Source organism: Humulus lupulus, chromosome 3 (genome assembly GCF_963169125.1).
Source record: "Humulus lupulus chromosome 3, drHumLupu1.1, whole genome shotgun sequence".
NCBI classification, from domain to species: Eukaryota; Viridiplantae; Streptophyta; class Magnoliopsida; order Rosales; family Cannabaceae; genus Humulus; species Humulus lupulus.
In genome coordinates, this window is record NC_084795.1 from 70426507 (window position 1) to 70498595 (window position 72089).

The following is a 72089-nucleotide window of genomic DNA, read 5'->3' on the forward strand; positions in this document are numbered from 1 at the left end:
TAGTCACTATAATTGTAACTGTCTATATGTTTGTATAAGGCCTTGTTATAAATGTTTGTATTATTCCAATAATCATATAATAAAACAAGCAAGTAACACGGTTGTCAAAGTAAATGATTTCTACTACTTTTATTGACAATATAAAATTGTGTTACATCTCCGACATGGTTTTATAAGGGCATAAAACCCAACACTTTGGCCGAATCACAAGAGAATAAGTTTAATATAACCTTCACCAACACCATTGAACAAAGCGTGTAAGGCCTTGTTATTGTAACTAGACAATAAATCATCAGCAATTGACCAATTTAACTCAGATTTTACCGTTGTTACACTAGTTTTTGCGTCAACCTCAGTCAAAACCTGTCAAGGCAGATCTCCAGGCATTCTCATCTTGAGATTTGATGAAGGCTTTCATTCTAACCTTCCAGTAAAGATAGTTTGAATCATTAAGCAATGGTGGACGAGTTATAGAACTCTCTTCTGCAAAAAAACAACATGTTGCAAATATCAACACAAACAAACAGAAAGAAAAACACAAGATCTCACTAAGAGTTTAGTGAACCTCTCTAATACCAATTAAATTCTATTTTTTAAGATTACCAACTAAATTTAACAAACAATTTAATTAACGTGGAATAGCTAAACAATTGTTTGATCAGATAGATATTCTGATGTATCAGAACAGATTGTTGATGAATCAGAATATACGAACAACAAGTAAATAAACTAAAAGTAACGTGACGCAAGAAGTTTTTTATGTGGTTCGGAAAACCTAATTTACGGGGCCACGCCCAGAGATAAAATCATTAATAAAGTCTCAATAATACAATAAGCAATTGACTTATACAATTTTAGGTTCCCTCTAAATCCTTGTCGCACCCTTGAAGTACTCAACTTTAATAATCTGATTTTGATAAACACCAAGAATACGAAATCCCTTTTGAACTTGATGAGTGCTCGTTTCCTCCCGAAGTGAAACTTATGGAAATCTTCTCCTGGAGATTGTATATCACGTTCACAAGCTTTATGACTTGTTTAAGAATAAACAACATAACACAAAGCAAAACAAACAGACAAAGAGATAGTTGAACAAAGATTACTATTTACATATAAAAGAACTCTTCAAAATATAAAATGTTAAAGTGGTGAAGATATGAGATTAGTTACTGCTTAGGTCTGGTATATAAAGAGTTTAGGAAACCATAACCCAACCAATCTCTTTCTTGACCTCAATCAGACCAAATTAGGAAGTTTCTAAAAATAAATCTCAATTATCTATACTGCAGAATATTACAGATGTAATAGAGAATCATCTTGCAACATCAGGAAAATTGACGAACATGGACTTAAACCTAAACTAAGTTCATTACAAAATTAACTTGCTTGGGAACAAATAATATTTCAGTTTCTTCTTTTTAAATCTGATAAAATCAAGAAAAATATGTAGTGATCAATTCCACAATAGACATATTTATTATAGATAAAGTTGCCATAAATAAATAAGAAAACTTTGACCGTATAAAATACACTTAATATTGAATTTATTCTTAACAAAAAGCGATAAAATCCACTTACTTAGCTTACTTATGGGCCTGCATAATTAACTCTTTTTAAAGCCTCTTAGATCTTCTTAACGTGAAAATTTGATATGTGTGATTATACCTTTCGGCAGCTTCCATCTGTATCACAACAGCATATACTAATTCTGATTGTCGATATATCAAGTACTTAATTTTGTGTCTTGCTTTTAAGTGTTATAAACATTAGTGTTTTGAAATAGCTTATTAGATTACTTGGTTGTATTTTGAATAGAATAAAAATATGCTTGAATTTTGTAATATTATTAGGATGGTTTTGTAAACATATGAATTAATAAAATTTCGTACAATTTTTCAGATGCTAATCTAATTACAAAATCATTTTCTTAATGCAATTTAAAATATATGAGATGTTCTAGTATAGTACTATGTCAATTTTTCCTCATTAATCTTATAGTTGTCTAAAAAATGTCGACGAATATTAATTAATAACCAGTAATCTAATACTAACTTGATTAAATAGTATATATTTATAATATTTTACTTCCTTAAAAAATATTAATTAAGGTTTATTATATTCTAAACATAAATTTTAGTTATAATATTAGATTGGGTCTTTTTGCAATTAAAGCTATTGATAGTGGAAGCAATAACATCAAACCCATATTATCTTTCAATCAACTTACTCATTATATACTTGAACAAAAAAATACATTATTAATCTACTGCTAGCATTTTACTCTGCCGTGAATTAGAGAGTAAAATCAACAAACTTAGTTGGTAAAATTCAACTATAGTAAACTAAATAGCCAAACAAATATGAGAACTTTTTAAAAATATGACTTTTATACTATCAATGTACAAAAATATGAGTTTTTAATTTGTATGGAAAAATTTATTAAAGAAAAAATTAAAATATGGGAAATACAATTAGCAGATAACTAAAATATGGAAATGCCACATTTTTTATTATAGTTATGTTTTCTTTGATTTTGAAGTTTATTTTTTTTATTTTTTTTCAATTTTTTATTTTTTTCTTCATTTTTAATTATTTTTTCTTTCTTTTTTTTACTTACTTATTTTTTTATTTTTTTTTATCAATTTTTTCCTTCATCTTTTTTTTTCTTTACACTTTTTCATTCTTCTTCCTCTCCTTCTTCTTTTCATTTTTTCTTTCATTTGTATTGTTTTTTTCACATTTTTTCAATTTTCTTTCTTTTTTTTCCCTTTTTTTTCTTCATTTTTTCATTCTATTTTTTCTTCATTTTTGTATTTATAATTGTCTCCTTTTTTTTTCCTTTATGCATATGAACTTTTTCCCCCTTTTTTTCTTTCCCCCCCTCCCCCCCTTTTTTATTTTTTTCTTTCTTTCTTCTATTTTTCATTTTTTTCTACCAATTTTTTTTTTTACACATGAACTTTTTTTTCTTTCTTTCTTCTGTTTTTCATTTTTTTCTACCAATTTTTTCATTCATATTTTTCTTTCTTTCTATTTTTCCATTATTTTTATTCTTCTTCTTTTTATTTTTATTCATTTATCTGTATTTTTTCCTTCATCATTTCTTTTGTTTTGTTTTTTTTCATATTTTTTTAGTTTTTTTTTCCTTATTTTTTCTTCATTTTTTGTACTTATTCTTTTCCCATTCCATTTTCTGTTTTTTTTTCCTTTTTTCATACATATTTTAATGTTACATAATTATTTTACTATTTTTTTTATTTATTATCTTTTATTATTATAGTTTTTTCAACTATATGCAAAAAAAAAAAATCAAATCAATTTTTTCAGCATTTTCTTTTTACCGTAACCCTTGTAGGAACACCAAAATTTAGAAAGAAAACTAATAAAAATATGAAAACGTGAATGAGTAACCAATTACCCTGATGGGAACATTCAAATTTAGAAAAAAAAAATTATATGAAGAAGATGGGAGAGAAGGGAAAGGGGTGGATCTGATTTTTTTTTCTATCTTCAGATCTGTGATAACTTATTACCTTCCCGTTTTTTGTGTGTATATTTCTGAGGATAACTGGTTACCTTCACGTTCTTTGTGTGTATAGTTCTGGATGGATCTGGTTACCTTCACGTTCTGATGTGTGTGTATATTTTTTGATTCTTTATGGTAACTAGTTACCTATGTTACTAAAATCATAGTTACTTTTTCTTCTTTTCTTAATGAAGTGTTCTTCCTCTCTTTCCTTAAAATTTGATCTTTCTTTTCATATTTAATATGAGTAACCCGTCACTCCTCTTATGGTAACTGGTTACCCCCCTTATGGCAAAAAGTTACTCCTCTTAGGATAACTGGTTACCCTCCTAGTACATATTATTTAACCTAACTCTATGATTTTTTTTACATAACTATCAAAGATCAATAAAGCAACTGGTTACCTTACCCAGAATTTAAAAAAAAAATGTACGATCTAAAAAATAGGGAAAAAATGTTTATAATAAATAAAAAAAAAATTAAACACAATTCATATTAAAAAACAAAAAAAAATTTGCAAAACAACCAAAGAAAAATTTAATATAAAAAAACAAATAAGCTAAAAAATAATAATAATCAAATTACAAAAACATACCCTTCCAAATTAATAAAACTTGATTAAGGGTAAAACTATGACATAAATCAACTTTTATACCAAAATATAGAAAAATAAACCCATAAAAATGAAAATTCTTAAAAAAAACAAAGCTATAAATTAACCTTTTTTTTTTTTTTAAAAAAAAAAATCATATTTTTGCACACTATTAAATCAATTCACATATGTAAGTATTTTCACCAGGTTAATTTAGTTTAAAAATGCTTTTGAGACTAGTCATCATAATGTTCCTTGTCAAGATCAGCAAATTTCAAGTCATTATTTAACAATAAAGTGAATCAAATATCAAATATGCATATCTATAAGTACACAATTCACTTATATAAAAAAAAGGATCCTAAGGTTAATTTAACGCATCACTTTCTTATGTGTAAGCAAACACTAATTATTTTGTCAATTCTATAGGAAAAAACAAAAATTGACTGTATTGTCAATTCTACCAATTCATGCTAGAAATGCACAAATCCTCACCAAGAAGGCATTACAGAAAAGCGGTGGCCACTGGCCATATACAACGTGTGACCTTTTTTTTTATTAATTACAAAATAAATAAAAAAGTGTATGCTTTATTATCTTTGCCAGAAATACTTTTGTAGCTCATCAAGTTGAACTAAAACTATTCTAACAACCAAACTATATTTAATTTAGATGTAAACCATTCTTTTTCAACAAGCTCTTTTTATTTTTAATTATAGTAACATAATTTTTTGTAACTTTTCTTTTGAGCTTTAGTCTGTTAATCTTTTTCAATTCTATTATACTTTAATTGTAGGGACACAATAACTCTTTTTTTTTTCTTTCTTTTTTTCTTATGAAAAGGAGCCCACTTTAACTCATTTAGACACTATAAAATGCTAAAAGTATTTATATACGTTTCAGAAATATTATGCACACACATTACACTAAATTTCACACACTCAACGGCAAGGCATGTCACTCAACTTTTTTATTTGCAAAATAACCCCGTAAATTTTATTGTTCCAAATTCTAAGATTAAGATTCACACACACGAGCATAAAAATATTTAGGCAAAACTTTACAAAATTAAGCTCAAAGCAAGCCTACGTCCACGGAAGTACCAACTCAAGATTCACTATCCTAAAATATCAAGGTTGCAAAAGAATTTTCAAACCAGAAAGCGCTCACACAATTAGATCAATCTCTCTTTCTTGAGTTCACTTCTCTTTGTTTTTCTAAATCTCCCTCTTCTTATACAAGGTAGCTATTTATACGGGTGCACAAGGGCTGGGATTTCTTGGTTTTGAGTTGAGAAATGGGGTTAGCCTACCGAAACTCGCTCGGATGCGGTTAGATTTGTATTAGGCTCGGGTTCGGGTTTGGGCTTTCCATTAAGTTCTAATTCAAACTTGTTCTATAAAACATGCATAACTCTTTTATCTAAACTCTATCCATCAAGTGTGAAGATTAAAAATAGTATAGAAAGCTGAGAGATCTAAAACTTTGTTTTTAAGCTTTTTTGCAGCAAAAATTTCAAACTTAACCCAAATTTTTCACATAGGTCCCCGTCCTCAAATTTTTTTACATTTAAATCCCCAACCTCTTAAAAAGTTAGTATTGTTAATCCCTTTTACTTTTCCATCTTTTTTTTTGGTTAAAAAACTAACGTTTTGTGGTAATAATTCCTAAACTATGCATTCTTTTGCATTTAGGTTCCCAACTTTAAATTTTGGTATTGTTTTTCCCTTTTAAAACATATAATTTCAAATTTATTGGAAAAAAATACATTTCAAAAATAATTTGTATTCATAAATATATGATATATATTATAGAATAAATAACATTTTTACCCCCGAACTATGACCATTGTATGATCGTGCTCCCTGAATAATTCACGATATTAAAAATTCTCCCCGAACTATGCACGTTACTAAAATATGAGACTTCTGTTAGATTTCGTCCTATGTGGCTAACAGATTGATGACGTAGCATATTGTCTGTTGATGTGGTAGTACCATGTATAGAATAATTATCAATTTTGCCCCCCGAACTTTGACCATTACCAAATTATACCCTTTTTATAAAAAAATATATATGTTTTTTCTTAAAAATAATAATTAATTCCTTAATAAATAAAATTTTTTAATTATCAACAAATAACTTTTTTTTACTTTTTCTTAAACAATATTAATTAAAACTATTTTAGAATGAACATTTAAAATAAATACTATAACAAAGAAAAAACTTTTAATTAAAGAGGTGGACAAAAGACTTAAATAAATAAATACAAATTTTAATTTAAGAGGGGGACAAGGGAAAAAACTTTGTTTTAGGATTTATTTTTTAATTTTTATATTAACATATATATTGTAAAAGAAAAGAAAAAGTAAAAAAAAATTATTTGCTATTAATTAGATTTTTATTTTTTGAGTATTTGAATTTTATTTAATTAATTTGAAACTTTTAGTATTGATTATTTTCTTTATCTTTTTAAATGATTTTTTTTTAATTTTTAAGGATTTAATTATCAATTTTTAAAAAATAAATAAATTATTCTTAATAAAAAGGGCACAATTTGGTAGTGGTCAAAGTTCGGGGGGCAAAATTTCTAATTATTCTACATATGGCACTACCATATCAAGAGACAAAATGCTACATCATCAATCTGTTAGCCACCTAGGACGAAATCTAACAGAAGTCCCATATTTCAGTAACGTGCATAGTTCAATAGAAATTTTTAACATCACTGTTATACCCAGATTTCGAGCCATAGTAAATATGACCTCGAAAGCTGAGTTCGCATTAAATGGTCTCGTGAGGGTTAGGGTACGTTCTACGATTGTAAGTCGAGCCTGCAAAGTATGATACATGGCCTCGAGTGTAATGACCTCGAAGTGATCTCAATCTCGAAAGACAGCTCTGAGAGCCCCTCATCTTCAGGAACGACTTCGGAGCAGGGATCTCGAGCTCGATATGCTGTCTCGAAAGCAATGTTAGCTTGGGAGATGTCAATGGCTCGCACAATGACGTGAAACCTTAGATGCTGAAGCCTTGGAGATACGCTATGATCTCCTTGAATATCTACAAGTATTGTAGATATGGGATGTAATCCTCATTTATTGATGTAAATCTCCAAGAATCGTGGGATATTATTTAGTCAGTTATGCGTTTCCTGATCTTTGGGGAACGTTTCCTTGTATATCTGATTATTGGCATTTAAGGCCATTTATTTTTATTCACAAAAGAGTAACTACCCAAAATATGTGGGATAGTATTCTGCATCCTTCTCTATAAATAGAGAAGTCATGCACCATTGTAAGGGGGCGAAATTCTGATCTTTGAAAGAAAACTCTGAAGAATTCATGCTTAAAGAATTTTCAGAGATAATCTTGAGTTTAATAACAGAGATTCGTGGACTAGGCAGATTTAACTGCTGAACCACGTAAAAACCGTGTGTCTGATTCGTTTGTTTCTTTTAGCCATTGTCTTTAATTGTTTACGTGCTCTCTTCTTTTATCTGTTGACGAAAAACGGCGTCAACAGTTTGGTGCTTTCATTGAGAGCCTCAAGCATCCATCCCAGAGAGATTCATGGCTGCAAACAATCAGAACACTCCTGAAGAAAATTACCCAAGGCGTCCTGGAAAACAACCAATGGAGAACCCAGACGCTGAAGAAAGGAGTGGGTCCTCTGATTCCCGGGGACCACCTCCACAACCAAGGGATGAGGACATGTATTATAACCCTGAGCGTTATGTCCCTATTGTAGAATTGGAGAATCGGCAGCTGAAACAACTGCTGGCAGATGCCAACAAACGTAACGAGGAGTTGACTAGGATAGCCGCGGAGGCGCAGGTGGCTCAGCCCCCGCTTCCGCGCGAAGACCAAGTCCCTCCTCCAAGGGACGTGCACGTTCCTCCCCGGAGGCCCCGTGGGCGTCCACGAAAAAATGCTACCACAAGGAGGCCAGCACAACCTCCAGCTCCAACAGAGCCATCTGCTCCTTCTAGGCCTCAGAGGAGTACCCGAGCTCGGGTCCCGCCTAATCCACCTGTGGAAGTGCCTGCAGGAACTGAGAACAACCGAGCTCCTGCCGAGGCTCGGACTCAGGTTTCTGGTAGTGCACCGAACGCAACTGGCCCATCTCGGGCAAATTCTGGACCCTCCAGGCCGAGGCAAGGACGGCAACCACCGTCACCTATACGGTTTCCTCCGTCTCCCATAAGATATCCTTCACCTCCTCGCAGGAACGCTCAACCTGGTTGAGATCAGGATCAAGGGCGCACAGGGGAGAGACAAGGAGACGGGGAGATGTTCCAGGGGCGGAAAGGCGCGCCATCCGAGAGAAGTCAGACGTCCCGATCTCGCACTGCAGAGACAAGGCGGCGTAGAAAGGATCCACCACGAAATGACCGATCGATGAGTTTCACCAGTGATGAGTCCGGAGAAACTAGGTCTGTCAGTAAACACGACCGGGGTCGTAAAAATACTGGAAATCACAAGTATTTTTTGAGTATTTGAATTTTATTTAATTAATTTGAAACTTTTAGTATTGATTATTTTCTTTATCTTTTTAAATGATTTTTTTTTAATTTTTAAGGATTTAATTATCAATTTTTAAAAAATAAATAAATTATTCTTAATAAAAAGGGCACAATTTGGTAGTGGTCAAAGTTCGGGGGGCAAAATTTCTAATTATTCTACATATGGCACTACCATATCAAGAGACAAAATGCTACATCATCAATCTGTTAGCCACCTAGGACGAAATCTAACAGAAGTCCCATATTTCAGTAACGTGCATAGTTCAATAGAAATTTTTAACATCACTGTTATACCCAGATTTCGAGCCATAGTAAATATGACCTCGAAAGCTGAGTTCGCATTAAATGGTCTCGTGAGGGTTAGGGTACGTTCTACGATTGTAAGTCGAGCCTGCAAAGTATGATACATGGCCTCGAGTGTAATGACCTCGAAGTGATCTCAATCTCGAAAGACAGCTCTGAGAGCCCCTCATCTTCAGGAACGACTTCGGAGCAGGGATCTCGAGCTCGATATGCTGTCTCGAAAGCAATGTTAGCTTGGGAGATGTCAATGGCTCGCACAATGACGTGAAACCTTAGATGCTGAAGCCTTGGAGATACGCTATGATCTCCTTGAATATCTACAAGTATTGTAGATATGGGATGTAATCCTCATTTATTGATGTAAATCTCCAAGAATCGTGGGATATTATTTAGTCAGTTATGCGTTTCCTGATCTTTGGGGAACGTTTCCTTGTATATCTGATTATTGGCATTTAAGGCCATTTATTTTTATTCACAAAAGAGTAACTACCCAAAATATGTGGGATAGTATTCTGCATCCTTCTCTATAAATAGAGAAGTCATGCACCATTGTAAGGGGGCGAAATTCTGATCTTTGAAAGAAAACTCTGAAGAATTCATGCTTAAAGAATTTTCAGAGATAATCTTGAGTTTAATAACAGAGACTCGTGGACTAGGCAGATTTAACTGCTGAACCACGTAAAAACCGTGTGTCTGATTCGTTTGTTTCTTTTAGCCATTGTCTTTAATTGTTTACGTGCTCTCTTCTTTTATCTGTTGACGAAAAACGGCGTCAACAGTTTGGTGCTTTCATTGAGAGCCTCAAGCATCCATCCCAGAGAGATTCATGGCTGCAAACAATCAGAACACTCCTGAAGAAAATTACCCAAGGCGTCCTGGAAAACAACCAATGGAGAACCCGGACGCTGAAGAAAGGAGTGGGTCCTCTGATTCCCGGGGACCACCTCCACAACCAAGGGATGAGGACATGTATTATAACCCTGAGCGTTATGTCCCTATTGTAGAATTGGAGAATCGGCAGCTGAAACAACTGCTGGCAGATGCCAACAAACGTAACGAGGAGTTGACTAGGATAGCCGCGGAGGCGCAGGTGGCTCAGCCCCCGCTTCCGCGCGAAGACCAAGTCCCTCCTCCAAGGGACGTGCACGTTCCTCCCCGGAGGCCCCGTGGGCGTCCACGAAAAAATGCTACCACAAGGAGGCCAGCACAACCTCCAGCTCCAACAGAGCCATCTGCTCCTTCTAGGCCTCAGAGGAGTACCCGAGCTCGGGTCCCGCCTAATCCACCTGTGGAAGTGCCTGCAGGAACTGAGAACAACCGAGCTCCTGCCGAGGCTCGGACTCAGGTTTCTGGTAGTGCACCGAACGCAACTGGCCCATCTCGGGCAAATTCTGGACCCTCCAGGCCGAGGCAAGGACGGCAACCACCGTCACCTATACGGTTTCCTCCGTCTCCCATAAGATATCCTTCACCTCCTCGCAGGAACGCTCAACCTGGTCGAGATCAGGATCAAGGGCGCACAGGGGAGAGACAAGGAGACGGGGAGATGTTCCAGGGGCGGAAAGGCGCGCCATCCGAGAGAAGTCAGACGTCCCGATCTCGCACTGCAGAGACAAGGCGGCGTAGAAAGGATCCACCACGAAATGACCGATCGATGAGTTTCACCAGTGATGAGTCCGGAGAAACTAGGTCTGTCAGTAAACACGACCGGGGTCGTAAAAATACTGGAAATCACAAGAGCCATCCCGACCTGCGCAATCATCTGAATCAGAGCAGGGGAAAGGGAGATCAGACAAATCCGGATCTTAGGAATCATCTGAATGGGCGTAGAGATCCCTCACGGAGATGCGAGCCTGGGATCGCGATTAATGACTATCAATTCCAAACACCGCCTAAGGACCCAGTGCAAGAAAGGATCGATCAGCTCGAAAAAGCCTTTAGGCTTTTGAAGAATGAACGAGGGAACGGTCGATATGAGGACTCTGATGAGGAGCTCGAGCCGTTTGCTCCCAATATTTCTAACACTCAGTTCCCCCAAGGGTTCCGGATTCCTCACGTCCCAGCGTTTGAAGGAAAAACCGACCCATGCAGCCATCTGAGTACATTCAACACTATCATGAGAGCTAGTAACGTGGGTTACGAGCTCAGATGTATGTTGTTTCCGACATCATTGGCCGGACCTGCCAAGAGTTGGTTCGAGAAGTACAAGAGACATTCTATAACTTCGTGGGATCAATTTTCTAGAGACTTCAAGAAGCAGTTCCGAGCTATGATGGGAGTCAGACCCGAAGCATCCACTTTGACTAACGTCCGACAACAACCGGGCGAAACACTGAAGAGCTACCTGACAAGATTTAATCTAGAGGTCGCCCGAGCTCGAGACGTGGATGACAGTGGGCATTTGATGGCCATCCGAGCTGGTGTTTTACCCGGGAGTGCCCTTTGGGATGACATGCAAGGGAAACCGGTGAGGTCGATAACCGAGTTTAACAGACGGGCGCAGAAATTTGTCAATGTAGAAGAGGCGAGGTCAACACTCAAGGCGACCTCGCAGACCGAAACTACAACGATAAACATTAACTCCGCCTCAACCTCGGTTGACCCAGCAGCTACACAGCCTACCTCGGAGAATCCCTCCAAGAGGAAAAAGAGCGAGGGAAATAATCCCGAGGCTGATGGAGGAAAGAAGAAAAAAGGAGAAAGGTATTTCTCCGTATATAAAGTACACACCGAGCTCAATGAGTCTCGGGAAAACATATACCTGGCTAATGAAAACCAGGTCCCCTTCAAGCGTCCGGACCCTATGAGGAATCAAAAGTCCAAGAGGGATTCCAGCAAATACTGTCGATTTCATAGGGACACCGGCCATACAACTGATGAGTGCCGACAGTTGAAGGACAAGATCGAAGGGTTGATCTCGAGAGGTTATTTCTGGACAGGCTACTGCTAGCCAGAGAGTAGCCGCGCTTCCGGCAGCACAGAATAATAACTCCCGATCTCGGGATGAAGACAGGCCTCCGCCGATAGATGGAGAGGACGTAATAACCATCTCGGGAGGTCCTCATCTCGCAGGAGGGGGCAGAAATGCTCAAAAACGATATGTGAATGAGCTGAAGACAGGGGACGGGTCTCCATACGAACCCGAACCAAGGGCACCAAAAAGCCAAAGGGTTGAGACTCAGCCTATAACCTTCACCGAGGAGGATGCCTCCCATGTCCAGTTCCCTCATCATGATCCACTCGTCATCACCCTACAGCTTTCCAACAAAAGAGTGCGCCGAGTTCTCATAGACAATGGGAGCACAGTTAACATTCTTTATAAAGCGACACTAGAGAAAATGGGACTCTCCCTTCGCGACCTGAAGGCTTGTGCAACCACTTTGTACGGCTTTTCTGGAGAAGGAACCGCCTGTATGGGGTCCATTGAACTCCCTGTGACCTTGGGAGACTATCCAGTCTCGGTGACCAAGATGATGGAGTTCGTGGTGGTAGAGTTACCATCTGCCTACAATGTACTGCTCGGGAGACCCGCCCTGGTCGGGCTGGGGGCAGTTTCATCTGTAAGGCATCTAGCCCTTAAGTTCCCAACTCCAAGCGGGGTCGGAACATTGAAAGGAGATCAATTGGCAGGAAGGGAGTGCTACAGCATTTCCTTAAGGGGAAAGAAACAAACAAGCGCGCAAGCACTCGTTGTCATACAGAATAAAGATGGGACAGTTTTAGAAATTGATGAGGAGATCGATCCAAGGATTGAGGAGAAGGTCGACCTCCAACCTTTGGAAGAGCTCGAAGAGGTTCAGCTCGATGAATCTGATCCCTCAAAGAAGGTGAAGGTCGGGAAACACCTCCAAGACGAATCAAAATAGCAATTAATTTGCTTTCTGAAGAAAAACCAGGATGTCTTCGCGTGGTCACACTCTGACATGGTGGGAATAAGCCCTAATGTAGCGAGCCACGCATTGAATATAGACAAAAGCTTTCCCCCGAAGCAGCAAAAGCGAAGGCAGCTGGATGAAGACAGAAAGAAAGCACTAAAGGAGGAGGTGGACAGGCTGAAAGCAAATAATTTTATAAGGGACGCTTTTTACCCTGATTGGGTGGCCAATCCAGTGTTGGTCCCGAAACCCAATGGGACATGGAGGACGTGCATTGACTACTCGGACCTCAACAAGGCTTGCCCGAAAGACTATTTTCCCCTGCCGAGAATTGATCAGCTCGTAGATGCCACGGCAGGGCATGGTCTGATGTCATTCATGGATGCCTATTCTGGATATAACCAGATTCCCATGCATGCCCCCGACCAAGATCATACGAGCTTCATTACAGACAAAGGGCTCTACTGCTACAATGTCATGCCATTCGGACTCAAGAATGCCGGAGCCACGTACCAGCGGCTCGTAAACATGATGTTCTCAGAGCAAATAGGGAACAACATGGAAGTTTATGTTGACGACATGCTTGTAAAGTCTCAACTTAACAAGAACCATGTTGATGACCTCGAAGAGTGCTTTGGCGTGCTCAGAAAGTACAACATGAAGTTGAATCCTCAGAAGTGCACTTTTGGGGTGTCTTCAGGAAAATTTCTGGGTTTCATTGTCAATTCTCGTGGGATCGAGGCTAATCCCGACAAGATAAAGGCCCTCATCGATATGCCTTCACCTCGGAAGCATAAAGATGTTCAAAGCCTGACTGGCAGGATGGCAGCTCTGAGCAGGTTCATCTCGAAGTCAACAGACCGCGGTCTCCCATTCTTCAACTTATTGAAAGGAAGTAAGAAGTTCGAATGGACAGATGAGTGCGAGCTAGCCTTTCAGGAGCTCAAAAAGCACCTAGCCGAACCGCCCATCCTATCAAAGCCTGAGACGGGAGAAGTACTGTTCCTGTACCTCTCAACTACCGAACACGCGATAAGCGCGGTGCTCGTCCGAGAGGAAGAGAGAATACAGAAACCCGTCTACTATATCAGTAAAAGATTACTGGGGGCAGAGTCAAGGTATCCATTGATGGAGAAGCTCGCCCTCAGTCTGATCCACTCATCTCGAAAGCTCCGCCCTTACTTTCAGGCACATCCTATCCATGTATTAACAGATCAACCACTAAGGCAAGTCTTGTCTAAACCAGAGGCGTCTGGTCGACTCCTAAAGTGGGCTGTTGAACTCGGACAATTCGAGGTCACCTACCATCCGAGGACGACCATCAAGGCACAAGCGTTGGCGGATTTCATAGTGGAGTGCACCGGCATCGCTGATGACGAGGTAACAACCACGGCCCACGAGCTGTGGAAACTTTACGTCGACGGGTCGTCAAATGAAAATGGAGCGGGGGCAGGAGTTATTTTGATCACTCCTGCAGGGAGCAAATTTCACTCTGCATTAAGGTTCGGCTTTAAAGCATCTAATAATGAAGCTAAGTACGAGGCTTTACTGGCGGGACTACGAATAGCAAAAGAGCTCAAGGCCAAAGCTATACATTGCTACAGCGACTCCCAGCTCGTAGTTAATCAAATCTTGGGAGAATACCAGGCTCGTGGCACAAAAATGGCAGCTTATCTGGAGAAGGCAAAATCCGCATTGGAGTTTTTCGAGTTTTATGCGATCGAACAGGTTCCCCGAGAACAAAACTCAAATGCAGATGCCTTAGCTCGGCTCGCCACTTCCACTGAAAATGAGGAGCTGAATGTTGTACCCGTAGAACACTTGTCAGCACCCAGCATTACTGAGCCAGACAAGGAAGATGTGTGCATGATCGAGACAGAACCGACCTGGATGAGCCCGATCGTTGAATACCTCGAAAATGGAATTCTTCCAAAAGATCGAAGTCAGGCTCGGAAACTAATGTATCAACTTCCTCGTTACACCATCCTGGATGGAAGGCTATACAGAAGAGGGTATTCCATGCCATTGCTCAGATGTGTGACTCCCCCCGAGGCAAAGAAGATTATTGGAGAAGTTCATGAAGGGTTCTGCGGAGATCATACCGGGGGGCATAGCCTATCCAAGAAGATCATACGCCAAGGATATTTCTGGCCAACCATTAAAACGGATTCTTTCGAGTTCGTGAAAAAATGCGACAAGTGCCAGAGATTCGCCACGATACCCCGAGCTCCACCTTCCGAACTAACCATGTTGACATCCCCATGGCCTTTTGCGGTATGGGGCATCGACCTCATAGGCTCACTCCCAACTGGCAAAGGAGGAGTAAAATATGCTGTGGTTGCGGTTGATTACTTCACAAAATGGATGGAGGCCGAACCATTGGCGACCATAACTTCGAAGAAGATCCTAGATTTCGTGGTAAAGAACATCGTATGCCGATATGGAGTGTCAAGAAAGATTGTGTCTGACAACGGAACCCAGTTTGACTGTGATTTATTTACCAACTTTTGTAACAATAGCGGTATAATAAAGAGCTTTTCGTCAGTGGCTCACCCTCAGGCGAACGGTCAGGTCGAAGCCGTTAATAAAACTCTCAAGAGTTCCTTGAAGAAAAATTTGGAAGAAGCAAAGGGACGATGGCCTGAGGAATTACCCCAAGTCCTTTGGGGATATAGAACTACAGCTCGGACATCAACTGGGCATACCCCGTTTTCTCTAGCATACGGCTGCGAGGAAATGTTGCCCATTGAGGTCGAAATTCCGACGATTCGAACTCAGATTTACGACCAAAGTTCCAATCATACTCAGCTCGAAGAAACCCTAGACTTGATCGAAGAAAAAAGGGAAGAGGCTCAGCTGAAAAATGCTGCTTACCAGCAACGGACCACGAGATATTTCAATAAGAGGGTTCGAGACCGAAAGTTTGGAGTGGGAGACCTGATTTTGAGACGAGTATTCTTAGCAACCCGAGATCCAGCAGCTGGGGTGCTCGGGCCGAACTAGGAAGGACCATGCCAGATAGAGTCAATCATCCGACCGGGCGTATACAAACTTGCGAGATTAGATGGGAGCCTGATACCTCGAGCATGGAATGGCGAACACCTTAGACCATATTATCAATAGTATAGGAAGTGTCGCCCGTAACCATGATTTTCTGTACTTAGTTTGTTTTTGAATTTCAAATAAAGGGTCTACTTTGTTTCACATGTAATTTATTTTTATTTTTGCAAATCTCTCTTAATTTAATAACCTATGATCACACTCATAGGATATTAAGGGGGCATCATTGGTATACATACCACCAGCTTAAAAATATATATATATATATATATACATAAAGTACTTGGATATAACCAAGTACGCGATATTAGATAGATCGGACATAACCGAATTATCGAACACAAAGTATTTGGACATGACCAAATGCGCGAGCTAAGATAATTCGCATATAACCGAACCATCGCGAGCTAAGATAGTTCGGATATAACCGAACCATCAAAACCTAAATATCTGGAGTTAACCAGATGTGTAGGCGCAACAGGTTTGGAACAAACCGGCCAAATTATCAATCGACGACAAATGGGAGCCTAAACCTATTGCGAGATAAGTCAAAGTCGAGGCTGGAATATCTTAGAAATATAGTTTCGAACTCTTAACCTCGGAGCTAAAATACTGAGGATGAGGAAAAGTGACTAAGCAAAAAAGATATAACCAAATCATTCATATTACATACCATATAAGTACTTTCGAGTTCATGGTTGGAGTAATATCCGACCTTGATAAATAACGAGGTCGGAAACGGATAATCCGAATAAACTATGCATGAATGCATCGAATTTCGAGCCTAAAATCCAAACTATGTTTGTATGCATAAATAAACATAAACGAGTTCATCAATTATAAGAATGTGCAAAATATTTCGAGCAAAGAAATGTAAAGCATGTAAAAAATTAAATTAGTAAAATTGTATCAGCCCCATGGGCGTAATTCACAATAAACATAAACGGATTCATCAATTATAAGAGGACACAGCCCCAATGACCAATCTCACCGAGGTCAGACTCAATGAAGAGGAACCTCCTTGGCCTTCTCAGCGGCACCGGACCCCTCAGGACGAATAGCATGACTATCCTCCTGAGCTCCCTCCGAAACGGTACTCGGAGCAGCTTTATCCTTCTCGAGCTGCTCAGCCTCTTCCTTCTCGAGCCGAGCATTCCATTGTTCGAGGAAGGACGCCTCGAGGGGACCCAAAAAACTGGTGTCCAGTTCTTCGTTATAGGCCCACATCCGGTACATGGCTGAATCGACCGCCGTTTCCTTCTTTTCTTTGAACTCGGCAGTAAGGCGGGTTTTGATATCCTCCATGAGGTCGAGGGTGACGGCCTTGTCTTCCTCGAGCTTCTTATTGGTCTCCCGAAGCTGGATGTTATCTCTCTTTTGCTCCTCGAGTTCGTTTTTCAGCTTCCCAAGCTCCTTGGCCATTTCCTCACGCTCCTTAACCACTGCCTCGAGCTTAATATTCGCCGCCCTCAGGTCATCATTCGCTCTAAGGTGGAGGTCCCTCTCCTCTTGGGCGAGGGTCCTGCTCGAATGGACCTCGTTGTTCAGCTCATAATTGAGCTGGGCAGTGAAAGCAAGAGCCTGAAAAAAGGAAGAAACCATCATTAGCCTCAAGACAGTATGAATGTAAGCAAAGGGAATATAGGATACTTACCGCGACAGTGTGCTCGATACTCTTCTCGTACAGGACGGTGCGGTCCCGAGTGCCAGTTAGACACTGCCACTGAGGAGCCTCGAAATTGCCGTAGCTCTGGCCGATCCGGGACATTACATCCGAGATCAGCGTAGATCCGTGAGGACCGGCAGCATTATCCACCACATACGAATCCATATGGGTGGAAATGGTTAGCTTCTGAGCTCGGGAAGCAGAAGGTCTTTTGGCGAGCTGGGTAGAAGGCATTTGACCCGCCACAGGAGGTTGGGATTCGACCACGGCAGCGATACCAGTCTGCGAGGCCACCGCCACCACAGAGACGACGGCCTGGGAGGGGGGTATCGTCGTGGGGGCGTTAGTTTGGCCAGTCGACGCAGCAGCAGAGCTCGAAGCCGGCGGGGGAGGAGGAGTTGTTTTCCTAGATCTCTTGGAGCTTTTCCCAGGCTGGCTGGTTTTCAGTCCCCCTGCCCTGGGGCGTTTGCTCCTCTTGGCACCCGCATTGTCGATAAGGGCGTCGAGGTCGGAGTCCATATCGCCTGCACAAGTCATCACGGTGAATCAGCAAAAGAAATACAAGTTACTTCAACACTATATATAGAGTGGTGGAAGAAAAAACCTAACTGGAACTTTCCCCCGAGCTTGAGCTTGGGGACCATGAAATTCCCCCGTCTTCAGAAGAGGCGGGGGGAGGGCCTTCCCTATAAGTTGGTGATAACCTCGAAAGGTCCCTATAATCATTGGTCCCATACTGCACAGCTATCCCATTCCACATCTCGTCCGTGGTATACATAGTGTCGTATTTCCCGAGCCCACTATCAAACCTATGGACACAGTCATCTACCCAACTCCATATGTAGAAGTGGTATCTATCCTGTGGGCACGAGACTAGTCTATTGGGCCTGTGTTTTAATAAAGTGGGGGACCACATTCGCGAAGTAGGAAGGGTTTTACCTCCATCGGAGTCCAAACTCGAGGCTTCATCATTGGCCTCGTTCCCCGACCGCGGACTTCTCGAGCGAATTGGGAGAGATGTTTTCCTTTCCCTCCTCGGAGGAAGGATGCCTGTGGGCAGAGGCACTTCCTCCCAGCGTTCATATTTGTTACTGGACCAGTCAGAGGTTGACTGGCCCTGTCCCAACAACCCACAAGCTCGTAGCTTGTCCTCATGTAGCAGAAATGAGAGAGACCTCCTGCCATAAGGGAGTCGGAGCAGGCTCTCTCTGTGCTCCTTCATTGTCTCGTCAGGGGTGGGACGCTGAAAGTTAGCTGAAAGGCGAGATACACTTCAACTAAACATGGATTCAAGGGCTAAAGATTCGAGCTCAAAAATAGAAAGTAACGAGAATACTTACGAATTCGCCTAAATGAACGATGTCGAGACGGGAACAGACCGTCTGTCCAGAAAAAAGCCCTCTTGAAGTCAGGGGGATGGTTCGGAAGGTCTTCAAAGATTTTTGTCTCTTTGGGGTAGCTCGAAAGATAGTAGAAACCATCTCCTCCCCGAGCTCGGGAGGGATTACTCTTCAAACAAAAGAGATATAAAATCTCTTGGGGTGAAGGTCCTATCCACCCCAGTTCGTGGAATAAGGACCTCAGGGCAGACAGCACCCTATATGAGTTGGTGTTGAGTTGGAATGGAGCCAACCCAACGAAATCGGTGAAGTCTCTGAAAAAGGACTTCAGGGGCAGCAAAGCTCCTGCCTTTAGGTGTTCCTGGCTCCAGGCCGCGTATTTCACACTGGAATCACGGCCCCCAGGAGCGAAACAGCTCCGTTCATGCCTTGTCGGAGCTCGACACTTCAGCGTGTCTAGCGAGCTAAGGCCATGAATGGCCAGGATGTCAGTTACCTGGTCGGAGGTGGTAACCGAGCTCTGGTAGAATTCGGCTTCAAACATCTCCCTCCTAGGCTGCGAAGACGAAGGCTCCGCCATTAAGGAAAACTGAAGTTCCCCCGGGTGGTATGCTACCGTGACTTTTAACGCGGGGTCGAGGGGAACTGGCCTAGGTCCGGGGTTAGGCTCCGGATAGATGGCTTCCCGAAGGACCCTTCTCTTCTTTTCGATGACCTCGTCAATCTGGCGGCGATAGTGGGCTCGAATGTCTTCTTGCTCGCGTGCGATCTCGTACTCTTTAATCCGACGCTGGTTCCGGAAAAAGACCGATTCCGGGCTCGGAGATTTGAGCTCGTAAGGGATTGCTCGTAATGACCCCCACCGTCTTTCCAGATTCTGTGACATCTAACGAGAAAGAAAAAATGGTGAGGGCCATGCATGTAAAGATCACGAACTCGATAGGATGAGCTCGGATATCTAAGGACAAGAAATCAAGTATTTAGACCCTTGCTAAAGAGTCAGAGCGTGGCTTCCACAGGAAAGAAAAAGGAGCGTGGATGATTTCTTTTTGAAAATCCCGAAATTCAAGGGAAAGGAGAGTGGCGGTTAGCCAGGAAAAGCGTTTTTGGTTTTCGTGTATTTGTCAAAACCCATGTTTTTATCCAAAAGCTTAATGAACAAGAAACGCCGCCTAAGAACTTCAAAACCCAGAAAATGGGAACCACATTCAAACGTCGAAACTGGGTATAAACCAGAGACGAACATCCAGAGTGGAAGTCCAGAAAGCCTAAAAACCTATCGGTTCAAAACCTCCTATCGCATTATGCTAAGAACACATACTAACGTACACAGCAAGCACAGTATAAAAAGAACAACGAAAATGGCGTACTTACACAGTGATGGTGAGTGCAGAGAAATCATCGAGTGGAGAAGAGGTTGCAAGAAAGAACTCACTGACTCGAACAGACCAGGGTTCCTTTGTCTTTTGGGTCGAGAAAACATGCACAGGATGGAAGCTTCTTAAGAAAGTTTCTGGCTTTCTTGTTTTTTCTTTTCTTTCTGGTTTACAATGAACAAACGTAAAGAATAAGACGAAGAGGAGATCTTATATATATAGGTGGGAAAACTGAAATCGATCAGGAGCGTTGGTTAAAATCCTCAACAGATCGAATGGAGGGGAATCGGTGATAAGATGACGCCGAAAAGTTGTCAGACGAACGATCGTGGGCGTGTTCCCAAGGTACTCAAGTACCTAAAGTGAGCAATACCCATCTGGCACGTGTCCGTTTTTAAGAGTGTAACGGTATGGTTCCCAGAAAGAGTAGTTCAAAAGTTTCCTTCTCTTAGGACTCGAACAAATACTTTTGAGGGGGCAAAATGTTATACCCAGATTTCGAGCCATAGTAAATATGACCTCGAAAGCTGAGTTCGCATTAAATGGTCTCGTGAGGGTTAGGGTACGTTCTACGATTGTAAGTCGAGCCTGCAAAGTATGATACATGACCTCGAGTGTAATGACCTCGAAGTGATCTCGATCTCGAAAGACAGCTCTGAGAGCCCCTCATCTTCAGGAACGACTTCGGAGCAGGGATCTCGAGCTCGATATGCTATCTCGAAAGCAATGTTAGCTTGGGAGATGTCAATGGCTCGCACAATGACGTGAAACCTTAGATGCTGAAGCCTTGGAGATACGCTATGATCTCCTTGAATATCTACAAGTATTGTAGATATGGGATGTAATCCTCATTTATTGATGTAAATCCCCAAGAATCGTGGGATATTATTTAGTCAGTTATGCGTTTCCTGATCTTTGGGGAACGTTTCCTTGTATATCTGATTATTGGCATTTAAGGCCATTTATTTTTATTCACAAAAGAGTAACTACCCAAAATATGTGGGATAGTATTCTGCATCCTTCTCTATAAATAGAGAAGTCATGCACCATTGTAAGGGGGCGAAATTCTGATCTTTGAAAGAAAACTCTGAAGAATTCATGCTTAAAGAATTTTCAGAGATAATCTTAAGTTTAATAACAGAGACTCGTGAACTAGGCAGATTTAACTGCTGAACCACGTAAAAACCGTGTGTCTGATTCGTTTGTTTCTTTTAGCCATTGTCTTTAATTGTTTACGTGCTCTCTTCTTTTATCTGTTGACGAAAAACGGCGTCAACAATCACAAATCATTCGAGGGGCACGATCATACAGTGGTCATAGTTCGGTGTGCAAAAATGTTATTTATTCTTTATTATAATATTTAAATAATAATTAAATTATTTTAAAAAATTGTTTAGCATTGTTGTAATAAATAATTATTAATACATCTAATGATAACTTCAATAATTATATTGTAAAATTATACAAATATTTAAAATATAAAGTAATAAATATATTGTTTGAATTCACAAGCAAATAAATCACAAAGTTATATCATTATTATTAATTATGATTATTTAGATTTTATTAAAAAATAATGTCAAACTTTAAATGCTAGTTAGAGATTTTTGCCACAAAACTTTAGATTTTTAAGATGCCAACTTTTTAAGAGATCAAGAATTTAAATGCAAAAAACTTGAAGTTGGAAACCTAATAATACAAAAAGTGAGATAAAGAATTTTTGAAGCAAGTAAGTCTTGCGTCAAAATCATCAAATCAAGTATAATAAAGTATTTTATATATAAGAATATACAAAGATTAAATTAATAATAAGATAATTACTATATAAATGGACGTAGCTAGGTACCAGATGAATTATATACTACTACCATACCTATAAGGCTATACCACATGCATATAAATATATATATATATAATATTTTTCGATGGTTACTATATGTAAATATTTTTTTCTACATTAATTTCTAATTTAGTTTTTTTTTTGTCATAATTAATGTTGCTTCAAACCAATGAAATACATTATCTATATTTAAAAATTGATATACATTTGAAAAATAAAAAGTTTACAATATTATATTTTTATAATAAATACAAGTTTTTTCGTCAGTTAACTCTTCCAAAAATTTGAAAAAATTAAAATTTATTTTTAGAAATATTAATTAACAACTATAAATATGAATCATTAATCTTAATCAAATGGTTAATATTAAAGTAACCATCCATTGGTAGTAAGCATTAAAAGTGCACATATATCTCTTCTATATAAGTGTGTAGATAACGGAAATTCTTTGTTTTAAATGGTTTTTTATTTTTTTAATGTTAACTTTAACGGAATATTTTTATATTTAACAAAATATTCTTATATTTAACGGTAATTTGTAAACACTTAAACTTAAATAAAATATAATAAATAATTAAAAAATTAAAATAACATATTTTTGAGATATTTTACCATGATAATTATTTACAAATAATAAATAATTAAACAAATTAAAATAGAATCTTTTTTTAGATATTTTACAATGATAATTATTTAAAAATAATAAATAATTAAACAAATCAAAATATAATATTTTTTTAGATATTTTACAATGATAATTATTTTAAAATAATAAATAATTAAACAAATTAAAATAAGATATTTTACGATGATAATTATTTAAAAATAATAAAATCATACATTTTATAAATTAAATAAAATTTAATTAAACTTAAACTCACTTATTAGAATAATATCATATTAAACATATAATATAATCTACTGTCAATTAGCAACAAATTTTTTTTTTTTTAAAAAAAAAAACTAGCAAGAGACTTAAATTTAAAATCCACATATAATATTTAATATTACATTAAATATATAATATATAATCTATTGTTGTCATTTCTAAATATAAAAAATAAAACAAATATAAACTTAAACAAAAATAAATAAATTATTTAATTCAAATATGATATTTATGACATTAAAATAAATTTAATAAAAATAATTAATAAATTTTATAAATAAAATTAAACAAACTTGTTTATAATATATATATATATATATATTTATATACTGGCTAGGATGGAGTTGGACCAGTATTCTTTGGAAGCATCTTATATATTATTTCCCACTTACAAAACATACAAATTTATCTAATAAGTAATAACTTTGTTTGGGTCTTTTCTTCTTGTGAAGGTTGAATTTCAGTCTGTCCATTTGTCGATTTATATATATATATATATATATTTTGGTAAGTAAGTAATTGTATTGCTAAACCGTGAGTACAAAGAGCAGCACCTTAATCAGGTCTGAACCAAAACACCTCCCTAATTTTGATCACAAATACAATAAAACCAATATGTATCTGCTTGGTTGTATTCCTAGGTATAATGTTTAAAACTCTACTTTTAACATCCTGCTTTATCTTTTTTACAATTGTATTAATAGTATCTACCTTGTGCATCTTATAACACTCGTTCCTAACTCTCCAAATCTAATAAACTAGAGAAGCAACAGTAGCAGCGCTGGATCAGGTGCCCTAGCCGATCAAAAGTCTGATTTGATGAAATCCTTCGAAGACAGACTATTGAGCCCGAACAACAACAACAACAACAAACTCTGTAGAGAGCTGGGATAAATGCGGGGGTCCAGGTAAAACAACCCAATTAAATAACCAACGGCCTGCCTCCGGAAAGTTGCTGGTTATATAGAGTGATTGAAACCAGTACTAGCTTAACGCCAACCGTACGCTTCCTACCAACTCCGCCAACCCTAGACGGGGAACTAGCTTTCTGAACTGCTTCATCTTAGCTCTAGAGATCCATCTCAGTAATACCAATAACGAGTTGGTATTAGCACACCAGTTTAGCCACCTTTTAATCTCCTTAAGACAATAGCTACTAAAATAACACTTAAAGAATTAGTGTTGAAGGTTTTCCTCTGCATTTCCACACGATAAACACACTGTCTCTTGATAAACTTGAAACTTGAACAATCTATTCCTGATTTGAAACCTACCCAACACAGCCAGCCACAGAAAAATTCGATGTCATTTGTGCTATATATATTTATATAATTATTATATATATAGTCTTATATTAAATATTATTATAATAATAATATTTTATAATATTTAAATTTATATTAATATAATTAATAAATATTTATTTTTAAAAGTATATTTCATTAAATATTTAAAATTTTCACAACAGTTATTTTTAATACCCATTATTTTTTTTCGCACATTCAAATTGAATAACAATGCATTGATGCTTGTAACCTTAAGTTATGTTGTCATTCCCAGTAACATCATATCTCACTCAAAAAGTAGGTCAAAAGAATAGGAAAAGGTAGTTGAGGTGACCGCAACTACTTTGTTATGAAGAAGAAAAAAAAATTGCTTCAAACATAATTGAAATTTTGGCATAAATATACTATACTTGTTTTTCCTGTTGATAATTTAGTCCCGTAAATATCTTTTGTAAAGTATATTAGTTTTAAAGATAATTAAGTCTTAAATATTAACTTGTTAAACAATATTACCAATTTTTTTAAGAGAAAATTATTATTTTTCTACATATTTTTTCTTTTCTAAATTAAAAATTTTCACTCCATAAACTTTTTTCTTTCTTTTACATTCTTGTCTTTTCTAAAACAAAATCTCAAGGCTATTTTCTTATTTTTCCCGTTTTGAGTTATAAGGGTTGCTCACTTTTTTTTTGTCACCATCCTTATATAAACATAGATGAATCGTGATACACTTAAATTGTATACACTATTTACACGTAATAATAATAATATAATATGTAATTAAAATTTTAAATTATCTATGGCTAAAATTTAACAATTCTTGTGTAAGATGACTCCCAATGGAGGATGTAAAATGTCTAATTCTTTATAATATAGAGAAAAAATTGTTAAATTGTCTTTCAATGGGTGGGTGATGTAAAATTATATTTTTTTACCTAAATAAATAGTATTTCTCTATATGTAGTGAAATACTATTCATCAAGCTATAAATATTTTATTATTTATTTTATAAATTTTTGTATATATATGAGTGTGATAACTATTATATTTAATTATTTTATTTCTTATAATGGATAAAATATTTTTTTTTAAATATAATATTTAAATGATGTAGAGAAAAAGTTGAGAAGCTGATGTATGGTATAATGTAAAAGTTTGAGGTAAATTATAAAAAAAAATTATTTTGATGGTGTATTTTGCAATACATTTTCTCTATAATATTTAGCTAAAACTTACAAAAATATTTTCCATCAGCTCTTTTATACATATATTTATAAACTTCAATTATTCCATATTTACATTTACATAACATTTACATATAATTTATATAATATTTTAATATTATTATTTTTCTTTATAAACTTTCTTTCTCTTATTTAGTATATATATTTATTATTTCTTTTTTCTTTTTCAATTATTCTATTTTATTTTAATTAATAAAATATGTTTAAAGATATAATATTTAAATGATGTAGAAAAATATATAGAGAAACTTGTGTATGGTACAATGCAAAACTTAAAATGTAAAATAGAAAAATATATTTTTGGAGAGGTAATAGAGCATCCATCTATTGCGAGTACTTTAAAAACTGTGTACGAATTGAGTAATTTAAATGTGTGTCTAGTATTACTACTCATGTTTATGTAATTTGACCTAGAAGAGTTTCAGAATAATTCAGGTTGACGGATCTTTCGGGTGCAATAATTACTGGATTACCCAACCCAACCACCGGCCGAGGGGTCACGTCAACATGGTGTTTCAAGAGATTAACTTTCCTTGATCAACCTGGGGCCTTGCCTGCATATGCATGCATACGACTTTAATTGCTAACGTACGTACATCGATCAATTATATTGGTCGATTAGTTTTTATACTTAATTTGTGTCTTTTCTCTTAAACTCATCATGTTTCTGCCAGTTATGATCGGCAGTAAGTAATTTGATATATATGCATACATACATATAGAGATTCATTCATAACTGTATATTGTCTGATTTGTTTCTATTAATATAAACAAGTGTTATATATCGAACGACATTTTTTTTCCCTTTCCCATAGCCAGCTAGATTAGCATCTTTGAATCGAATTAATGCGTACACAAAATTAGTCGATCAAAGTAAATATATATATATGTACACATACATATAATAAAGCAATATTTTTCATAAAGAAAAAAAAAAAAGCAACTTGTTTTTAAACTTAGAAAGGCTTCATCCACTCTCTCTTTATATATGTGAAGACATTAAAACCAAAGACTGCCTGAAAGAACCAAGTAAAGGGCAAAAAAAAAAAAAAAAAGAAGAAGAAGAAGAAGAAACATATATAACTGAAGAAAAAAACTTGTCAAAAGGACAATCTTTTTCTTAAAAGCCTTAAATATATGTAGTTGGACAATAACCTAGCTATAGTCTAACGAAGAAGTTGATGGACATATCATAATGAGGTCACTAATCACACCACTGAACCCGATTAATACTAATAATAATGAAACAAAAAATATTATTAGTTCAACAGCTAATTAAACTAATGGGTTCGATGTGGAGGGTCCATAATTGTTCATCACGCCGGACCACGACCCTAACCCATTGAGGTACCCAAATGAGTCTTTCCCAGCATTAGAACAACCCTGGTCTTGCCACTCAAGGGATAAGAGCTTAGGATTTGGCTTCACATCAATCCCATTTTGGTCTTCATGATTCCCTTCGTATGGTAACATTATCCTTTGACACGTGTCCATAAAAGTCCCAGTACTGGTCCCATCTAGGGACATCCCATATGGAGGACATAAGCCATTAAAATTGGGTTCGAGTACCATTCCACCACCATGATGATGATGATGATGATGATGATGATTATTATTATTATGTGTACCACCTAAGTTACCAAGTCCAATCCCAGCCATGCCCATATCTCCATTACTGGTGTTATTCCCCATAAAATCATAGTTCCCAGATGAGTTTCCCACTAGGGCTTCAAATTTGCTCTCCATGAAATCAATGGGCCTTGGGCTTTCAAAGAAGCTATTTGGGCCTGACCCATGAGATGCACTACTCCCCATGAGGTGACAATACTGAACTTGGTCCGGGAACGCCAGCTGAAGGTCGGTGGGCCCAACTGGATTCATATTGTTGTTGTTATTATTAGCTAAAACGACATCTGAATTGTTGTCGTTGGGCTTCTTGGAGGAGACTTTCTTGTTCTTACGACAACCGCCTCCGACGGGGATGTTGCGGAGGGTGCCACCTTTGGTCCAATACCTACGACAGGTCTTGCAGAAGTACCTGGGCTGAGAGAGGCTGTAGTTGTTGTAGTAGCAAAACTTGGTGTGGGTTGAGTCACATCTTGGGCACTTGAGGGCTTGGTCGTGTGGGGGTCTAAGCCTTCGTTCCATTAAGGGCCTTGAGCATGCGAGCATGTCGTTTGAGGGAGAAGAAGAGTCCATTCCTGACGAGTCCTCGTGAATGCTACCCTGTACAAAATGACATGCATATTGATGGATTTTTATGAGTCAAATATGTCGTTTCTAGCTATCTAATAATGTAGAACTAGAAGTAATAAACTATATATAGACACATTAATGGGCTCTTGCATGACCCCTCCATGTATCATTAATCAAATCGAAGTAATGTTATAGGAATTTGCTAACATGTTTAAATGGCGGCGATTCTTCTTGTTTGTGTCACGTACATAAAACAAAGTATGTGCATATATATAAGAGTAGTACTAACTAACTAGTACTATGCATAGTAGTCTAGTAGTACTTTGCTTCTAAAGCTTCTGACAACACCATGACCTCCAAATTACTAGTACGACCATGTTCATATATAAGTAGGGTTTTAAATTATTTAAATACAACAGGTAGTACGCCTAAGAAAATAGCTTTAGATTATCTTTCAAACTGTTATTTTTAGTAGTTGTAATCGAATTCCTTAATCAATGAGATTTCTAAGCAATAAATTAATAGAGCTTTCCATGCGTACAAATTTGAACTAAATTACATTGCTGTTAACTAAAAATTAAACTACGTATATCATCTAGCATTGTCCTAGGATACTTATTAATTAATGGCGCTCGAAAGAATTGTAGACCGACAATTAATAACTTTTTGCTTTTAATGTAGCTGCAGAATAATATATAATAACTCTAATACATATATATAGCATGTTTTTTAGCTGGTTTTGGAGATCTAAAATAAATTATTAACTTCAAACTTATTTAGGGTCATGGCATTATCATGAAGTGACATTATTTAGAATTTTAATTTAGTCATAGAAATACATTATGGGGATGATTAGTTGTCATGCTCATGGTGGTGTTATGAAAACTACTATATGCAATTCTATATATCTGTTAATAATGTATGCAAGCTGGCTTTAGATATAGTAGCATAATAAACATACCTGTAGCCAATCTGATGAATCCATGCAAACTTGGAGGGAAGAAGTAAAACTCATAAAACGACTAGAAATTCACAAAAGTATAGTAGTAGATATTACTAATTAATAGATCTATTAATTATAAGCTGGAGCAAAGCTCTTTCTTTTTCCTGTCTTACTAGCTACTTCATTTTCTGACCTCTAAAGTTTCACTAACTCTCTTGGGAGTAAAAAAACGAACAAGATATGACTGTACTAGTAAGTTAGGATTAGAGGGAGGGAGAGAGAGAGAAGGAAGAGGAATTCTGAGAGTAGTGAGAAGTTGATTAGTTTGGCCTATGGATTGGGATGGTGGGAACTATAAGAAAGGGAGAAAAAGGCAACAAATGGGCCCAAAATCCTATCCTAGTAGTGTCAGTGTCTGTGTCAATGTCACACCCAAAACAAACATATATAGCCTCAGTAGTTTGGTTGAATTGTTTATATACTATACAAATGTACACACACAACAATATTGTTGAGTGAGTGAGTGAGTGAGTGAGTGAGTAGTGTAGTGTAGTGTAGTAGGGATGGTGTGACTGTGAGTGAGTGACATGACAGAAGCTTGAGAATATTTGGGTCTTTTGATAAAGAAAGAATACCCAGAGAACACTCCAACTTGTGGGGTCTGCTTGTGTGGGACCCCATTTGCTCTCCTCCTACAAGCAAAGGATAGATTCTTCTTCTAATGATATCTTTATATAAGGGGCCTCTCTCGAAGCCAAAGTGGTGGGGTCTATACAAATTTATTTTACTTCTGTCAATTGCATTACCATTGTTTTTTTTTTTTTTTTTGAGTTTGCTGCTCCATAACATAGTTTTGTTTTTTGGCTCATGTAGATTGGAAGATTAGATCTGAAAACAATCATCACAATAGATTCTTCTAGATCAATTTTTTCCCCTTCTTTCTTTCTCTTTTGTACAATTTATATAACTTCTTCTATCAAGAAGAGATGCCCTATTACATATGATATAAATATCTATTTTAAATATGTGTGTCGGTGACAACAAAAGTAAAAGAAACCATAAACTGAAGTCCACATGTTTTGTGCTCTTTATTTTACAGTTTCACTGCTAAGAAAAGCAAATTATGGAATCTACAATCCATAACTTTCAATCTTCTTATCAAAGATGTGCAACTACAAATAACACTTTAATAGCTAAGTCACAAAGGGAACTAAGAGTCTTACCAACAAATGTAAAAAGAAAAAGTCATTTTATTAAGTATTTTCCTTTGTTAGGAAAATCTTGTCATTGGACCAATTATCAGTGTCCCAAATTACTAAAAGTGACTTAATAACTCATAGTCGGAAGAAGTAAAACCGTGTATATAAAGTCACTTTTGCTTGATGTAAATTTGATCTATTTTGTTTTGCTAACTTAACTTTAATATTTTGCAATTATGTTCATCTTCATAACTCAAACTTACTACAAGTTTTTCCACAGTTCTTCTATACACTTATGCCACAAATTAAATTCAATCGATCAAAACCCAATATATATAATTATAACATATAAACTAGCAACTAAATAATAGAATATTTAACCTTACACACCCTTTTCTTCGACCCAACAAAAAATATTTGCATAAGGGTGGGTTAGTGCCCTTTGTGAAAAGGGACGCTAGTTAGTATAAATATCGTTGTGGGGATGGTCAATGGCATGAGTAAACACATTAAAAAGAAGGTATATTTGCTTTATTTCACTTTAAGGCATGCTGCTATATCAATTTTCTATGGCACAAAAAGTGAGTTGAGAAGACTCACTGATCGCTATATAATCAATAGAGTATGTTTTCAAATAATATTAATCACATTTTGCTTAAAAAGAAAAAAAAACATAAAGTTCTTTATATTCGGGACACCTTCTCACTCTAATACAAATACTAAATTGAATGATTTTTAGATATTTACATAGGATATCACATGGAACAAAACTCAAAGGAGAAGAAATCTACATCCAAAACATTACATACATATAATAGTAATGATATGTGAAAACAAAATATGCACCAAAATATTATATATCACTCTTATCTTAAAAAAAAAGTGATTATTGGTTGAAAAAACTATCATGCCTGTCTAATGCTTTGATGCATATTTTATATATATATATATATATATATATATCATTATTAAATCATTAATCCAATGTTTAGATCTTGGATCTTGGATTTTGGATTTTGTCTCATTATTTGTTTGGATTTTGTGTTTTGAAAAATTACTTTTATACCATGTGTATTGTAAAATGGTTCAAATAAACCTCTAAACTTAATTTTGATTACAAAAAAAAAATGAATATGACAACACAGTTGTTAAGTATAGAATGGTTGTGTTTTTGTTCTGAGTTGTTAGTTTGGTGAATTATTTGTAATTTTAGTTCAAAACATTTGACCAAAATTGAGTTTAGGGGTTTACTTAAAGTATGTTACAAAATACAAGGTCCTAAAAATAATTTGTCAAAACACAAGATCCAAAAACATGTAATGGAACAAAACACATTGTTCAAAAATGTATAAACTTAGAAATGTATTACGAAGAATTTCATTTTCTCATATGTGGATTCAAACGAAAAATTGAAAACTTTTTATTTAGAAAAAAATAAAACCTAAATGTAGTATAGTTTTATATAATTTAGAACAACTATAAATATATTCAAAAAGAAAAAAATATTAAAGCAAAGTCTCTTATAAAATTTTAAGAATTTTTTTTTCCTTTAATATTTTTTCTCTATTCTTTTCCCTCGTAATTTTTTTCCAAACAAAGCTTGATTCACCTACTAATTCAAACCAAGTAAAATCAAATTAGCAATGTGCTTAATTGTTTGGCTTATTATCCTTTCTTACTATTCTTTTAAATCTCACTTTTTTACGTATATTGACCAAATTTAACTTAAATTATTGTTTTTGAAACTTCACAGTGATATTGTCAAGATAAGCATATTTCAAGTAAATTGACATTGTTTAAACAGAATAGCAATATTATGTAGGGATACTCAACTTGTATATACACAAACATTCAATACAATGATGTATTATTTATTTTCATCAAACGATTTGAAATGATGTAAATATTATTTATAATAAACAAATCAATAGTTTTTTTTATTTTGGTGTTAATGTTGCAGAGCAAATAATCCTATCATTAATCTACACGAGCAATGTCATATGGGATTAAAACAACTTTCACTTAGCTGCCATTAAAAAATATTTATTACTTATTTGAAGGAATGTATAATGTATAAGAGTACACTCACTACAAAAATATACAAAATGATGTGATTAATTTTAAATTAATTACATAATTCAATATAGAGTATAAGCCTATAAGGAGGCACAAATATTATATACAAATTTTACATAAAGATGTGTAATAAATTTTAACTAATAATATTTTTAGGTAGAATCTTACATTATATTTTAAAATATACAATTAAAATTAATTACACATCATTTTATGTAATTTTGAGTATTTTTATGGTTACTTTTTAATAATCTCACATAAAAATAATAAGTGATTAAAAATTAACAACACATTATTGTATGTGATTTGTAAGTGTCCAAGCATTTCTCAATATTTAATTTAATTGTTGATTAAAGTTGTACAAATGAGAAGTTTTTTAAGGCATAAAGTCCTCCACACCTCTAGGAGATGCCGATCATCCTCAAATTTCTACAGGGTGGGTCTTACTTCAGAGTTTATGCATTGGCTGCTTCATAAAGACATCACACGAGAAACACAACTTGAAATAAAGACAAATAAAAACAATATAAAATGAGAGATGATGTCTCATGATCATATGTAACCCGAATAAATTGGGAATAATAATTACTTACCTTTTCTTTTCTTATCATATCATATTGTATTATTGTTCTTTTTGTCACATTCACTCATTCATGCATTAGTAAATACTATACCTTTTGTAATTTGTTAGCACAAAGAGAATCAAAATCCTCAATATTTTGGTCATAACTTTCACCAAAATATTTATTTAATAATGATTTCAAATGATGTGTCAATTAATTACAACAGCTGTGGACAAGGGATCTTATTCATCCAAAGGAATTGATCACTTTGACATGAAGAATATTTATGCGACTTTCTTTTCGAAAATTTTGCCATGGATTTGAATTCAATAAAAAGCACCAGGAAATTGAAGTTACCAGAGCGCCAACCGCAGTGGGCCAGACGACATTGTAAATCGAAGACCTACATCCCTTTGAAATTTAAAGTTCAAACACCTATATGCAAGTGTCAACAGAAAACAAAACAACAGATTCTATAAGTTACCTCAAAGCAATTATCTCATTCCATTTTACATTAGAATAATAATAAAAGAAAAAGGAAAAAAGATGTGTGAGGATAATGCAAGCGGGTAAAAGGCCATTCAAAATGGCTTGGCTCAACCATTTGATTGTTTGAAAAATTAGATTATTATTTGACACAGGCTATGTTGAATTTCTTCTACTATTGATCTCAGCAGCTAAACTTTTTCCAATCTCGGTCTGGAATTTTCCTGGTACACACAAAAATTAAAAAAAATTATAACTCTTTCCAATCAGCATTCAAAATACGAAATAAATAAACTTCAGTTTCTACCTGCTGTTGAAAGAAAAAACTCATCCAGCACCTTCCCATGTTCTGTAATGTCATTATTATGATATCAATGAGTAAAGACTAGTTTTGTCACGTGCATTCATAATAGAGATTAACAAATAAAAATACCTTCTTCATATTCCAAAGCTTGGAGGATCATTTCTACCTGGACGAACACCATGATGGAGAGTCTTAATTAGAAAGGGATGCCCTAGGATATAGTGTAAACGGACCAAGTACATGTATCTGTTTGTGTAGGGGGAATGAGTTACTAATGAATGGCTAACCAGAGGGAATGTTTCAGATAGTATGAACCCTGAATGAGTTACTTGATGCGGCATACAATGATTGATTTAATTTAATATCAGGTTACACATCTTCTAGTTTAAATGTAGAACGCAATATTAGGTGCTGTTTGGTAACCATTAAAAAAATAGTTTTTTATTTATTTAATTAAAAATTTGACAATTAAACATAAAATAGCATTTGGTAACTCTATTTTTATTTTTTATTTTTTAAAATTTTAAACAAAATTTATTAAATCTTGAAAATAGAAATTTTTCACTTTCAAAATTTTTTTAAATAGTTTTCATTTTTTTCTTCTCTTCTTCACATTAACATATCACATTGTTAAACAAAAAATAAAAATAAAAGTTATCAAACACGTTTATTATTTTTTGTTTTTAAAAACAAAAACAAAAATAGTTACCAAACATATTTTTATTTTTTAAAAATAAAAAAACAAAAATAACATAATATTTCTATTTTTGTGTTTAAAAACAAAAATTTTACCAAACAGACCCAAATTGTACATATCACTGTTTGCTACATCAATTGGTGTTGAACAGCACCATAGCAACATTCACCATAATAGATTGGGAATAAAATGATTTATAAATTAGAAATTCCTTTTTCCCGAAAACATCAGAAAATATAACAATATTCGATTATTTCTGCTCATTAATAAAAATTAAAACATGTAAAGAAAGGTAACCAAACTGATAGACAGCACTAGCTAATTTGGTTTAATCCTCCTCTAATAAAATATTAAAGGAAACGTTATTATTTATTAACAAGAGATTCATGAGAAAAAGTAGCATATAAAAGGTTCATATTCAAGAGAATCTTGTGCAGTGACAAAGCATACATAATATATTTAAACTCTTAACAAATTTTATGCAAGAATTATACTCTTTAGCTTTTGTTTGATATGCTGTATTGTTTTTATTTTTTATTTTTATATGATAACATGTTTGGCTTTGAGCTTCATTAAGATATTGTATTAACTATTTGTATTGCATTAAATGTTTTTTACAAAATAAAATTAACAATTTCAAATTATATAAAACTTAAAAGTCATGAGGAAAAAAAAATGATAAAGAGAAGAACGGATGAGAAAAATGTGAAAAAATTATGAGAGAAAGATAAAGTGATAATAGAGAAATTTAGAAAGAGAAAGTAAGGATGGAGAAAATTAAAATAATATAATACAATGTGAGAAATAAAATTATACAATACGATATAATAAGAGCTTTTTTTTTGGTATTATATAATACAATCTTTATTTTATAAAAATTAGACATTATATTGTATAAACTCTTGAATCAATGTAAGAATGTGTGCTTACCAGGAAAAAAAATATATATATATATACATATAGGGTATCACTATAATCACATAAATATTTTTAGTATTTACGTAATATAGATAAGTTGTAACTCTAACTTTATTATAATGTAGTTACTACCAGACCTCCTACAAATTTTTCAGAAAATTCCGAATAATTTCAGCTGCCAAAATCAAAATTCAAACAACTTTTGCACGCGTGTTTGTTTCAACATTTATATGCGCATTTTTCAGAAAATTCCGAATAATTTTAGCTGCCAAAATCAAAATTCAAACAGCGTGTTTGTTTCAACATTTATATGCGCTTGCAATAAACTATTTAAATCTTGATTTTGACATATTAAACTGAAAATTTATGAGATCTCTGTAACTACATTATAAAAAATAGAGTTACAACTTATCCATATACCGAAAATACTAAAAATACCCAGTGATTAAAAACAATTACTACCAAAAAATTTCCATATATAAATATATATTTTTTATAAAATTACATATTTCATTTAAAATGTCAAGAGATACATACCTTGTCAAAATCTTTGACAAGATTAGCCTCGGTGGAAGAATTATATTCATACTCTTCCCATAATTCTTTAATCTCTTCAGCTGCAGTCAACACAAACTAAACATTTAATTCAATTTATAGAATCAATCGTTACATAACTAATAAAATTCATTACAATCAACTCATACCCCTCAAATCTCCATCAAGAATTTTACACATTTCATTTAAAGCTGCCTGCTCCATCCTCCTTTTTTCTTCTTTAGGCACGCCATCAGATGGTGTTATATCTCCGACAATAGCTATTAAGTCCAAATCCACTTCAAACATTAAATAAAAATACTACAGTAGATGCATGGACACATAAAATATAGGAGGATTATGAGGCACAATTTTATAAGAACCAACAAACTTTTTCTTCTTTTATTCATTCTTTTTTTTTTGTTTGGTTAACCATGGGTGTCCGGGCTTTGCCCGACTAATCCCATGGGATCTAGCAGTTTTCGATTGGGAGACCTCCCAGTGGCCAAGATTTTTGATGTTAGGGGGAATCGAACCTAGGACCGTGTGCCTACCCACACATCCCAGTGCTCACCCTTACTGCTAGGCCAAACCCTTGGGGTTACCAGCAATTTTCTCTGGGTAAAAATCATCCCACTTTTGAAGTGGTGTATACCAAATAAGTGATATATGTCAGATAAACTTCAGCAGTTTAGACTTACAATGTCAGTCTCACACAGATCAATTTGTTATACGTTCTCTACCTACCATCGGATCACAACCAACATTGCATCAGACAAAAATTGTTGTTTGCATTAGTAGCTTGATATGATTCTAATAATGTACAATGAGAAGACTGCCCTTTAAGCATCAAGTGGAAACAGAATCAACCACCTCGGACCTCACAATATAACCTTTATTTTCTCCAGAAAATCTTGCATGTCTAAATCTTGCTTTCAGTAAATTAAGGGAGTCTTTTAGCAGTCCTCGTTGATACTCAGATCGTAATCCAAATCTTAAAAGCATAGGCTTACTGTATTACATTCCATTAAATCTACAAAAGTCAAACACATGTTGGGACCCACGAAGAGCATAAAGTACAAGGAAATAAATTGTACCTTCAGCAATATCATGCACAATTGCTATCTTTATACACCTGTTAAACAAAGTACACAAAAAGAAGAAATGAATGAATAGAAACAAAACTAACACTAGTTGAAAATGTAATTCTTAATATCTAAAATGTGAAAACAGTTACGAGCATTATAAATTAGACGGTAGGTAAAGCATGACAACCTCCAAAAAATCATATGCTTCTCAAAGCTTAATGATAGATTGATTAAGTAAAATCACTGCTTTTAGTGAAAACAAATAGTCATAGACTAAAAGAAGAAAATATTTCATCATGTGGGTATGAGAAAATTCCCACCTTTCTCTGTTTACACCAGGAAGGTCACGAACAATCAAAGCCATCAAAGCCATCCGGTACATATGATCGGAAATTGACTCGGGATTCTGTATTCCATGGTTGATCCATCCCTTTCTCTTTGTGGCCTTTAAGATATAAAGACATGAATACTAAAACCATTTTCTCCTTCTCATAAATAACAAAGTAGATTCTTCAAATTGACAATTTCTTTTCTTCCCACAAGTATATATATTCACCAGCTTCTTACTAAAGCTTCCACATTTGTAGTATGTAAAAATACTGAAAACAATTCAAACAAGTGGTCTACATTCTTTAACTATCTAAAGCTTAAAATTTTCAGAAACAACAAAAACCCAAAATTAATTTCGTATATACAGTTACACATGCAATCAAAATTTCAAATTCAAGTGGAAAAAAGGAAATCTAACCCGATCAATTCAATAAAGTCATAGAGATGTTACTTATTTTGGGTTCTAATTATTTTGCATGGTTTTCTTTCTCGATAACTAAACACATGTAATTAGGGGTAAATTTTTTAATACTACCTTGAGGCGATGACACAATGTGAGAAAATCAATGACGGAGGAAGTCGACGACGAACCCGATGAGCCAATCGAGGCTTCGGAGTCCTCCAAGCTGGTCGCTGGCATGGACTGGAATCCATCCGAACTGGGTTTCTGACAACGAACAGATACCAGCCTTGGAGTAGGAGCTTCAGTAGATAAACAGGTTCTGAAAAAGTTCCGATAGGAGAAAGGAAAAGGAGAACGAGTACGAAGACATCGACTCAACTGAGCCGCAGCACAATGACTCGGTGAATTAACCGCCATTTTTACAGCACCACCAAACACCAACGGCAATATTTTTCTCCAAAAGCGAATTTGCTTTATTGTTTCATTGTGTAGTCAACCCGGTTAGGTATTTGATTCATATTTCTCCAATCCGGTTCGCTTGGGTTCCTATAAACGACGGTAAGGCTTGTCGTTTGGGATTTTTTTCCTTTTTAACTTTTTTTTAAATGTCCTTTTTAAAATTTTTAAAAATACGCAATTTTGATAAAAAGGAGTGTTTGATGGGAAGTTTTTTCTTTTACCTCCAGAATTTATAGGGCATTTCATTCAAATAAATTTATCAAATATTCCATATTATCATGCACCTAATTTTTCACAAACCTAGATCTGCCTATCAATCAATTTAAATAAATAAAATGTAACCATTGATAATTTGTCCAATATACTTATGACAGAAACATTATCAATCTATATATATTAAGCAATACTCTCTGTTCACAGTCATTTTATGGGTGATTTGGCAAAATGACTTATTTTTTAAAGTTATTTTGTGCTTTAGTTTTGTTTTAATAATTCTTTCCAAAATAACATCTCATAATTTAAACAGTTCGTCGAAAATTTAGACATGTGGTCGAAAAATTCAAATAGTTGGTCAAAAATTTTAGACAGCTAGTCGAAAAATTTAGACAACTAGTTGAATTTTAGACAGATGTCATTTTGCAAAAAATTATCAAAAGTAGGTCAGAGTGCAAAATCACTTGAAAAAATAACCAATTTTCACCAATTTCTCTAGGGATATTTGCGGTGAAAGTACTTAAATTATTGTATTTGTAGCACTTAAGTATCAAAATTACTCTTTTGGCCAGCTAAAGTACATTTCGTCCATATTTTGGTACAGTTTAGTACAACTGTCTGTTTCATTGTTAATGTTGGGTTTTATGCCCTTATAAAACCATGTCGGACATGTAACACGATTTCATATTGTCCATAAAAGTAGTAGAAATCATTTAGTTTGACAACCGTATTGCTTGCTTGTTTTATTACATGATTATTGAAATAATACAAACATTTATAAAATCCCGAACATGTGGATAGTTACAATTATAGCGACTAGGTCACAGTGGATTATAGTTGTAATTATATGTTCAAAAGAACGAGTCCTAAGATTAGATCAGTGCATTTTATTTTCATTGATTAGGCAATCTACGATATGATCTACTTACACATTCGGGGTGTGGTGTCTTGTCCAATGCATTGACCAAGTAGGTAAGATCAGATGTATTTTGTTACATCAGACTAGGAATGATATTGATTATTGATTGATAATAAAGTATCGTTGTTATCGAATCTAATCAATGTCATAACGTTGACCATAGGTTAAGTCGATCTTAATTCTGAGTGATAATATTCTGCTAATTATATTATTTAAATCTTTTGACTTATTCGTTACCAGCTTACCCTACGGTCTAGCCCATACTTACATTTTGGAGATTTAGTAGTGTAATTGAGTGTGAGTATTATTCATAGATATGAAATCTATAACTTCTGTATGAGAAGTGAAAATGTGATTTCCTTAATTGCTTTGTTCAAAAGGTTAAATGATTGTGATCTCATTTCTATGATTAAGTTCACGGAAATATCATTTATAAGGAACTTAGTGGGAGTTAAGGATGAAAAACTGATGGGGGGTAAAATGGTAATTTGCATCCAGCTCGTTAGTAAGTCATCGACAGAGGATTGACTGACGGTAATGGTTATAACAATGGATAATGTATTTATGGTTTTAAAAATGCGCTCTAAGAATTCAAGAGTTCAATTCCGAGTCTATAGTGGAGTCACGAGGAATTAATAAGGTAGTGAAATTATTCGTAAATAAATTCACGGTAACTTATTGGAGCTTGATTTCATGGATCCATGGTCCCCGCATCACCTTTGAGTAAATCATCTAAAATGTCACAATTAATTGATTTAATTATCAAGTAGGATTTTTAAAGTTGACTAGGTCAATTTTGGAAAATTTACAGAGATATGAGATTTAGAGAATAAAAGTGAATCTTTGGGTAAATTTATTAATATTGATAAATTTGTGTCAACATAAATAGATAATATTAAATCAAGTTTCAAATTATAATTAGTAAATTTGAGTAAGGATTTAATTAATTAATTAAAAAAAATAAAATGTTTTGAATTTATGCCCAATTGGGATTTAAATTCAAAACAAAGATATTGGGCCCAAGTCCATTTGTGGGAGCCCAAAGCTTTTATCTTTTTGTTTATTATTTTAATTAATTTAAATTTAAATAAAGCCCTTTAAGTTGCATATATAAGGAATATGATATCTAGGGTTTTCACGAGGAAGTCAGTCTCAGTTGATTCATTGGGTAAGTGAAGACCTAGACACTCTAATCATTTCTTAGCCACTTTCTCTTCTTCTCTTCTAGATCTCTATCTCATGTGTTGAGTGTTGGATTACTTATACAGGATCTTTATTTATTTTCATGTATATCTAATATTAAACAATTAATACGAGATAGCCTAAAACATGTTTCTAAAATTGAATTCAAAGAGAAACAAAGAATAGAATACTTACAGTATACACAGTAGAATGAAACAGTCATTCCTTCAGTTTCTCTAACTCTTGCATCCTCTCTGTCGCAGAGTATTATCAAGAAACTGAACCGATCTTCTATTTCCTTCACAATCTTCCAATGTATCTTTAGAATCACTTAGACTAGTGTGGGCAATTCTCAACACATGAGATAGATACAGAGAGAAGAAGAGAAATTAATCAAGAGGCTTAAAAAAGGACTTGTGTTTAGAGAGAATCTAAAACTATCAGAAAACAAGTGATTAAACTTATCTGTCGTTTCAGAAATCTGAACTTGTGACTTCTCTCTAAGCACTCCTTTTATAGACTCAATTAAGCCATTTAATTTAATTAAAAAATCAATAAAATAATAGCAATTTTGAAGCCCTAGGTCGAAATTATTATGGGTTTTAGGCCCGTGAAATTTTCCATTTGATTATAAGCCCATTGGACTTAAAATCAAGGCCTGTATTATTTTCTATTGATTTAATTAATTAAATAATTATTTAAATTTTCTATCAAATTAATTATTTATAATTTGAACCTTGATTTAAACTTATTTATTAATTTAGATACAAATTTATCTTAATTAATAAATCTGCCATAATTTATCTTTTCTTCTCAAAATTACACAACTCTGTGAAACTATCCAAAATTGACCCAGTCAACTTTGATAATTCTAATTGATGATTAAATCAATTAATTGAGACTATCTAGATGATTTTATCCAAGGTACGATGGGGACCATGAGCCTATAAAATCAAGCTCCAATAAGTTATCATAAATCTAACAAATAAATTTACTAACTTATTAATTCCTCGTGACTCCACTATAGACTCGGAATTGCACTCTTGAATTCATAGAACGCTCTATAACAAATATAGATACGCTATTAATTATCTATTGTTACAACCATAATTGTCACTCAATCCTCTATAGACGGTCTACAATGAGATAAGACTAAAATATCGTTTTACCCCTCATTGTATTTTATCCTTAAAATACTTAGTTCCTTGTAAATGATATTTCAGTAAACTAATTTAATTACTGAAATGAGATCTCTATCATTTAACACCTTGAACTAAACTAAAAGGAAACCATCGTTTCACTTCTTCATCAGAAGCTATAGATGTTCATATCTATGATTAACACTCCCACTCAATTATACTACCAAGCTCCCAAGATGTAAGTATGGGCTAGTCTGTAGGGTAAGCTGGTAACGAACAAGTCAAAGAACTCAAATAATACAATCAATTAGAATACTAACCACTCATTATTGAGATTGAATTGACCTATGGTCAACTATATGATATGACTAGAATAGATAATAACAGTATGTTTACTTATCTTATCAACTGTCAATATCGGTCCAGTCCAATGTAACAAATACATCCGATCTTATCTACTTTGCTAATGTTCTAGAAAGAACATAACACTGTAATGTGTAAGTAGATCATATCATAGATTGGCAAGTCAGTGTAAATCATGTGCATTGACTAATCTTAGGACTAACTTATTTTGAACATATAATCATATTTATATTCCACTGTGATTACGTCACTATAAATAAGATTAGCTATATGCTCGGGATTTAATAGAAGTTTATATTAAACAAATAATCATGAAAATAAAACATGTGAGCAAAGTGATTGACCAAGTCAAAAAATGATTTCTATTCTTTTATTGATAATAAAATGAGATTACAAAGAATTTGGGTTTTAATTAGGGCATAAAACCCCAACATTGAGAACCAGCCCACACTAGTTCTAGGTTGATCAAAGGTTTGGTGAGGAAGACTGTGTTGCTGATCTAGTTCAATCTCTTAATAATACTCTGCTACAGAAAGGAATCAAGGGTTGGAGAGATTGAAGGAATGAGTTGTTCCAGTTCCGATGCGTATTTGTAAGTTTCTACATCTTTGTGTTTATGTTAATTTACGAATATGATGTTCATATGTGTAACGTCCCAAAATTACCTAATAAGGCTTAGGGCTTTGATTAGGGGGTCGGGATGGAAATTTGTGGAAATATGTGTTTAATTGTTATATTAGTTGTAAATATGTGAATTACGTGATAATATATTAAATGCGCATATTTAGGGATATTAAATATGCATGTGGACCGCTTCTTATTAGAAGGGTGACTTTGGTAATTTAGCACGTTGCAGGCATAAATGTGTATCTGTGTGCATATATGTGATATATGTGAGAGACCACATTATTATGTGATTTTATTTGAATTATTCGGCACGAGGCGATCCTAGGGAGCAAGTTAGCGGGAAAGTCACAACGGGACCTGATACCCGACTTGGGGCAAGTCAAGGGGTATTTTGGGTAATAGACATTTAATTGGGTTTTGGGTTATGAAAATAAATAATTGGAGATATATTTGAAGTTAGAAATTCTAGGAGGGAATGTTGGGGAAATTTACCATTTTTCCATTGGGGACGGTTTTGGTACCCCGAGTCTTATGACTAACTTAACTTAAGTTAGGTAAGACAAAAGGTAGGAAACACTTAGAAGCTCTGTCTGAAATCAACTCTCCATCTCCAATCACTCTCTTCATTTTCTCTCAAGAAACTCTTTCAAGCTAACCATTGAACCAAGGGATTTTTGGGCTAGGTTCACAAGAATTGAGCTCTAGACTTGGAGATTAGCTCAGTATTAGCTTGTGGATTCAAACAGAGAATGAGGTAAGCTTTGAATTATGATTTTGGCCATTAAATTTTGAGTTTTCATGGCTGGTTTTAAGTGTTCTTGAGCTCTTAAAGTTCAAAGTTTTAATTGGTGGTTTAGTGAGTTTTGGGACTAGTTTTCTGTTGGGTTTTGTTGCTGGGAGCATGTTTGAGCTGTTGTGTTGTTGGGATGATTTTGGGTTAAATTGGATGAGATTTGGCTACTGAAATGGAGGTTTTTTCCGGGTTCGAAGGGGTCGGTGATGCGTGTTGTATGTCGTATCAAATTTAAATATATATTTTTTATTCACTTACACCAGCTACTTCAGTATAGCAGTAAATAAGGGTCGAACCCACGAGGACTATGATCAAATTATTATTCAAAATAATACTAGACTGAAATTAAAAAGGGGTTTTAGTTTTAATAGCTAAAAACATAAAATGAAATAAATATCAACGATTGAATAACTAAGGATATAACAATATTAAAGAAATAGTCAATAATTATTCTCCACCTTCAACAATCAATCCATCAACAATGATGAATAATATTCCATATTCCCAATTAAACTATTAACCCCTCAGATAACACTTAAGCAGTCAATTATCCCAGTTTCCCTAATATAATTAATTAAAGCTAAGCGCTCTTAATTAACCCTTTTTACCCAGCAATTAACCCATTAAGCATGCAATATATTTAACCTAGTAAAAGCATTACACTTTGTGGAAATAAGTTATTCTAGGCAACAAATTCATTAAGCATGTAATTCATTTAACCTAGGTTCTATTTCTCATCACAATTAAAATACCCATCACAATACCTTAATTGCAATTTATCACTTTACTTAGAATCCTAAACTATTAGGTGAATAGAAATCCTAAGATGATAGTAGAACAATGCAAAACCTTAATTAGTGGCCATCTAAACAAGATTTTACAAGATCCATGACATTCAAATAGAAAAATAGAAGCAATTTAATATAAGGGAATAAAAGGAATAAAATTCATCAATGCATTCAAGATCTCATATCTAGAGTTTTGAAATAACCCTTAACTATAAAGAAAACTACTCCATAATCATATTCATAAACATAAATATTTAATGAAAATAAAAGAGATTTGAGAAGAAAGAAAAACTAGATTGAAGAATATAGATGATAATGTTTTTCCTCCTCCTCTGCTGCTCTAGCCTCTAAAAATCGCAATCCAAAGTTATAATAAAAGTTAACCCTAATCCCTTTTATAGCCCATGAAAAATTACATTTAAAATTTGAATTTTAAGGAAAAATTTGTCGCATGACCGCGATCACTAGAAAAACGTATTTTCCAGAAAATCAAGCTCTGGCTGCGGCCTAGGACATTTTTGGCCACGGCCACTACGTTCTGTCCCCCAGGCTGCGGCCTAGAATAAGGCTGGCCGCGGCCGTAGCAAGTTTTCCCGTTTTTCGGTTTTCTTCTGCTACAGTGACCAAAAGTGTTTTAAGCATAACTTCCTCGATATAACTATGAAATTGGACGATTCAAAAAGATATAGAAAGCTAAAAAAAATATCTAAAACTTGTATTTCTAGGTATATTTCCAAAAGAGTATTGGAAAATTATCAAAATCAAGTGTGAAGTTTCAGACTTGTAATTCCGAGCTTAACCATTGCTTGTAAAACATCACAGACTCATTCATTTTCACCCAAATGTCTTGAAAATCCTAAAAACACAAAATATACTAATTAAAAATATATAAATAAATAATCAAGTGCATAATAATAGAAGAATAATGAATTAAAAATAGACAAATTCAGTTGTTATCAGTCGGCCGCAACTCTGTTCTTGGTATTCCGCGACCCTCTAGAACAGATGGGAGCTTGGGAATGAGGGTGGGCCGCGGCGCATCTCTGCTGGTTGGGGAGGCTGGGCCTCTGGTTGGAGGTGGGCTGCGGCATAGGGGCATAGGGTCGCAACTCTTAAGGGATTTTTGGACCCCTAGAAGGTTTTGAGGGCGGGAACTCAACCTTAGGGGCTCGGGATTGTTTCCACTACCTGGTTTGGTGGAACCTGAGGTCCCGGAGGCTAGGACTTGGTCCGGAAGCCTTTGATCGCTCGATATTAATAGAATCCTATTTTATGGTTGTGACTTAGGTTATCACTAAGGGCTCAGAGTTAGGATCGTGCTCGAGGGTTGTTCTTATTTACGCTTGCTTGGACCTAAGGTAAGAAAACTGTACCAAGAACATGTTGTATGTGATTAGGGCTTGGCCCGTTTGTTATATATTAATATGATTAGGGTTTGGGCCCCAGGATTGGTTATGATAGGATATTTTTCTAAATGCTTGTTGATAAATGCTTAAGTGCTTATATTTGTTACATGAGTTCTATGGTTAGGGCATGTGGCTCCGTCATGTGAATATGTTTAGTATTATAGAAATGGTTATCCAATGGGATTATATGATTAGCATGAATATGTGCTTAATTTTTTGGGATGTGCCTATCCACATCTGTTTCCTATAAGTAAGATATGTAATCCTGGATCAGGGCTTGACTTATGAGTCAAGGACGGCAATAGCGCACCGTGCGCTAGTCAAGAGGCATTGGCCTGAACCAGCAACGTACTAATACGTTGATCAACTCTAAGGTTGAAGGTGAACCACGAGGGTTGGGCTAGCTCTATGGCTAGTGAGACAAGCTAAGGGCGAGGCCTCAGGTGACTCTATGGTCACATAGCTAGGGCATAGGTCCGAGAGTTAGCTTAAAACCCAACTGAATAGGGCAATGGCCCCAGGGTGATCCAATGATCATGCGATTGAACTTAAATAACATTGGTTATGAATTAATGTTGTTGATTATTTTTGGATGGTTATTTTGAAGTTATATTCTATGTTATTGCATGCTCTGTTTTCTTGCTGAGTCTCGGCTCACGGGTGCTTTGTGGTGCAGGTAAGGGAAAGGGAAAGTTTGACCAGCCATGAGTTGGAGAGCTTCGGTGGTAGCGTGTACATATGCGGCTGCTCGACTATCATGGCTAGGGTTATCTCGAGGAACTAGGGTTATAGCCCTGTTTTGCTGTTTAGGTCGGCTAATGTAACTTTTGATATGTATTTACCCTTTTTAACAGTTGTGTTGTAATATTTTGGGATCCCCATGTTGTATAATACTTTTGGAATAAAAGTCAATGGTTCTTCGACCAAAATTTTTAACGCTAACCCTTATCACTAACCTTAGTTATACGATTTACGCCAAATGACCTAATTAGCAGGTCTGACACAATTTTTAAGTACACAGTGTAACGGTCCTGGATTAGGAAGGCGTTGCAACTTGGTATCAAAGCTGCCAAGGTTTAAGGGTTCTTGAAGAGTGGTCGGGCATGTACACTCGCCACTAAAGACAATCTCGACTTAGGGTTTGGTAACTTTATATGTTTATATGTTTAAATGCTTAAACATGATATGAATACCTTATCTACATGCCTGTTTAGGAAGCATGAGCTTATCTGATAGGGCCTAGCCCTTGACTGCTGCATGAATGTTGAAGGACGTACTTATTAGCACTGTTACTATTTGTGGATGCAAGGGAACCGCTTATTAGCGTTATTATTTGTATCTAGGCCAAGGGAAAATGTTTATTAGCATTGCTATTACTGGCAAGAATTAAAGAACATGCTTATTAGCTAAGTTGGATTTGTGAAAAAAAATACTTGGATATGCCTATGTGTATTGTTATTTGCTGATGGATATCAAGAGGTGCTTATTAGCACTATGAATGAATATATTTATTGTGGGATGGCATGCTTATTAACATTGCATATGTACGTTATCAGATGATCTTGGACCGTCAGGTGGCAAGTGGTATAGTTATGACTTACCTAATGGCCGATTTGATCTCTGTAGGGTGGATAGAATGTCAGAATGAACCCTCCAAGGTCATAGAGACTGGCTGGCCAAGAGTTACAGGAAAGTGAAGGGAATAAGTGCTTGCTGACATGCAAGCCAGGTTAGAGAGCCAGGGAGAAGAGATACGCCTCTTGAGACAGCAACAGGTTCCAGCAGGGAACCTACAGACCGCGGTACCAGCAGCGGTACAACTTGAGGTATCGGCAGTTGTACAACCCCAGATAGGGGGAGATAGGTGGACCCCTATATGAGAGATTCAGGAAGCAACACCCTTCAGTTTTTTAGGGCACCTTCAGTTTTTTAGGGCGGTTCTGATCCACTGAAGGCTGAGCAGCGGATGCCCATGATAACCACTATCATGGCTTTATGAGGGTAGGTGGTAATGAGAGAGTGGTCTGCGCCACTTATATGTTTCGGGAGGATGCCCGAATATTGTGGGAGGTGGTGTCCCAGACTAGAGCAGTTACTAGAGTGGAGTGGGAAGAATTTAGAACTTTGTTCAATGAGAAATACTACAATGGCGCAGTTAAGGCTGTGAAGGTTGAGGAGTTTAGCAAGTTACTTCAGGGTAACATGTCAGTGACCAATTACGCCTTGAAGTTCGACAGATTGGCAAAGTTTGTCGAGGATTTGGTGCCCACTGATGGGATCAGAATAGAGAGATTTTTGCAGGGGCTACAACCTATTATAGCTCGGGACGTTCGTATTACTACTGTGCCAGGAGTGACTACTTATGCACAGGCTGTGGAGAAGGCGCTTACAGCTAAGAGTGTTGAGAACAAGATCTGGCATGATAATGCAGCCAGAAGGGATTCTAGGAGGCTGGGACCTCCTTTTCCAAGTTTTGGTAGGGGCGGAGGCCCCAGTGATCAGAAAAGGAAGACCCCAGACACAGTTTCAGTTCCAAGGATAGATAGGAGGCCACGGGGTATATAGATGGGCCGCCAGGGTGGTGGTGAGACATGGAGGGCATTCCCAGAGTGTCCTAGGTGCAGGAGGCACCATGTTGGGGAATGTCGGGCGAAGGCCTGTTTTGTTTGTGGTAGTACAGGGCACTTGAAGAAAGATTGTCCAAGAGCCCGAAAGGAGGAGGCGAAGAAGGTGGATAGCCCGACGCCAGCTCGGGTGTTCACCTTAACCCAGATAGAGGCCGAGGCTAGTCCCTCGATGGTTATAGGTCAGCTTTCTAGTGCTGGAACCTTTTACACTATTCTTATTGATTCGGGTGCTACGCACTCCTTTGTTGCTAGTAGGATTATAGATGGGTTGTGTAGACCTTGTGATTTCTTTTCTGTGGGATTTGGTACGGTATTGCCTACTAGAGAGTTAGTGGTATCCAAGAGATGGATTAGGTCATGACTAGGTACAGTGGATCGCAGGGAGTTGTCAATTGACTTGGTGGAGTTGGAGATGACTGATTTCGACATAATTCTTGGTATGGATTGGCTAGAGAAGTATGGGGGCATTGATAGACTGTAAGAAGAAGATGGTAACTTTTGAGCCAGAGGGTAAGGACCCCTTTGTTTTTGTTGGCACTGTACATGGACCCCATATACCTATGATATCAGTACTTAGAGCTAGAGACCTGTTGCAGGGAGGATGCATAGGGTTCTTAGCCAGTGTGGTGGATACCACTCAAGTCGTGGCAGTGGGACCAGAACAGACTCGGTTAGTTTGTGAGTTTCTGGATGTGTTTCCAGAGGACTTGCCAGGGTTACCTCCACACATGGAGATTGAGTTTGTGATTGAGTTGGCGCCAGGGACAGAGCCAATGTCTAGGGCACCTTACAGGATGGCTCCAGCGGAGTTGAAGGAACTTAAGGTTCAACTACAGGAGTTATTAGACTTGGGTTTTATTAGGCCCAGTTTCTCGCCATGGGGCGCACTGGTTCTCTTTGTGAAGAAGAAGGATGGCTCTCTGAGGATGCGTATTGATTACAGGGAACTGAATAAGTTGACTATCAAGAACATATATCCTTTGCCAAGGATTGATGTTCTGTTTGACTAGTTACAAGGTAGAACGGTATTCTCTAAGATAGATCTTCGATCTGGTTATCACCAACTGAGTGTCAAGGAGGAAGATATACCTAAGACAGCTTTTCGTAGGCATTATGAGTTTTTGGTGATGTCATTCAGATTGACTAATGCCCTGACAACATTTATGGATCTGATGAACAGAGTGTTCAAGGACTACCTGGATCAGTTTGTGATCATCTTCATCGACGATATATTGATATACTCTTGGACAGAGACAGAGCACGATCATCACCTCAGATTGGTATTACTGAGGTTGGGAGAGCACAAGTTGTATGCGAAGTTCAAGAAATGCGAGTTTTGGTTGCCACAGGTGACTTTCTTTGGTCACATAGTCAGTAAAGATGGTATTAAGGTGGATCTAGCAAAGGTTGAAGCAATCAGAGATTGGCCAAGACTGAAAAATGCTTTAGAGATCATGAGTTTCTTGGGTTTGGAAGATTATTACAGGCACTTCATGGAAGGGTTCTCCAAGGTTGCATCATCATTGATAGAGTTGACACGCAAGAGTAAGAGATTTGTTTAGTAAGATAAGTGTGAGGATAGTTTCAGAAGCTCAAGGAGAGTTTGATTACCGCATCAGTTTTGAGCCTTCCTACAGATCGAGATAAGTTTGTGGTTTACTGTGACGTTTCGAGGCAGGGTCTGGGTTGTGTACTTATGCAGACAAGAAAGGTGATTGCCTATGCATCATGTCAGTTGAAGGATTATGAGAAGGGATATCCCACACATGATTTTGCACTGAAGGTGTGGTGGCATTACTTGTATGGTGAAAAGTGTGAGATATACACTGATCACAAGAGCCTGAAGTACTTTTTCACTCAGAAGGATCTAAACATGAGGTAGAGACGTTGGTTGGAACTGGTAAATGATTATGATTGTGAAATCCTCTATCACCTTGGAAAGGACAACGTGGTAGCAGATGCCTTGAGCCAGAAGGGACCGGGACAGTTATATAGTGTCAGACAGATATCGAGGAAGTTGGCTGATGAGATGACTCGAGCAGGGATAGAGTTAATGGTGGGCCAGTTGGCTAATATCACTTTACAGTCGACTCTCTTGGAGAGAATCAAACAGAGACAGTTGGATGATCCACAATTGGGGTAGGTTAGAGAAGACGTCCTAGTTGGAGTAGCTAAGGACTATTTGGTGTCGAGTATGGGTTTAATGAGGTATAAGGGTCGAATTTGTGTTCCGATGGACATCGAGATTAGATGAGAGATCATGGATGAATCTCACACCACCCTATATTCTCTTCATCCAGGCACTATGAAGATGTACCAGGACCTGAGAGTGTTATATTGGTGGCCTGGGATGAAGAGGGATGTGACAAGGTATGTAGCGAGGTGCTTGACCTGTCAGCAGGTCAAGGTTGAGCATCAGAGGCCGACAGGACTGTTACAGCCTCTGGATATCCCAGAGTGGAAGTGGGAAGATATCACGATGGATTTCATGGTAGGCTTGCCTAGGACAATGGGTTAGCATGATTCTATTTGGGTCATTGTGGATCGATACACGAAGTCAGCTCATTTTCTACCTGTGAGGATGAATTACACAGTTGACCAGTATGCAAATCTCTATGCGAAAGAGATAGTTCGCGTTCATGGAACGCCGAGGTCTATCGTGTCTGATAGGGACCCTATTTTTACTTCTAAGTTTTAGGGGAGTTTGCCGAGGGCGATGGGTACACAACTGAAGTTCAGCACAACTTATCATCCTCAGACTGATGGTCAGTCTGAGAGGACTATTTAGATATTGGAGGACATGTTGAGAGTGTGTGTGTTGGACTTTGAAGGGTCCTGGAGTAAATATTTGCCTCTGATAGAATTTTCTTATAACAATAGTTATCAGTCTACCATCAGAGTAGCACCTTATGAGATGTTGTATGGTAGGAAGTGCAGATCGCCCATTCACTGGGATGAGATGGGTGAGAGGAAATATCTAGGTCCGGATGCAGTCTAGAAGACCACTGGGGCTATCGAGAATATTATAGCTCGGATGCTCGCTTCTCAGAGTAGGCAGAAGAGATATTCTGACCTGAGGCGGAGGAACGTAGAGTTCCAAGTGGGAGACTATGTCTTCCTTAGGGTTTCACCTCTGAGAGGGGTGAAGAGGTTCGGGAAGAAGGGAAAGCTGAGCCCTCAGTTTGTGGGACCGTTTGAGATCTTGGAGAGGATCGGGCAGGTGGCCTATAGGTTGGCCTTACCCCCTGCACTGTCTAATGTGCATAATGTATTCCATATTTCCATGTTGAGGAAGTATGTGTCAGATGGGACTCATATACTGAGTTATGAGGATTTGGAATTGGAGGCAGAATTGTCTTATGAAGAACAACCAGTTCAGATTCTTGACAGGAAGGACAAGGTCCTGAGGAACAATACTATATTTTTGGTTAAGGTATTATGGAGGAACAACAAGGTTGAGGAAGCGACCTAGGAGCTGGAGGCACATATGCGAGCTCAGTTTCTTGAGTTATTCAGGTAAAATTTTGAGGACGAAATTTCTGTAAGGACGGGATAGTTGCAACGTCCCAAAATTACCTAATAAGGCTTAGGGCCTTAATTAGGGGGTCGGGATGGCAATTTGTGGAAATATGCATTTAATTTTTATATTACTTGTAAATATGTGAATTACGTGATAATATGATTAAATGCGCATATTTAGGGATTTAAATATGCGTGTGGGCCGCTTCTTATTAGAAGGGCGACTTTGGTAATTTGACCTGTTGCGGGCATAAATGTGTATCTGTGTGCATATATGTGATATATGTGAGAGACCACATTATTATGTGGGTTTATTTGAATTATTTGGCACGAGGCGATCCTAGGGAGCAAGTTAGAGGGAAAGTCAAAACGGGACCCGATACCCGACTCGGGGCGAGTCAAGGGGTATTTTGGGTAATAGACATTTGATTGGGTTTTGGGTTATGAAAATAAATAATTGGAGATATATTTGAAGTTAGAAAGTCTAGGAGGGAATTGTAATGCCCTGGTTACTCCAAGACCGTTACTGTAAGCTTTGAACCATGCTTAACTCGCTAATCGAGTTCTTTGGTTATAAACGTGCATCTAGGTGTTATTAATAGGTTAAGGTGAAAAACCAATCAAAAGGAAAGGATATATTTTATTTAAAACATAAAATAGTTCATGGGCCCATAAAAACGTTTACAAGTTATTTACAATACAAAATGGTCATTACAGTATAAAATTTACAATCCGCCAACCTAAGCGGCAAAAATAGGATTAACCCCTAGTCCCTTTGAGAAACTCCTTGCCCATGGTGGTCAAGCGACAGCATATGTTCACATCACCACCTAAGCTCTCCACTCAAGGCTGGGTGAGCTTTTCTTTCCCTTTACCTACACCACATATCACTCGTGAGCCAAAGCCCAGCAAGAAAACTCATTATTGCATGTATATAATATCAAATGATGATCATGATAATCATCCAGGACTTATAGCCCTAAATAGATGAGTGACGGTTGTGTAAGTCACTAATGTGGGATCCGCACCCTTTACAAATGAGTGATTGAGTCACTAGCTTAAACAGAATAAGTGACTGATGAGCAAGTCACCAATGTAAACCAAATGAGTGATCATGGAATCAATAGCATGGGTTCCATACCCTTAGCCATGTGACAATGGAGTCACCTGGGCCTTCTGGCCCTGGCTCTGAGTGAATAGTCATGGAACTAGGCAAGCGCTTTTAGTTTTCATCAAACTTGGGGTCGGTTCGACATTAATGCTCATGATGAGTCATTCAATGCTGATGTCGATTTGATCTAATCTTTTCGACTCTGCGTTCATGATGCTTATGCCATTCCTGGCTCATAGGTAAATAACATACGACCAGTGCTCAGTAATACTGTCGAACTTGTCTAGTAAGTCACAACTTCACAGTTAGTTCTGACACCATTGCCGATTCTGACTAATAAGTCTGTGCCATTCACAAGTAAGCAATAATTGCTAAGCATTTGATATACAATCAATGCCCACATTTAAACATTCAACATGCCTCATGAATAACCATGCATGTTACGTATGGGGTGCAGTTTTCATACCTCCGGTTTGAGCGAGAATTAGTAAAAGAACGACCATTGAGAACGATCAACCTTTTAGTTCCTTGACAGTCACCTGGTCATAACCAACTATGGGATTCCATCAATAAAATGAATCACAAAAGATTCTCGGACCAAAACCTAGCCTCCAAGACATCGAATCTTACTAAATCGGGTAGTAGGAACGATCCCGAGGCCTAAGGTTTGATTCCCCAAGACAAAAACTCAATTTTGGCCAAAATGCCACTAAGGGCCGCGGGCCTACATCACCATGCCATGACCCTCCTCCTCAAACAGAAGCGGCCACCCTTCAATCCCCAACACGGGCCGCGACCCTCCTTCACCATGCTGCGACCCAACGACTCTGCAGCTTCACCCTTCCTCTTCAACAAGCTTGGGTCGCGATGCTCTAGAATAGAGTCGTGAACCCACCTGAAACTCAGCCAAAAAACCCTGTTTTTCCCCTTCGAACTCCTTTCAAAACCTTATTAAAACACTCCCAATATCACAAAGCAAAGCCACCAACTATTACCATAACTTATCTACCATATAACCATCAAAACCCAAGCCTTAAACCAATCAAAACTTCATCAAATTCCCATTTCAATGATCAAAACTCCAATCTCAAAACTAACATAAAAACAGAGCAAGGAGCCATAAACTTGAACTAAAACCTTACCTTAAGCTTGAATTGAAACCTCTTCAATGGCTGAACACTAGCCTAAGACCTCAAGCTTCAACCTCCAAGTTTGAATCCCCAAACTTGCTTCAAGATTCAAAGGAAAAGAAAAGAGAAAAATGATGATCATGAGGGAGGAAAGACAAGGCTCTGATTTGGCTAACCTTCCACAGCCTTCAACTTATATATTGCCTAGGCCAAATGACCAAAATACCCACATGCTTAATTCATCTCTTAACAGCCCCCAAGGGCAAAATCGTCCTTTCCCGCTTATCTCGTTAATCATAATTAACGCCCTCCAATTCCTGTTATTCTCAAATACTAATAAAATCATAACCCATTACTCTTTAATTTCCGGTAATGCTCTAATCATCAAATCACCCCTAGACTCACTCTGAGCCCCGAATTCAACCCAATTATGACCAAACCAATAACTTGTATTCAAAGATCGTCTCATGCCGAATAGTTGGAACAAATCCACATTATAATGTGGCCTCAACAAAATCTCGCCAACATGCATGAAAATACACAATTACGTCCTCAACGAGCCAAATTACCAAAATGCCCCTGATGAAATGTGGACCCACATGTATGCATTTAACATCATATTATAATATAATTCACATAAACATGCATATAATAGTTTAATGGCATAATAAATCAATTATGGCCCTCCCGGCCTACTAATCCAACCATTAAATTGCATTAGGGATTTTGGGGCATTACAGGAATGTTGGGGAAATTTACCATTTTGCCCTCGGGGATGTTTTTGGTACCCCAAGCCTTAGGATTAACTTAAGTGACTTAAGTTAGGTAAGACAAAAGGTATGAAACACTTAGAAGCTCTGCCTGAAACTGACTCTCCCTTTCCAATTACTCTATTCTTTTTCTCTCAAGAAGCTCTTCCAAGCTAACCATTGAACCAAGGGATTTTTGGGCTAAGTTCACAAGAATTGGAGCTCTAAACTTGGAGATTAGCTCAGTATTAGCTTGTGGATTCAAACAGAGATTGAGGTAATATTTGAATTATGATTTTGGCCATTAAATTCTGAGTTTTCATGGCTGGTTTTAAGTGTTCTTGAGCTCTTAAAGTTCAAAGTTTTAATTGGTGGTTTAGTGAGTTTTGAGACTATTTTTCTGTTGGGTTTTGTTGCTGGGAGCATGTTTGAGTTGTTGTGTTGATTTAATTATGTTGTTGGGATGATTTTGGGTTAAATTGGATGAGATTTGGCTGCTGAAATGGAGGCTTTTTCTGAGTTCGAAGGGGTCGGGCCGCGGCTCTGTTCTTGGTATGTTGCGCCCCTCTAGAACAGATGGGAGCCAGGGAATGAGGGTGGGCCGCGGTGCCACTATGGCTGGGCCGCGGCGTGTGTCTACTGGTTGGGGAGGCTGGGCCTCTGGTTGGAGGCGAGCTGCGGCATAGGGGCATAGGGCTGCGACTCTTAAGTGAATTTTGGACCCCTAGAAGGTTTTGAGCGCGGGAACTCAACCTTAGGGGCTTGGGATTGTTTCCACCACTCGATTTGGTGGAACCCGAGGTCCTGGAGGCTAGGACTTAGTCTGGAAGCCTTTGATCGCTCAATATTAATAAAATCCTATTTTATGGTTGTGACTTAGGCTTTCGCTAAGGGCTCAGAGTCGGGATCGTGCTCGAGGGTTGTTCTTATTTACGCTTGCTTGGACCTAAGGTAAGAAAACTGCACCCAGAACGTGTTGTATGTGATTAGGGCTTGGCCCGTTTGTTATATATTAATATGATTAGGGCTTGGGCCCCAGGATGGTTATGTTAGGCTATATTTCTAAATGCTTGTTGATAAATGCTTAAGTGCTCATATTTTTTACATGAGTTCTATGGTTAGGGCATGTGGCCCCGTCATGTGTATATGTTTAGTATTATAGAAATGGTTATCGAATGGGATTATATGATTAACATGAATATGTGCTTAATTTTTTGGGATGTGCCTATCCACATCTGTTTCCTATAAGTAAGATATGTAATCCTGGATCAGGACTTGACTTATGAGTCAAGGACGGCAATAGCGCGTTGTGTGTTGGTCGAGAGGCATTGGCCTAAACCAGCAACGTACTAATATGTTGATCAACTCTAAGGTCGAAGGTGAACCACGGGGGTTGGGCTAGCTCTATGGCTAGTGAGATAGAGCTAAGGGCGAGGCCCTTGGTGACTCTATGGTCACGTAGCTAGGGTATAGGTCCGAGAGTTGGCTTAAAAGCCAACTGAATAAGGCAACGACCCCAGGATGATCCAATGATAATGCGATTGAACTTAAATAACATTGGCTATGAATGAATGTTGTTGATTATTGTTGGATGGTTATTTTGAAGTTATATTCTCTGTTATTGCACGTTCTGTTTTCTTGCTAAGCCTCGGCTCACGGGTGCTTTGTGGTGTAGGTAAGGGAAAGGGAAAACTTGACCAGCCATGAGCTGGAGAGCTTCGGTGGCAGCGTGTACATATGCGGCTGCTCGACTATCATGGCTAGGGTTATCTCGAGGAACTAGGGTTATAGCCCTGTTTTGCTATTTAGGTCGACTAATGTAACTTTTGATATGTATTTACCCTTTTTAACAGTTGTGTTGTAATATTTTGGGATCCCATGCTGTATAATACTTTTGGAATAAAAGTCAATGATTCTTAGACCAAAATTTTTAACCCTAACCCTTGTCACTAACCTTATTTACATGATTTAAGCCAAATGACTCGATTAGCAGGTCTGACACAATTTCTAAGTACACAGTGTAACTGTCCTGGATTAGGAGGGTGTTATAAATTGGTATCAGAGCTGCCAAGGTTTAAGGGTTCCTGAAGATTGGTCGGGCATGTACACTCGCCACTAAAGACAAGCTCGACTCAGGGTTTAGTAACTGTTATATGTTTATATGTTTAAATGCTTAAACATGATATGAATGCCTTATCTACATGCTTGTTTAGGAAGCATGAGCTTATCTGATAGGGCCTGACCCTTGACTGCTGCATGAATGTTGAAGGACGTGCTTATTAGCATTATTACTGCTTGTGGATGCAAGGGAACCGCTTATTAGCGCTATTATTTGTATATAGGCTAGGGGAAAATGATTATTAGCATTGTTATTACTGGTAGGAATTAAAGAACATTCTTATTAGCTATGTTGGATTTATGAAAAAAATACTTGGATATTCCTATGTGTAATGACCTAAATTAGCTAATAAGGCTTAAGGACTTGATTAGCGTGCGTGGAGGGCAATAAGTGAATTATTGTTATAATATGTGAATTTGTGTGAATATGTGATTAGTGATGCATGTTTAAGTGAATTAAATATGCATGTGGGCCCTGTTTGGTTATTAGGGGCATGTTTGTAATTTTAGCCCGTTGGGGGACATAAATGTGATAATTGTAATAATTGTGATATATCTGTGTTGCACGATCCGAGACAGTCCTAGGGAGCGGTTAGCTAGAAAGTCACAACGGGGTTGAAAACCCGACTCGGGGCGAGTCAGAGGGTATTTCAGGTATTAGACATTTTATGGGGTTATCAAGTTATGGAAATAAATATTTGGGGATATATTTGAGGTTAGAATATTTACGAGGGAATATTGGGGAAATTTACCATTTTGCCCTCGGGGACGTTTTTGGCACCCCGAGCTTTAAGATAACCATAGAAGCTTAAGTAAGGAAACTGACTCTTTCCTCCTCTATCTTTCTTGGAGTCTCTTCCTTTGGAAGCTTGGGAAAATTTTGGTGGAAACTAATCAAAACTAAGGAATTGGGCTGGGAATCTTGGGAGCTAGAAGCTTGAAGCTTAAGGACCTAATTCAGAGACTCAACTCAACTCAAGGAAAGCTTTAATCTTAGTGAATTATATTGGTTTTAAGCTGAAATTCTAGAGTACTGCATGTGTGTTGAGGGAAGAATTGACTTTGAGTTTGATGAGGTTTTGAGCTTGAATTCTTGTTGGGTTTTGTTGTTGAATCCATAGTATAACTTTTGTGATGATTAGCTTGAGTTGTTGGGTTGATTTTGGGGTTAATTGGATTGGTTTTCGTGGTAAAAATGGTGAGTTTTTCTGGGCTCGAGGGGTCGGGCTGCGGCGCTATTCTTGCTGAGCCGTGGCCCCTTAGAACATTGGGGCGTCTGGAAATGGAGGCGCGCTGTGGCGCCCTTCAAGAAGGGCTGCGGCACGTGTAGGCTGAAATGAGGCAGGGCCTCAGGTTGAGCTGGGGGTTGCGGCATGAGTTCTTAGGGCCGCGACACTTAGTGCATTTTTGGGCTTTAAAGAGGTTTTAGGCTTGGGAATTCAATAGTTAAGGCTTAGGATGGATTTTATCACCCAGATTGATTGAGTTCAATGTCTCGAAGACTAGAATTATGACCCAAAGTTATTTAATGGATTAGAACTTAATGGATGGCTATTGTTGGTGCGTTGTGACTAGGGTTTCAGCGAGGCTCGGACTAGGGGATTGTGCTTGGGACATCGGTGCTTGGAAAGCTCGGGACACAGGTAAGAAAACTGTTGTACCCATAGAGCAGGGTGAGGCCCTATAGCTTGTGTTGCAGGGAACGACCCTATATGATTGTGTTGCTGGGTGTAGCCCATTGATTATGATTATACGTGTTTAAGTGTTTATTTATTGATTCTATGTGTGCATATATGTGATTGAACGGCAAGAGCCGGGTACGGCGAAGGCCGAGAACGGTGAGGGCCGGGAATGGCGAAGGCCAAGAACGGCAAGGGTCGGGAACGGTGAAGGCTGGGAACGGCGAGGGCCAGGAGCAGCGTTTAGCACTCGGAGTGCGAGTTGTTAGGGTGAGACCCTAAAGGATACCTGGGATATCCTCACGGTGTGGACCGCGAACCCAGGGCCTGGTAAAGCGCCTGGGACGGCATGGCCGTACGAGTATAGCCTGAGGATGGTTTGTTTATATATTAAGTGTTTGATATGCATATGTTATCTACTTATGAGGATTTTCTTGCTGGGCTTCGGCTCACGGGTGCTCTATGGTGCAGGTAAGGGCAAGGGGAAAGTCGACCAACCATGAGTATGGAGAGCATGAAGCGGCGCGTACATGTTTGGCCTGCCTGGCTGCCACGGCCAGGGGTATTTTGGGGAGATGATTGTACTAAACCAGAATTTTGCCGTTTAGCCGACTCTGATTATATTTTTGAGTTGTAAATATTTCTAAACAGTATTTTGGGATCCCAAAGGTTAAATGCTTTATGAGTTTCAGTAAATAGAATTATTTTCAAAGTTTAAGACTCTGTTTATGGTTTAATTACACATTTGTCTTAAACCTCAATTGGCGAGTTAAATGCACGTTTTAAACTCACTTAGTAACAGCTCTAAGGAAGTAGGGCGTTACACTATGTGTATTGTTATTTGCTGATGGATATCAGGAGGTGCATATTAGCACTATGAATGAATATATTTATTGTGGGATGACTTGCTTATTAGCATTGCATATGTAAGTTATCTGATGATCTTGTACCGTTAGGCGACAAGTTCTCATATTTTTCATGCATTTTGATATCTTAATTGGTGCTTGTAAAATGCTCATTGAAAAATTGCACAATTTTTTTTTTGTAGTTGGCGGCTGCCAATTTTATGTTTGAATGATATGATATATATATGGAAGACTTCTCAATAGTTCAAAACTTATTTTTAGAAATATTAATTAAAAACTATAAATATGAACAATTGATCTTAATCCAATGGTTAATATTAAAGTAACCATCCATGGGTAGTAACCATTAAGAATGCAACCATAATGTGGCGCTGGAGGCATTGGCGTTCGTGCGTGCAAACCTTTTGAACGACATCTTTAGCGGAGTTCAAATAGTCGAGAAAAACATCTTGGAACTTACCCTAATAGGCTCTAAGGAAAAACTTAATCTAAGCAAACATAACTCGGACCTATTAATTATGATTTCTTATGAAAAATTATATAAGCCTTCTTTATAATTAGGGTGTGTTTCTATACTTATAAAAATAAGCCATCTTTATTATCTCTAAGTCTGATTCTAATCATCCTATATGACTTAATTCTCAGGCTCGAAACTCGTCGCTATTCCAAAGTTTACCATATTGAGGGAGGGCTGGGATTAGTAAAATCGTTCCCACTACTATGGCCCCCTAAACTCTCAATATAGAACTTGGTCCATTGATTTGTATCCACCCTCACCAAACTCAGTCAATTTATTTATTATTTATTATGATTGTAAAAAAAATCAAACTCATACATGTTAAAAAAAAAACAATAATATTCATTTGGAAAAAGGTTTTCACTAAGTACAATCATAAATGCAAAAATTAATAAATAAAGAAATAAACTAATATAAAAACCAGGATCTTCTACATATGACCCTTCATCTAACATATCATCATCTGTCTCCTCATAATCATCATTATCTTGAGCCTCAAAATTTCCTCGAGGAAGATTCGTATGTTTTTGTTCATTAGTGAATTGGAATTCCATCTTAGAGGTGAACCTAAGTATGAGAAAATAATATCTCATAGCTACTGGTAATTCATCTTCATCATCTATAGTCTCCCATATTTCTTCTAAAGCTGAAATTACAGAAGGATAATCTTTAAAAAGCCTAATCACTAAAACATATTGCTTCGTAGCTCTCATCATGATTTGCTTAGTAGTTTGGAGGTGAACTATCTCCTTGTGGAATAAGAGTAATCTCCGAGTGATTCTTTCTAACACTCCTACTCTATGAGCCTTTTTAATACCTTAATGGCTCAGATATCCTCATAGGTCAAGGCTCCATCCATTCTTAACTGAAAACATAAGGACTAAAACATTAGCTAATAACATAAACATAATAACTATAACATAAACACTTACATTGGCAGTTAGATTCGAAGCTTGAGCGTGTGTATCAAGGAGAACTTTATGCATATGAACCTGGCTCTGATACCAACTGTAATGACCCAACTATTTCTAAGACCTTGGACCATTAAAACTACTAGACATAGCTACTATTTTGATACAAACATAATAAATAACATATCTTTATTGAAAACCCAAAAATATTGTACCAATACAAAATAAGGTAAAAATATAAAATAAAATGTGATATAGTATGAGATCCCATTGTTTATCAAACATAAAACATAATTTTAAATACTAATTGCAAAATTTTAATCTTAAACAAAATTTAAAAGGCTAAAAATTAACATCATCCTCGATCAACACGCAGTCCATTGAATCCATTCATCCTTAACACACAAGCCAGGCTGCCATGAATCCTTCCGCCTTCCATATTCATTTTCCCGCATCAAGCTAAAAATAAAAGAGTGAGCCTAATGCCCAACAAGGAAAATCTACTAACAATCATATATCATAAATCATAAACATAAGACTATATCATAAACATAAGACATATGACTACAAAAACATATATCATATAGGAATACAATATTAATGACCATTAACTCATTAACATGGCATGTGATAAATCATTTAGGTCCTCTGTCTACTAATCGAGGTAGGTTAAATCACATGGTAGTATGTGATAACCCATCTAGGTCCTTTACTAGTCGAGGAGGGTAAATCATAACTCTAACCCATGAAATGATAAATAATCTTGGGGTTTGCTATCTAAGCAACTATAAGCCCCAAGCGACATAAAAACATTGGGGTTTGCTAGCTAAGTAACTATAAGCCCCAAGCAACATAAAAACATTGGGGTTTGCTAGCTAAGAAACTATAAGCCCCAAAGACTACAAGACATATTCATACACAAATATACATATCATAACATAAAACATATAATAGCATAAACATAAAAGAACATATAATCTATCATATTTTCCTTACCAAAAACTGGGATATTTGGGAACAAGAACGGGATTAGAACACTCTTATAATCCAACAGTAAAAATGGTGAGTATCTCTAAAGAATAAAGATGAAATGAGAACTAAACCATTAAGAAGAAACTTACTAAGAAGAACCTTAAGTTTCAAGAAACTTAAATACCTAATCAAGAATCATAAACAAGAGTTAGGATCTGAATAAAAGAAAACTAAAGAACCATAAAGAACTAAACTTAAGGATACGAATACCTTGAATGATCTTATGGATTGATCTAAACCTCAATACCAAAATCACACTATATCTCACTTCCCAAGTGTTTAGAGAAGCTTAGAATGATAAAGCTTTTAACCCAAAACCCAAGTGTATCTCTCTATAGTAACACTAACAACTTGAAGGCTCTGAAGATTGCTTGAAGAATGAAGAAAATGACTGAGTGCTAGGTCCTATTTATAGAATTCAAGGAGTGAAGCTAACCCCTTTTAATTTGAATAAATAAATGATTATAAAATGAAAAATATTTGAATTTTCGTTCAACAGATGCCCAGAACTCGGTCAAAATCGTTCAAGGGTAGGTCCAAGTGGTTAAGGGTATTTTTAAATTTAAAAATCATCAACATTCAAAATATATCACAAGGGGCAATATATCGTCTACCCTGGGCGATATATGAGCTCCACCCTAATCTCGAGCCCTGTTCGAACGTTTGTGCAAAGTCGACGTGTTTTCCGTATCTTTCGTAGGCGATATATTGGCCCCTATAGCTGCGATATATCGGCATACGTTGATATATCAAACACGTATTTGCACTTTTTCAGCATATTTTGAATTGATAAAACAGCTTTGACTGAGCCATAATACGATCCTAACAGTTTTTGAAAGGTTCTAGAACTTCTAGATCTTTCTTTTATTAAAACTATCCATCAAAATACTTAATTCCTTATAAACATGATTATGACAAGTGTCATGCTCTTAATGGTTCTATCTAAACCTTAGGTTATAATAAACAATATATCTAGGACTAGTAATATTAATCAAACCTTATGTTATAATTAATATTCTTAAACTATAGGTTAAACTTATAAAATCCATAACTGTTGCTATGAGTTTCCAACTAATTCCCGGCTTGAACCAAAATCCACGGAATCTATCATACTACAAACTACTATTACTGTCTAGCTAGCTAAGTAAATATTCTGGGACTCTACAAAATATAAATATAAATACATAATATTAAATTGATTTAATTATATTTTAAACAATTAATTAATATTTTCATCAATATGGTATCAACATATTGAACTAGATTCAAGTAAGAGATTTCTAACTTTTTTCAACAATCACAATGTCTTGATATAGAATTTTTAAACACATAAAATTATATATGGTATTTAATCAAAATTCAAGTGTATAGTAGCATATAAAATGAGCCAACCACCCAAGATGTGATGTTGGGCTTGGCAACCCAAGGTTGGCCATAAACGTGTAACTAAGTATGATTAGCGGTTTAGATTAAAAATTTTAGTTAAGATATAACGTTTCACTAATTCGTTTACTGTATACATTGGGATCCCAACAAATATAATTTAAAGTTCTATTACAAGAAAATATTTACAACCAACCAATCTAAGCGGCAAAACAAGGTTTAACCCTAGTTCCTCTTTCAACCCTCGGCCATGGCGGTCGAGCAGCCCCATGTGTACACATCGTCACCTAAGCTCTCCAACTCAAGGATGGTTCATCTTTCTTTTGTTTTTACCTGCACCACATAGCATCCGTGAGCCGAAGCCCAGCAAGAAAACTCAATATGCTCATGAACAGTAATAACATGTCATCAAATCATAAGGCGCATTCCTAGCAAATATAGCCCTATTCAAGTAAGCAAATAAGTTCACGTAATGATGGGTATCCAGGATAAGGAATCTTGCCCACCTGAGTGGATGACTATCAAGTCAATCCTAATCAGATAAGTGATTTAACACAGGTGGTTCCGGTAACCAAGCTGGGCTTATAGCCCTAAATAGAAGAATGACAGTTGTAAAAGTCACTAAGGTGGGTTCCATTCCCTTTATAAATAAGTGATCCTTTCACTAGCTTAAACAAGATAGGTATATGGTGAAATAATCACCAGCATAAACCTACCGAGTGACCACAGGGGTCACTAACATGGGATTTTGCTCCCTTAGCCATGTGACAAAACGGTCACCTAAGCCTTTGGCCCTGGCTCTGAGTAACTAGTCTTAGACTAGACAAGCGCTTATAATTTTCATCGACCTTGGGGTCAGTCCAGCACTAATGCTCATTGATTCATTCAACGCTGATATCGATTAGATCTAATCTTTTATCAGCTCTGTGTTCATGACGCTTATGCCATTTTTGACTCTTAGGTCAGTAACACGCGACCAGTGTTCAACCCATTGTGAAGTCGACTAGTAAGTCACAGCTTCGCAGACTGATTTGACACCATTGTCGATTCTGACTAGTAAGTCAGTGCCACACACAAGTAAGCAATGCTACCAAGCATATATCATATGTCAAATATCCGAATACAGGGCATTCAACATGCTTACTTAACAATTGCTAGCATAATTAAGATCATGCGTAAACACAAAGACTCAAGCTTTGATCAATCTCATATTCAATATTCATGGCATGCCCTAATCACATGTTTCTCGTGCATCACATGCATCACATTTACACATCCAACATGCATCAAGTATAACCATGCATGTCACATACACAGGGTGCAGTTTTCTTACCTTTGGTCCAAGCACAGGTTACCAATAAACGAGCACAAGCACGATCCTGATTCCAAGCCTCTAGTGATAACCTAGTCACAACCATAAACGGTGATCCGATGAGTTTAAGTTCTAAAACCAATCCCGGAATCAAGACCTAGCCTCTGAGACATCAAATCCCACTAAACCGGGTAGTAGGAATGATCCCAAGGCCTAAGGTTTGAGTTCCCAAGCTCAAAACATCATTTTAGTCATAAAAACCCTCAAGAGTCGTGACCCCAAAACCCTGTGCCACGGCCCCCAGCCAAAACAAAAGCACCAGGGGAAAGCGCCGCGACGCACCATACCCAGCACCACAGCCCCCAGAACTCACAAAATCTTCCACCTGCTTCATTGAGCCTGGACCGCGATGCCCAAGAATAGGGCCGCGACCCAACCTCGGACCAGCCATTTTTCCCTGTTTTTCCCATTTTAAAATCTTCCAAAAACCTATCCAAACTCAAAACTCAAAGTTCCCAAACATCCCCATGATCCAAAACCAACAAAACCCAAGCTTCAAATCATTTGAAAACTCATCAAAACACAAAATCCAATTCATGCTTAAAAACTTTAAAAACTTAAAACTTGAATTACCTTCGATTGAGTTGTTCCCAACTAAATCCTCTGGCTAATAAGCTTCTAATCTTCCCTAGAATCTCTATGCCTCGATCCTCGCTTGAATCTGAGTCTTAGAACTCAAGTTTCCTTCGAAAATGCGAACGAGAGACAAAAATGAAACTTAGAGGGAGAGAGAACAAATTGAACGTTCTTTTTATTTCTTAAAAGGTTACTTCAAGCTCAAGTATCCTCAAACAAATCCTAACGCTCGGGGTCTCGAAAACGCTTCCGGGGACAAAATAGTCAAAACCTCCAGAATTTCCCCCTAATCTTACTAACTCCCAATTTATCATCAAATATTGATTCCCATTACTCAATAACCCGGTAATGCTCTAAATACCCCTTGACTCACTCCTAGTCAAGAATAATTCCCGTTGTGACTTTCCCACTAGCTTACCTCCTAGGATCGTCTTGTGCTGGGTAACCCATCGCAATGCTTTCCTATTTCCATTATAAAATACTCAAAGGCTGCAATGGCCCCACTGATTCCTGATACTCTGTCTTCACCTGCTAAAGGTTAAGAGCTTTACCACGCATACCATTATGCCCCTCTCCATGCCAGGCCATCAATATAAAACTTTCAAACTCTGATACACTGCCATGATGCCTGAATGAAGAGAATAAGAAGAGTAGCATGAGATTCATCCAGAATCTCCCATTTAATCCCAGTGTCCATCGAATTCCAAATATGATCTCTATACCACAATAAACTCATATCTGACACTATATAATCCTTAGCTAATCCAGCTAAGACATTCTCCTCAATCTTCCTATCTGTGGTTCACTTAATTGTTTCCCTTTTAATCCTTTCTGAGATAGTAATCTCAAGCATATATCCGCCCACCTGGCCCACCAGAAACTATACTCTAGTTCTAGTCAGATCCTTTAACCAACATGTTACATAGGCATTCACTTTTCTCTGCCACTGAGGTGTCATAACAACCTCCAAACTGATTCTAATATGCAAGAAGACTCAGAATTCTTTCTCAAGGCACATATAATATCTTTACTACCTAAGGAAACTCCTGCCCCTAAGGCGTTCCTTGCCCTTGGAAAATATCTGCAGAGAATACACCACAATACCATCGTCCAAGACGATCACAAATCCCATTCAAATAATCCTTTGCACACTCTGTTCATTTGATTCATAAACACTTGGCATTAAACAAATTCTCAAAACATACTCAGCACTCTCAGTGTCATTATTTGATATAACAGCAGGCTTCTGCATATTCTCTTCCCTGATCTCTAGCTGGTACTAACTAGATCCAAGATTCACCTTCGAGAATGCCATATTACTCAATAACTGAACCTTTAATTCTTACAACTTTACTGAGCCATTCAATACAATGCCCTAAATCTAATTCCATTCCTGGCACCAATCAAATCACCATTCTATCCTTTTTATGCAAACACAACCCCGACAAATCCCCTAGAAGTACATCCAGAAACTCACAGACTACTCTAGTCTGTCCTGATTCCGCTGGCACAATCTAAGTGGTATCCACCACACTAGCTAAGAGTTCCATGCATCTCCCTGCCATAAAACTCTAGCTCTCATTATAGATGTCATAAGCATACAAAATCCATACACCATGCCAACTGTCTCAAGGCTTCCCACTCTCAAGCCTAAGAGTTACTATCCTTTCCTTGCCATTTAGCATTGCCCCATAATTACTTAACCAATCCATATCCCAGATCATACCAAAGCCAGTCATAACCAGCTTTATCAAAACCACTGATGAGTCTTTTTATCATAACCCAACTCATCTCTTGAATCACCAATACAATATTACTTTCCCATCATAACATAACCATGCAATTTGCATAACAACTCTATGCTTCTCTTAGATACGACAAACAAAGAAATAGCATGGCACCAAAACTAGTCAACATAGTACAAAAGTCATAACTAGAAAGCTGACCTGCCACCCCTGAGGAACTAGTCTCAGTCTCAAATTCTGACTGCCTCGGAATGAACACTCGAGCTAGAGTCGAGCTGTCCATCCCCTTTTGCTCATCCTTTCTTAGCCTTGGGCAATCCTTCTTACAATGTCCAAAAATTATACATGAGAAACATCCCCTTGCTCGACATTCTCCTAGATGGTGCCTCTTGCACCGAGCGCATTTTGGGTAAGTCTTCCGGTTTTCCTTCTTGCATGCTCCAATAAATGGAGGTACTGCTACTTGAGCTTCGTGCTCCCTATCACTCTTCTCCTCATTTCTTACGCTTGCAACAGTAAGAGCCTTCTCTACCACCTAAGCATAGGTAGAGATTTCATGCACTGGGGCAACTCTAATGCCCTAAGCAATCCTAGAATTCAATCCCTGAATAAACCTTTCTTTCCGAGCTGCATTTGTGGGTACCATATCAAAAGCAAAATTGGCCAACCCATCAAATTTGTTAACATACTTGGTTACTGATGCATTACCCTGAATGAGATTCCCAAACTCATTCACCTTAGCAGTCTTGGCTGCATCACAATAATATTTTTCATTAAACAACTGCCTAAATTCTTTCCAATCCATCACAGCTGTGTCTCGTGTCTGGGATACTACTTCCCACCACGTCCGGGCATCATCCCGCAATATAAATGTTGCACAAGCCACCCTATCATGACCTACCAGCCCTATATTGTCAAGAATGGAGCTGATCATGCCCATCCATTGCTCAACTCTGAATGGATCTAGGCCTCCTATGAAGATTGGAGGGTAATACTCCTGGAATCTTCCACAGAGAAATTCCCATCTGTTCTCAACCCTAGGCTGAGCCAAAGATGGTGCCACTCCTAGCCTAACAAAGGAAGAGGTGTTCCCCAACAGATTCTGCTGTTGCTTCAAGCACCTAATCTTTTCCTCCTGTCTCCACAATCTCGATTGCAAATCTATGAACATCTGCTGAAAATTCATATGAGCAGATGAAGAAGTAATACCATGGCTGTAACTCCCAGCCTCTGTGTAACCACCTCTAGGCCTCATTATCTGCCTTGGATGTAAACCTGCTGATTGAATCTGTAATCAATAACTTCACCCATCAATCATGATGAGCACATCAAGAGCTTTCCCCACAGGAACAATCTTACCACACCATATTCACAAACCACTGCAGTGCTAAAAACATGCCCATGACATTCATACATCAATCATAATCCCTGCTCTTCCTACATTCATACCATGCCTCCAACTCCAGCATGCAAATATCACAATTATATATTCATGGAGCAGATAATCATATGATCACATTCGTATATATATATTCACGGAGCATGTAATCATATAGTAAAGAGCCAGGCTCTATCAGAATCTCATGCTCCCTAATACAATGTGCAGGTAAAGCATTTACATTCTATTTAAGCAGTTAAGCACATAACTACAAAAATAGTTACCATTCCCTGAGTGAAGCTATCTTCAGTGATGAGTGTACATGTGTAGAGTCCCAGAATGTTTACTTAGTTTGCTAGATAGTTAGTAGTAGTTATAGTATTTTAGATTTCTTGGATTTTGGTTCAAACCGGGACGTAGTTGGAAACTCATAACAACAATTATGGATTTTATAAGTTTAACCTATAGTTTAAGCATATTGATTATAACATAAGGTTTGATTAATATTAATTATAACAATGTGCAGGTAAATCATTTACATTCTATTTAAGCAGTTAAGCACATAACTACAAAAATAATTATTATTCCCTGAGTGAAGCTATCTTCAGTGACGAGTGTACATGTGTAGAGTCCCATAATGTTTACTTAGTTAGCTAGATAGTTAGTAGTAGTTATAGTATTTTAGATTTCTTGGATTTTGGTTCAAACCGGGACTTAGTTGGAAACTCATAACAACAATTATGGATTTTATAAGTTTAACCTATAGTTTAAGCATATTAATTATAACATAAGGTTTGATTTATATTGTTGGTCCTAAATATGTTATTTATTATACTATAAGGTTTTGATAGAATTAATAAGATCATGACACTTGTCGTGTGCATGTTTATTTAAGGATTTAACTATAGTTTAAATAAAAGAAAGTTCTAGAAAACTATAGAACCTTCCAAGACTATTAAGAGCATGACATTTGTCATAGTCTTGTTTATTTGAGGAATTAAGCATTTTTAAGTGGATAATTCAAAAATAGAAGTTTCTAGAAGCTCTAGACCCTTCCAAAACTTGCTGGAATCTCGTTTTACTCAGTCAAAGTAGTTATCCCATTCAAATTATGCTGAAAAAAGTGCAATTATGTGTTTAAAATATTCACATATGCCGATATATCGCAGCATGGGAGCTGATATATCGCCTAACGAAGAATACAAAAAACATGTCGGTGTTGCACGAACGTACGAACGGAGGCTCGGGACTAAGGCAGAGCCGATATATTGCCATATAGGGGTGATATATCACCCTTAGTGAGATAATACTTTTGTTTTTAAATTTAAAAATAAGCCTTAACTACTTAAACCTGCCTCTGAATGTTTTTGACCGAGTCTTAAGCCTCTGATTGGCGAATATTCAAATATTTTCAATTAATATTCATTATTTTTATTCAAATAAAAAAGGGGTTAGTTTCACTCCTTACCTCTATAAATGGGACCTAGTATCCAACCATTCCTCTCATTCTTCAAGCTGTGATCAGAGACTCCAAGGTGCTAGTGTTACCATAGAGTGATAAACACTTGGATTGGGATAAAAGCTTTGTAATTCTTAAGCTTTATAAAATACTTGGAAAGTGAGGTTTAGTGTATTTCGGTATTGAAGTTAGACCAATCCATAAGGTCAACTAAGGTATTCCTATTCTTTAAGTCTAGTTCTTTAAAATTCTTTAGTTTTCTTTAGTTCCTTTTTATTCAGATCCTAACTTTTGATATTGGTTTTTGATTAGGTTCTTGAAACATAAAAATCTTTCTTGGTAAGTTTCTTCTTGAAGGTTTAGTTTCCACATTTATTCTTTACTCTTTAGAAATACTCGCCATTCTTATTGTTGGTTTTAGGAGTGTTCCAAGTCCCGCATTTGTTCTCAAATATCCCGGTTTTGGTAAGGAAAATAGGATAGTTATTATATGCTTATATGTTATGATATATATACTTTTGGGGCTTATAGTTGCTTAAATAGCAAACCCCAAATTTTTTATATTTCTTAGGGTTTATAGTTGCTTAGCTAGCAAACCTCAATGTATTTTGAGGCTTATAGTTGCTTAGCTAGTAAACCTAATGTTTACCATGTACATGGGTTAGAATTGTGATATATGTTTTATAGCATATGTTTTGTTATAGACTTATGTTTACATTTTATGTTATATATATGTTAGTAGATTTTCCTTGCTGGGCATTAGGCTCACTCCTTTTTCTTTTAGTGTGGTGCAGGAAACTAGATACGGAGGTGGGAGTATTGTTGGTGGCTTGACTTGTGTATTGAGGATGAATGGGCTGCGAGTCGATCGAGGATGACGTTATTTTTTTTTTTATAGTTTTTTTAAAATTATATTTCTATGTATTTTCCGCATTTAGTATTGTAAACAATCTTCTTTAGTTTAAAATTATGTTTTATGTTTTAAATAATGGGTACCCATACCAAAATTCTATTTTACTTTGTAATTTCCACAATATTATGTTGAAGTTTTAATAAGGTTATTATTATTTCTTATGTATATGTTCTTCAAAGTAATTGCTATGTTTAGTAGTTCTAATGGTCCAAGGTCTTAGAATAGTGGGTCATTACAGTTTGTATCAGAGCAATGGTCCATTTACATGAAATTCTTCTTAATACACACGCTCAAGCTCCGAATCTAACCGCCAATGTAAGTATTTATGTTTTAGTTATTATGTTTCTGTGTTTAGCTAACATTTTAGTCTTATGTTTTCAGTTAAGAATGGATGGAGCTTTAACATATAACGATATCCAAGCCATTAAGGCCTTAAAAAGGATTAGAGAACCAAGAAATCCAGTAGGAATATTGGAAAGAATCACTCGGAGATTACTTTTATTCTATAATCAAATAGTTCATCTCCAAATGATTAAGCAAATAATGATGAGAGCTACAGAACAATATATTTCAGTAATTAGGCTTTTTAAAGATTTTCCTTTTCTAATTGCTGCTTTTGAAGAAATATGGGAGACAATAGATGTTGAAGATGAAATACCAGTGGCGATGAGATATTATTTTCTCATAATTAGGTTTGCCTCTAAGATGGAATTCCAATTCACAGAAGAACAAAAGAATAGAATTTTTACGAATCTTCCCCTAGGAATTTTTGAGGCTCACGAAAACGATGATTATGAAGAGATAGATGATGACATGTTAGATGAAGGATCAGATGTAGAAGATCCTGATTTTTAGAATAGATTAGTTTATTTATTTATTATTTTGCCTTTATGATTGTACTTAGTGAAAACTGTTTTTCCAAATTAATATCATTGTTATTTTGATGACATGTATGAGTTTGATTTTATTTTGCAATCATAATAAATAATAAATTTAATAAATAATGACTAAGTTCGGTGAGGGTGGATACAAATCAATGAACCAAGGTTCTATATTGAGAGTTAGGGGGCCATAGTAGTGGGAACGATTTTGCTGATCCCAGCCCTCCCTCAGTATGGTTAACTTTGGAACAACGATGAGTTTTGAGCCTGGGAATTTAGTCATATAGGATAATTAGAAACAAACCTAGAAAATAATAAAGATGGCTTATTTTTCTAAGTTTAGAAACACATCCTAATTATAAAGAAGGCTTATACAATTCTTTCATAAAGAATCATAATTGATAGGTCCGAGTTATGTTTGCTTAGATTAAGTTTTACTTAAGAACCTATTAAGGTAAGTTCTAACATGTTTTTCTCAACAGTTAAAACTCTGCTGAAGATGTCCCTCAGAAGATCTGCTCGCAACAATGTCAATGTCTCTTGACAACGCTGCAAAAATTGCTAGGCTACAACAACAAGTTGAGGAATTACTGCAACAATAGCGACAACAGGCTCAGCCTCAGTCTTAGCCTCAGCCACAACCATAGCCTCAACATATGGCTCAAGCACCCATCAAGTAGGTCCTTATGGGGGATGGCCAATGGCGAACTATGCGCCATACCCAGCTCAGCACATGGAGCCAATCTACGAGCGGTTTCGTAAACAACACGCTTTGAACTTTGAAGGGACAACAGACCCCTTCGAGGCAGAAGAATGGCTCAAAAATGTGGAGCCAATCCTAATGCATATGAATCTTGGCAACGCGGACCGCATATCCTGTGTTTCGTCTCTGCTTACGAAGGATGCTAGAATATGGTGGGACCTAGTACAGCAGACTCACGATGTCGCCACCATGACTTGGACCAGATTTGTGGA

General features: G+C 36.7%; 2 protein-coding genes across 3 annotated transcripts; both read right to left on the reverse strand.

Moving 5' to 3' along the window:
• Window positions 1-26583: 26583 nt before the first annotated feature.
• Window positions 26584-29185, reverse strand: LOC133822811 (dof zinc finger protein DOF5.6). The gene is made up of 2 exons (XM_062255253.1): window positions 28680-29185; window positions 26584-27748 (listed from the first exon to the last, which is right to left on the reverse strand). Exons 1-2 carry the CDS (start codon window positions 28731-28733, stop codon window positions 26798-26800), a joined length of 1005 nt encoding a protein of 334 aa, XP_062111237.1. The 5' UTR covers window positions 28734-29185; the 3' UTR covers window positions 26584-26797.
• Window positions 29186-32953: 3768 nt separating this feature from the next.
• On the reverse strand, window positions 32954-37759 carry LOC133822812 (uncharacterized). 2 transcript variants are annotated; one of them, XM_062255254.1, is made up of 8 exons: window positions 37392-37757; window positions 36847-36971; window positions 36536-36573; window positions 35609-35719; window positions 35442-35521; window positions 33419-33455; window positions 33293-33334; window positions 32954-33209 (listed from the first exon to the last, which is right to left on the reverse strand). In XM_062255254.1, the coding sequence occupies exons 1-8, from the start codon at window positions 37674-37676 to the stop codon at window positions 33142-33144; spliced, it is 786 nt and encodes a 261-aa protein (XP_062111238.1). In that variant the 5' UTR covers window positions 37677-37757; the 3' UTR covers window positions 32954-33141. The 2 variants fall into 2 exon arrangements, 1 of the variants encoding a protein (XP_062111238.1); XR_009888040.1 differs by lacking the exon at window positions 32954-33209 and having other exon boundaries at window positions 33294-33334; window positions 33419-33535; window positions 37392-37759.
• Between the last annotated feature and the right edge of the window lie 34330 nt (window positions 37760-72089).

Coding starts and splice junctions, on each gene's coding strand:
- LOC133822811 (XM_062255253.1), bottom strand. CDS start 28,733: ATGAGTTTTACTTCTTCCCTCCAAGTTTGCATGGATTCATCAGATTGG. Junction 27,749..28,679: donor ATTCATCAGATTGGCTACAG/GTATGTTTATTA, acceptor CATTTTGTACAG/GGTAGCATTCACGAGGACTC.
- LOC133822812 (XM_062255254.1), bottom strand. CDS start 37,676: ATGGCGGTTAATTCACCGAGTCATTGTGCTGCGGCTCAGTTGAGTCGA. Junction 36,972..37,391: donor CATTGTGTCATCGCCTCAAG/GTAGTATTAAAA, acceptor TATATCTTAAAG/GCCACAAAGAGAAAGGGATG. Junction 33,456..35,441: donor TTGTCAAAGATTTTGACAAG/GTATGTATCTCT, acceptor GTGTTCGTCCAG/GTAGAAATGATCCTCCAAGC.